Genomic DNA, 72,089 nt, shown 5'->3' with positions numbered 1-72,089 from the left:
TCAATTCATACATTCACATTACATTCACCCATTTGAAAAATGGCTCATTGAATATACTCGGGGAAACTCCGGGGAATATTCCATGGAATAAACTAAAACAAATATATTGTTATTTTGTTTGCAGTGGAGGAAACAAACGAAAGGTTAGCACTGCCTCAGCCATGGTTGGCAATCCGCCAATCATATTCTTGGTAAGTACTAGTTGCGATAACCCTATTTAATATCTGGGACAAAAAATAAACAGTTTGTTAATAAGAGTTATGATCGGATTTTAGGATGAACCGACAGCAGGAATGGATCCCAGGGCACGGCGTTTTCTCTGGAATGCTATCACTCGTCTGATGAAGGGAGGTAGATGCATTGTTCTAACTTCACACAGGTGAGCTGAGATATGAAACAATTAGAAACCATGTGCATTATTAAGTTTATCATTCCACATCCTTATTCTGACATTTTAGTGTCCTGATATGGACGTTGCACCACCTTGTTCGGGCATCTCATCTTCTTATTCAGGAACCCTTGTGTTGTTGATTATATATTTCTTATTTTGGAGATTTCACCTAATTTTGTACCAACTCTAATAATGGAGGGTATCAATACCCCCTCTAAGTAACTTAAATATGGTTGGAAACATTTCACAATTTAGAGCGTATACAATAGAATTTAGTAACATTATACACATTAGTGTGTTTAGACACATGATATGTCTTAATATTATACTTCTCTATGTGTGTGATATATCCACAGCATGGAAGAATGTGAAGCCTTGTGTACAAGACTAGCCATCATGGTCAATGGTCAGTTCAAGTGTCTTGGAAGTACCCAGCATCTAAAAAGCAGGTAGGTTTGATTGCACGGTGTTACTAAACATGCTACCTCATGTACTTCTAATCTTTTTCAAGGATGCCATTTTATAATTTGTCTTTTATGTATTTTTTTTTCACCCGTAGATTTGGTAAAGGTTACATGTTGATGGTCAAAGTAGACGCTGAGACTAGCACAGAACCGGTTAAAGAGTTCCTCAACAATTCATTCCCAAACCTGAAACTCTTAGAGGAACATGCGGTATGTAATTTCTAATCACCTTGAGAAATGCACTGCAATATAATATTTCTGTTATTGTGGATATAATAGTGATGTAGAACTATGTTATTGAGAAACAAACCTGTGATAAATTGAGTTTCTAAGTTAAGAAATTCTAAATATTATAAATGCCACATATGCACACAAGTTATCTTTGATATCTTATCTAAATTTATTTCTTCATATTAGATGTGTTCTATAATATTATATACTAGTACTATATTATGTGAACGTACCACCAGTACATGCGTATGTCTCAACAAACTCTCCTGTTCATTTTTCAGGGCATGCTAAGTTACCAAATAGAAAATGCAGATTTGAGTTGGTCTTATATATTTGGAACAATAGAAGACAACAAAGACACCCTGAATTTAACAGATTATAGTGTCAGCCAAACCTCTCTAGAACAGGTATAAAGCTTTTTTTTCATAGAATAGTTCTTATTGGGATGACATTTGCAGTATAGAATATCAGCTCGGGATTGTCTTGGTAATGAGTTAGTGTATCCATATTCCTCAACAACGTACTTTATATAACATTGTAATTTAATTTTCAGGTATTTATCAACTTCGCTAAAGAACAGAACGAAGACAAGAAAAGCTAGGCGCATGTATGGGGATGCGTGTTTACATACCACCTTAGTATGTGAAAGTAATATACATTTTAAGAGCACATTCAAACAAATAATTTGTATTTTGTTTATTTCAATTTTGTTTCATGATTTCAATAGGTTTTTGTTCTTAGTTGTCACGTTTATGATACAGATACTATTTCACATGTTAGAAGAACACTTGTAAATTTAAGTTAACTTCACTACATCCCCAATTTGTATTCAACAATTCATTATACCACATTCAGATTAATACAGGTATATCCCATTTATGACGTAACCAAATAATTATAATAATAATGTATGTTACATGTGGTTCCTGCACGGATTTGAAGTGCCCATACATCATCATGACATGCATATTAAGCCTGTCATTATTAGTTAAATATACCCCTCCTTGACCAGGGGATGATTTTCTGTCAGATCACAAATCAAAAGTTTTCTGCACCCCCTTGCCAACAGAGGTTTGTCAATATTATCTTTTTATTTGGAGTATAAACAAATAATTAACCAAAACTGTAGGTGTCTAAGAGGTGAAACAATTGTGTTTTGTCATTTTGCGTCTATGTGGGATATATAGAAAGTACTGAAAATACGGAAATATACATTTTCATGAGGGTCTTTCCAATAATTGTCAGATATATGTAAAATATACCAGCTTACACAGTGATGAAATAATTATTCCATCTTATTATTTGGAAAAAATAATGCTTTAATTCTATTATCCCCCCCCCACCAATTTTTTTCTTGATAATATACAGATTTCCTTGTGTGTATATATGTATTTTATTATACATAAAAACTGTTTGTATGTTTGTGTACTATTTTAATTTAAAAGAATTATATTGCAATTTGCAAAAGTTCTTGTTGTGTAAGTAATTCTACTCCAATCCCTTTATCCTGTGGTAAACAAGTCATTGTTAATGACATAGTCCCTTTAAAGTTTTTAGTGACTTTGTCAAACAATGCAAAGCATAGTCAGATTAAACTGAACTGGGCGGCATCAAGTCCATCATTATGCAAATCACAACCACATAAACCCATTGCATTTGCTCTTGGTGCAGAGAATGTCTACCAAGGCTTCAGGTTTCTATCACAGGATGGCAATGACGTTTTCTAGTGGAAAATCTAATAAAGTAAAGCTAATTGTTTGTAGTGATCAAATAAAGTGAGTTTCCTTGTTTGAAGTACAGAAAAAAATCATCAAATTTGTTTGGCAACTACCGGGTAGTTGTAGTAATTGTAGGGCTACTAGTCCATGGACTATAGGGAGCTACCATGCACCCACCTTACAACCCTCCTAGACCCAAATTTTGTTGTTCTAGCGTTATCTGAAACTTTTTTTTAAAACCCTTTAAGTAACCAAAATTCCACATATGGTATATCAAAACAAAAAAGCAGCCTTTAGCCTAGTCATAGCTTTTTGGGGTTTGATACAAAGTCTCCAAGGTGCCTGTGAAGAATGCCGTTTCAATGGTAGTGCCTAATATACATATTTAAATTCAGAAAATCAACATAATCATATTATATGATATATCAAATCAAAGGCATTTTAACGTACATTCTCATCTTGGAATTACACTAAAGTTTGAAATACAAGTTTTATGATTTCAGTAATTTAATCTTACTATGTTTAATACTTGTGCGTTATTTTTATTTATACATTATTATGCAGAGACAATGAAAACTGTTTGTAGATTAGAAAATGGTTTATTGAAATATGCATACATCCCATTTGACTATTGTATATTTCACACTTTCCAAAATCTGATAGCTACTGGTAAATGGCCTACCCCAAATGGTGTACTCGTCTCAATAAGTATCAAATGTTCAATTGCCTCAACACACAATATGAAATAGAACATTGGAATATTTTATTACATATTATTCATGGTCATCAGTTTTCAAAAATGTTCATACCAGAATGTAAAGTTAGAAAAATGAATTTTTATTATAGATGCGAGTGAACGATGGAAAAGATAAATTACTAAAATAATGATTCGCAATACTATCGAAGCATAGTGTGTCAGAATGGTGAGTTTACAGTTTTGCTGGACAGCCTGTTTTAGTTATTAAATGTTATCATAGTTTACTTCAATATTTTTTAACAAAAACTGCCAAGTGACTGAACAGAGCGCACTGGGATGATGTCAGCACGGTATTGATCTACCATAAACAGACCACAGAAACTAAAACACTGAACAGAGTGCACTGGGATGATGTCAGCACGGTATTGATCTACCATAAACAGACCACAGAAACTAAAACACTGAACAGAGCGCACTGGGATGATGTCAGCATGGTATTGATCTACCATAAACAGACCACAGAAACTAAAACACTGAACAGAGCGCACTGGGATGATGTCAGCACGGTATTGATCTACCATAAACAGACCACAGAAACTAAAACACTGAACAGAGCGCACTGGGATGTCAGCACGGTATTGATCTACCATAAACAGACCACAGAAAGTAAAACACTGAACAGAGCGCACTGGGATGATGTCAGCACGGTATTGATCTACCATAAACAGACCACAGAAACTAAAACACTGAACAGAGCGCACTGGGATGATGTCAGCACGGTATTGATCTACCATAAACAGACCACAGAAAGTAAAACACTGAATAACGAGTTAAATATAAAAAATGGGTCTTTATTTTAGCATAACATTTTATACATTAATAAAAAAAACAATAAAAAAAATAAGTAAAAACAAATTTCCCAAAATGGATGGATGGAGCTTGTTCAAAACTCCTGCAAGATCTTTTGATCAAAAATGCACAGATAGACATGGTGATACTAGTTTCCATATTAAAGTACTTCTTGGCAGTCACCATAATTATCAAAATAGCACTGTAAACAGCATCACAGAAATTAAGTCTTGCAAAGTGTTGGCAAATATTGATTTATAGATTTGTACAAGTCCAAGATACCAAAAAAAAATGCACTTAATGTTTTTTTTATACATTTGATAATTATCCAAAAATGTTGCATCTCTGAAATGGAGCTAATTTTTTAATTTGCATGATGGTTGCGGTCAATTTTATACAAGTTTTTCGGTAAAATCATTATGGCACAACACATAATTTGCTTTTTATGGTGATATTAGTATGTATACTTCAACAAAAATTTCAGATTGCTCCGACCTCTGGGACCACAAGAAATTTAGCACTTTTGTTTTTCAAATCTAACATGGATGGGTGGAGCCACATGGGCAATCGCGGTGAATTTTGAAGAGTCAACGTTTTGTAGCATCTACAGTTACTAAAAGATCATTCAAGAAGTATCTAATTTTTAAGCCAATTTTGGTTAATTCAATTTTCTAAAAAAGACACTTATGTTATATCTAGAATTGTATGTTAACGTGATAACAAATTCAATTAAATTTATTGCTAAATTAAAAATGAAAAAGTGGCATGACACCCCAGGTTTTTATTCATGAAATACTAAGCATGTAATACTTATGCTAATGATACTACAACAAAGTTTTCAGCATGACATGCCCAGAAGTATGCAAGATTGAGTACTTCCTTGTTTTCTCAAATCAAAGCATGTGACCATGATTGAAAAAAAATATAAAATTGCATATTCAAATTAGACATTTAATTGCAGATCAATCAAACAAGTTTTTAAATGTTACAAATGCAATTTTTTCTAATCATTAATGATAACACACAAAGTTGTGCAACATGATAGTTTTGTAATAATATGCAAATGATTTTGTGTGCTTTGGGTGGAATACTTATTACATAGCTGAACACTAAACATATCTAACCACTATTGCCTTAAAGATTTTTAAAACAAATTGCGTACGTGTACAATCACTTAATTCATCAGATGTGCGATTTCATCTCTCAGCTGAGCACGGTTCCAGGGAGATCCAACTTGTCCTGCAAACTCAAACAGCGAAACCATGACCATGACTTGAAGCGAAAGAGTCATCACCTGCACATGCCAGATCCATGTACTTTTACATTGAATTGACCAGATAGGGGTTAAAAGAATTTAATATTACAGATTGATGTTTCGTATTTGTTGTCTTTTTATAATCTCAGCAGTTTTATGTTTAAGCAGTTTGTGTATTAACTAGTCTTCCTTAAATGGCCACAACTGTGGATGTGAAATAAAAAAAATATAACGAATAAAAATACTCCAACTTGCGATAAATGATCACAGACACATAATAGGTACCAATTAGAAATTGGCACCAAGAAAAACATGGCTGACCATTACATAAAAGGATTTGCCAAGTACAGTGAATGTTTCAACATTCTGCAGCACTGAATGGTGTTGAGTAACGAGTGAGTGCCAATGGTTTGAAGTGTATTGGGATAAAATGTTCAAATTTGAATAAAGTAGTATGCATTGTGTATGGCAGGTTACATTAAATTGTATTTTTTTATTTATTTTAATACCCTGGATGAACTGACCCCCTCCTACATGAATATACAATATAAACATCGTTCAGATTAAAATTGCTGACGGTTCACATACAGACCCCCTCCTCTTCCTCCTCCTCCTACATCATAAAGTTGAGATTAACACTTTGCCCACGGTCCACATGCACAACATGAGTTTGTTGTCTTGGTGTCCCCCACCCACCAGCTGTAACTGCATATGTTCCAGGTGCCACCACAACATGCACATCTTCAGTTGTCTGCAACTAAAAAGAAAATCAAAAATTGTTGTTACCCTGCATAGGGCACACATGTAACAATTTCTCAATGAAGTTTGAGTCAAATTGAAGAATGTATGTCATTCTTTATAGATTCATTATAGTAAATGCTATTATGACAACTGGTATTTTTCAAGATACAAGTTTGAAATGTCACTAGAAAATAATCAATATAGGCATTTTTAGCAAATTTGTATGGTTTTCATGGTGCAATTTCAAGTTGATAATAATTTTCCATTATATACACACTGGGAGTTTACATCCCATAATGCAGTGCATATATGTGCAGTAACTTGCTCAGTAGAGCAAAATTTTAATTTGGCTCAAATTGCCTGAAGGTTTGTGGCTAAATTGAAGATTATATATCATGCAACATTCTTTCATTATAATGAGTTCATACCATCAGAAAACCGAAAATAAAAAAAAATTGGGGTCACAGGATGATTTTTTGAGACAAGAGTCTGAAATATCATGGGGAAAAATACAAATTACAAAAAATTTAACATTGTGAAATCATTTCAAATAATTGACATATAATTGACATATAATTGACATATAATTGACATATAATTGACATATAATTTAGTGAGTTTCCATGGTGAAACTAGTTTTCAGTTATATACAATGGGAGGATATCTCTCATAATGTCAGGGTTCTACCTAAGATTTTTTGGTTGAGTAGTGATTAATTTGCATAATATTTTTCAAACATGTACATTGGCAAGTTTTTCGGATTATAATTAATGTAATTGTATTAAAGAAATAATTTGTTAGTTAATAATAATAGTTTTTTAGAAAAGGTAACATTATACATGTATTAAAAGCCATTAAAACAGACCCCGCTAAAAAACATGCATCTACCATCTAAATTATATTGCGCATGTGCAACAAAAAACAAAATAGCAGCTGTATTAAAGCATGCTTTTAACAGGAAACTTTCCCTGTGTGTGGTTTTATAATTTCTTCATCAACTATAGTACATTACTTATATTTTTACAAGCCATATACGTGTCCGCTCTTAATCAGTTAGTAAACAAGTCATTGTCAATGACATAGTCCCTGTCCAGTTTTTAGTTAAAAACAATGACAGATGTAGATTATAATTAAATGTTAATTCAGCAGGTTAATGTGTTACCCATCGACTTTGATCAAAATCGTCCTGGTCATGTTTGAGAAACAGCTGCTGACACGTAACAATGTTGATTTAGCACTTTTTCATCAAAAATTACCATTGGTCAAAATGCTCGCCAGTCGGCAAAATTTGTTCGAATCATGAAAAAAAAAGACGTGCACCTTTAACCCAATATGTATGATCACCATAAAAACTTTGATCAAAATAATCGTAGTCATCTCCGAGAGACAGCTGCTGGCCATTTTAGAATCAAAAATGGCAAATTTTACGTCAAAAATGGTCACCAGTTGGCCATTTTTTTGCGATCTTCAAATTAAAAAAAAAACGCATCTGTAAAATATGATGTATTGTCTTTGTGTGACGTTAGAATGAGTCAATGAGTGTCTGAGACACTACTCCGGTCGGTCCCTGATTTTGGACTTTGAAGTTGATGTATAAACACCATTCTGTTTCACTGGCAGTGAATGTATTCATAGCAATCCTGAGGTGTCAATGTTACCTCAAACCTCTTAGAGAATATATCCTCAATATGTATCCTTTTACATTTGCATAGATGTTGCTGGCAGCTCACTTGCACAAACTGCTGTCAATCAAAGCACCTTAGACACATTTTGAAGAATCGTGTGTGAAATGAAAGGGTGGCGGGTGGTGGGCAAAGCATTGTGGCCTGTAGCGCTTAAAGAACACTGAATGTATTTGCATATATGTGCAGAAACATGCTCAGTATGGCAAAATTTGTTGTTTGGCTCAAACTGTTTTTAAGTGAAAATACTACAACGGTTTTGCAAACAAGTAAGGCAGTATTGCATTGTAATACTTCAAGGTACATGTTGCATCAAAATTGCTGAGAATACGTTGATGTCATAATGTTTTGACAGATTCACATATAATTATTATAACATTACAATACTTACTGGATTCTTTTTCTGCACTTCTGAGTATTGAGGAGTGTGAAATCTACAACAATGACCTTTATCACGTGTACTTTTTGATCCTGATGATGAACTCTGATAGTATCTCTGTAACAGTCACAAATTTAACATCAAAAAAGTTTAAACATAGGCAGTCACCCCCCATAACATTTTGTAAGCATGCCTATGTTGGCTGGAATTGAATGTCGAACCCAAAGGTAAAATAACAGCGCCGTCCACTACTGTTATTAAATATTCAAGCATGTGTCCATATTAATAAAACAATTTAAAGGCAACATTGTCAGGCAGATCACAAGCTAGTCCTGATCAAATAAAGATTTGTTATCAAATGTAGTTTGGCGAAATTCTCATAAAATCACGCCCTCTAGCTACGAAACGTTTCTGTGACGTCAAAATGATATGTACGGATAAAGGCGATGTTGTTCAAATCCACTATTTTAATGTGTAGTAGTGTATCATCTAGAATATAGTAAAATCTCTCAACAAAAATCAACTTTTGTAGATGAACGACTACAGATGAAAACAATTTTGACATTTAGAACGGCATTTGAGCCACCCATTTATGTCATTAAAGCGTTTTGACATCACAGTGCAACAGCCTACACAGATCAGAGTGACGCAGCATGACGACCACCATTCTTTATTCAAACAATGTTTTCTATAAAGTACTGTAGGGTAGAATTGTAGGTGAAACTCAATTTTTGTGCAACTAATATATATATAATATGAGGTTATTACAAGGGTACCTCAAAGTTTGCATGAAGACAGTACAGCAGGAGTATCGACCGTACTGTGTACTGTCTGAGTGCATACCTTGAAGTATTCTCGTAATAACCTTATTATTATACATCTTTTAAATTTCTTTCAAGGATACATCAAGGGAATGCCGAAATCAAAAATGTTTAGAACACAATCAGCGAACTTCTTTGTGTGGAGTCCAGTCAAACTCTGGCCGCAGTCATGTTTGTTTTTATTATTATTATTAGAGGATGCTTCCACACGTAATCATTCCATATTTGGAATTTGCATTTCCTAATATCGTAGGATGAAAATACCCCGTAAAATAACGCAAAATTACAGCATACTGAAACTGATGGCATTACGGTGACAGATGTATAATAATAGCATGTATGTGTAGCTGGACGATTCATTATTTGAATACTTACTTTACATTGTCTACTGGTCGATGACATGAACTGAATAATGTTAGAGAATGCATCATCAATGGTTGTATACACTGCAGGATCCTACAAGATGAAAATGTACATGTAATAAATATATCGGTTGGTGGTATATACCTGGCAGTAGAATCATATTGAAGATAGCAGCTGAAAAAGGCAACAGTGAATTACATTGACAATCAATAATGGATTCTCCTGACACATGACTTTTCAAGGTGAACAAGTAGTGTGCAGTTCCTTCTCCACCCTCTTGCCTGACTGACGCTCATAGTCCCATAGGTGCAGTAACTGCCACATTTGAAGCGGCCCTAGCAGGTGCAGTTTTAGTGCGTCAGGTGGCCCACAGAAACTGCTACTTTTTGCATCAGGAACAACTGCATCTTTTACGTGCCACTGAGGATAGCAACAGTGCACAGGACCTACAGCTTTACGCCCCCCTCTGAAAGGATGCCATTTTTCCAATATGAATGCTGCACGCCTGGCAAGTGGGCAGAACGTACAATCTCCCTGATGATGGGCAGACATGCTAACTATTTTGCCACACATCAGGTCCTGACAATGACATTTTATATATTAGCAGCACTCAAGGTTTAAATTTTGTTCCTGTCATGACAACCACTTTCATATTGTTGATGGCCAGCTGAAAAATTTAATTAAAAAAAATTGAACATACTTGTTGGTCACTAGAAAGTATTATGCTTTACAAATATATAATAAACTATACAAAAATTCATTATTATGTTAAAATTCAGATGCAATGTCTCTTGTATCATTACCGGTCGACAATGATTCACTGACAGGACGAGATCCATTATCACTCATATTATTCTGTGGCAAACTGCATGGACTTGCAATATGCAGCTACAGTCAAACCTGTCTATAGTGGTCACCCATGGGACTTTTAGATTTTGGCCTTTATAGACAGGTGGCCTTTCTATACAGGTTCACTAATTTATTCATGAATATTAATTAGGCATTGAATCAATGTATTAAAACAGATCTCGCAACCCCATTTGACACACACTATTACACTACTGTACACAGTATGCAAAAACTTTATTCCAAATAAAAAATGTTGATTTTTTATTCAATTTTAAATTGTATTATGTAAATTAAAATAATTTCACAAAAGTTGATCATTGCACAATAATGAGTAGTATCGAAAATGAAATGTTTGAAGATTTGTACAGTAAAGTTCATGTTCAGCAGCAGTTTTAGTATCATTTCCTACGAAAGAAATCACTCGGCTTGCTTTGCTTAGCTATCCCGAATTTGTACGTTTCTTTTAATATTTATTGTGTCTTGTACACTTAAATTAATAACTGTTCTAATAAATCGAAACGTCTCTGGGCTATAGCAAATTCTTTCAAGGAGAAGGGAGAGGAACAGTTAGCAGTGCCTTATTGATCCCTACAACTTATACGAAAAGAACACTTATCCATTGTAGTGATGGATCTCCTTCCAGTTACGTGACAACTTGAAAGTTTCCTCCCCATTCACAACACCTTAACATTTTGTTTATTTTTTTTCAAAAATCGTCCTGACCTACCTCACTTGCGAAATGATTGATCCCTCAAAATATTACTTTGCGTAATCGAAATCTGGGCAACTTCCATGTTATTGTACTGTTGCAACAATAGAAACATGTGAAATATGCCTAGCGACATTAGCCGGCGAACTGAAGTCAATTTAACATCATTGTTAAAAACATCTATTGTTACATGTACCAAGGCAGTAGCGACCGAAAAAAAAATTTGAACGAATTTAGTTGGACGAGACGATACTGCACACACATTTCTTCACAGTGATCGATAGGCAATAACGGAAACGACTCTACTTTTTGACCCGAGTTATCATAACCCCGGAAGAACAAGAATGCACATGGCGCAAGGCTAATTAGCATAATTTATTTGGATGGGAAAAACAACAGGCATGGCCATTGCGTTGATTTTTTTCCTTTTGCTACCAGTTCCAGTTACTTGCGTATTTGTCAATATTTATAGGAGTTCAAAGTGAATAAATATCGATACTAAATAACAAGTGAGTTGTTTTTTGTTGGCAAGACATCCGGCAACTATGTCCGTTATATGCAGTTCAACTGATCACTGCGGCCGCTGAAGCCTGGCCGTTGGCCGCGTTAGACAGATGGCCGCTATATACGGGGTACTTTACATGTAAATTTCATAGGGACTGTTCGGTTGTGACCGCTATAGGCAGGTGGCCGCTGCATCCAGGTGCCCGTTAACACCGGTTTGACTGTATAAGTCATTTCATTACAAATACATATGGTAGACAATGAAATGTGTATGAGCACGTGTTGATATATGGATAGAGCTGTGCCACCAAGAGATGACAAGCTGTATCATCTATTTTATGTTACAAAGAATTTGTTGCCAGTCAGATTTTGTTCAGGACGCCAATTGGTGAGCTACATATTTTTTTTTTCTTTCAGTCAGCACGCAAAGAAACAGCCCCCTCTATCACCCTTGATGCGTGTGTATGACAAGCATTTTTTCAGTCAGCACGCAAAGAAACAGCCCCCTCTATCACCCTTGGTACGTGTGTATGACAAGCATTTCCACATACAGCACTTGTAAATTGGGAGAAAATGATTGTGTTGTACTGTACTGTACCTGTATCATATAGTCTTGTTGAGGTTTTGGTTCCGGCCATGTAATCTGTCTTTCTTTTACTCTATTCAATGTATCCAGTCCCCTTCTGCCAGCCCGGCATAAAGTACAAGCCATCCAAGTATCATCCTTCAATTATAATGAAGAGCATATTAAAAATACGCCAAACTTGATCACAGATGGAATCTCAATTTTGTAAAATGAGTAACAATGTAGTTCTGACATCCGACTACCCTCTCAATGATGACAATCAGTGAGGGGAAAGCGATTGCCAAAATTATGATTATTTTGCGATTAAACTATAAAATTCCTACCATAAAAATAACTATTCCATGGTGACCACCATTTAGAACATTTTCACGATAGTGGGTCAGTGTTAATGTCGAGCCAGGTGCAAGAGTAACAATATGCAATGCACATTTTTGTTTTAGTCATTATGAAATTAGCTTTGACCAGTTCACAATACAGCCCACAAATGTATGAATTTAATTTCTTTGTCAATAAGTGAATCTGAAAAAATTTGGAGAAAAATGCATGCTTTTAAAACTGAAATTTAAGAAAAGACAATTTTTTAAATCATATCATGTGCAAAATAAACAAATAAAACATGTTATGCAACTGTATATACACTACAATATCAGATTTATTAAATAAGTAGTAATTTTCAGTTCTGAGCATTTGCAGCAAACAACCGAGGTCATGTCAGGCCATTTTCATGATTTTTTTTTACAGTTAATGAGTTTTTTTTTTTCAAAAACTGTTAGTAAGACGAGGCACCATACACATGTCACAGTTTTGTGCTAACCCTGTCAGATGATTGAGTTTTTAGGCAATGATGTTTTAAATTCAGTTAATTCACATACATTAACGTATAGAACTAGCTCCGAATAGTTTGAAATGTGCTAATGATGCAATTGCAGCGGTCTTGCAAAGCACAATACAATGTTTGAGGAAACTTTAAAATATTTGAAGTTGCATCCAAAACAATATTTTTTATGATAAATTATACAATAATATTTGTGTATACAGATGCAACCCCCATATAATTATCCACATTAGATTTTGGGATACACATGTACAATAAAATTCATTTCATTCTGTATATGTTGACACCCTATATAAACGTATGTCAATTGTAATGCTGGACCACCTCTTCTAGAATTGTCTCTAGAGGTGTACATGTATTTATAAGTCAGATTTCAATGATCAAGCATATACTTGTAATAAATGCAATTTGGGCTTTCGGCACACTTCAGAAAGAGTTATTTAAGGTCCCCTAATGTGAACCCCAACCCCAACAACCCCCAAATGTAATTAGGTGACCCAAAGAGGGGTATATACAATTGAAATGGAGGAGAAGGTACTGAAGGGGCAGGTTTAGAATTAGATTCATGAGTGAAGGGCATAAGCAACTCTTACCACAACCCCTATCCCCCAGCACTCCACGAATTAACTGTACACCTAGGATTAGGGGTGGGGTACAAAAGAAACTCTTTCCACATTTTCCAGCATCTAATTTGCTCGAGTTACAATGTAGTTGGGGGGGCATGACTTATTACCTAACTATGTTCCGAGATTGGAACAAATTTCCTGAATGAACCTCTGAGAGAATGCAACGGGATGACTAACTGACACATTGACCCACTACGCATAGACAATAAATTCACAATCTAGTAGAATTGTACACCATAGACACACGTCACAGTGACAGGTATATTGTGTATAATTCAACAAGTATAAATAACTGCTGAATATAAAGAGAAACAAAACGGTCTGAGTCAGTCATCGCGGGGGTCAACGCCTTTATGACCCGACCCGTGTAAACATGAATGACAGTCGGTTGGCAGATTTTTGCGCCAACTCACTGAACGTTATTGAGATTTCAATAGCTATGCGAAGAAATGTGACAGGAGAAAAAAAAACACAGTAATTAAATAGTTCGAGAACGACGATAGATTTAGGACCGATCAATGCACTGGAAATAGAACCAATAGAACCTTACTTACCGAACAACAAGGCATCTTAAAAACTTATTTTCACTGCGGTGTAAGTGAGAATGTATCAAATTTTACAATGTTACTCGAATTTACCAGAACAAAACAGAGCTGTGTCGTCACAGACAGGTATTGAAAATGTACAGAGCGCTGTAAACATAGAATAGGGCAAGTTAACACAACAGCAACAAACCAACGTTGAGCTCAAAATAACAAGAACTTGAAATGGGCGCTAAGTTTGGAACCCGGAAGTAACTGAAGTGTACCAGCATGCTTTGCGATAAACCATATCTTGTCGTACATGGCGCTATGCCAACAACGTTTTTAAACCTTTACCACAGAAACAACCACAGTCCCTCTAGGATAGATGGACTGTGAAACAGCCAATGGTAATTTTGTGCTATGTGCGAAAACTGCTATATATATATACCGTGATATACTACAATGATAGCCTGGTGGCAATGCAAAACCATGCCAATGTGTATTGGATTATTTTGTTCAAACACAGAGTTTTAGTTTCATGGTAACACGAACCAATATTCAATGTTGTGTACCAACACCGTATTTTGAAAGAATTTACGGAATATTATTTTTTTTAAATATAAATGCTTCATGACCTGCCTGTCTGAATAACTTTTCATATATCCCAGTTTTCTGATTATCTATGTTTTTATGTATATATTTTATGATGACAATAATTAATGCTCTTTTAATTAAGCGACTAAAATGCTAGCAACTGCTCGTCTATCCATCCATGAAGTCCATATATTTTTGTTATAACCATTTACTTGCTAAATTACCCGTCTGCAGATTTTTGTACTGTACATTTGTCGGTGCAATGACCTTAAACATGGTACATATAATACAGTTGTGTATGTTGTGTAGATTTGATTCTTTTTATGTACATTTCAGTGATCGTAAATTGAATGAGAAGTTAGTTTCACGCATTGTTTAATATATACAAATATTTAAATCATGCTGATCAATAGCATCACTGACTAAAACTAAAAAATCATTGATTTTATCAATTCGTACGCATTTCTCGAACATAAGCCACGGATTCTAGCATGTTCCATGGTTCTTGCACAGATTCACTCTGTCATGCGCGCATTATTCGTTCTTTGTTTAAACTGGACACATGTGTCGATGGATTATCCTGGTTGCATGGACACAACACGACACTTCATTTCTGTGGGTCGAGAGGATAGCAACGCACGCATCGTATACACTTTACCTTGGACCGTACAATCACACGGATAGGTAAGTGGACACGTAATATTGAAATTGTTGACGATTAACTATGAACATATATTAGCGTAATACGAATCATTTACTCCACGCATCCGACTGTGTACCAATTTCAGAACCCGGTGTGTTCACATATAAATTAAATTATAATTATTAATATTACAGTTTAGTTCCTGATTATTATTGCAAAGCAGATCGATTACAGTCTATATATAATTAATGAGAATAATTGAATATCAAAATATAGACGGGTAGATATTGCAATATTTGACTCGACACAGTTGAGTGTATACGGTGTTAGAAAGACGGCAGCACTTTATCGTGGAGTGACCGCATCCAATCCTTCAACGTGTTCTTCCGGCGTAAACAACTTATATTGACCGTTCGTAAACGATCTTTTAAAAAGAAATATGAACCTGCATTACACAAAATTTATCAATATGTAGTTCAAATTACTGCACTGCCTATGTCAACAAAAAATATACTAATTATTGTGAATTGGATTCCTATACCGGTATGTGGTTTTTAGTCAAGATCAGGTTATTGGAGTATTGGAGTTATTGGTTATAAAACATGCATGAACTCATTTACTGCGTCATATTGCATTTTATTAGCATTTGCACATTGATATCCCGTATATTAGGCCTAATACGTCCGTTTCAAAGCTCGCTGGATTATTTTCACAGGTGTGACCGTACAGCAAACTAATACAATGGAGTACATACAATATATAGAACACATCCCGGTATGTGCTATTGTATGGAGATTATAAACGACTGAAAAACACTAACTGAAATGTACTGATTATTAAATTACTCATGTAATGATATATCACTATTATGAAACCATAACTCGAAAATTCGATTTTATCGTAACTTTACACTTTATCAAGTTCATCTTAGGCCGCATTTGTTTCACTATCTGGCTGTCGATTCCATCTTGAATTGTCGTGGTGAACAATCAAAAACACGTTTACACAATATGACTTTTTTTATAATTTGTCATTTTGGTTGCTGAAAATATTAATAATACAATCGCATAAATTCACATATTTTTTTTAAGTTTAAATAAAAAATGTGTCTAGATTTGGGCCAATATTCATGTCATATAGACAGGTGAATAAAATATGCTATTGATTTTGTATATTTAAATGAGATATGGACTGAAGCGCAAGCGCCACAATTTTCGCATCTGTGCAACGTTGTCTAAATATTGAATTTTGATATTTTTACCCGACCCTGGTTTACTATTACATTACAATATGTTACATGTTACAACATAATGAAAACACGTAATGACCATCATCCTGTCATTACACGGGTGGTCTGCATTTAGATATGTGTAGATAATGTAAATGTTTTGTTCAATCTCAGACGCGGCGGCACGAAATTTTGCATGGGGCGAAATCTGCTCAACATCGCACTTTTTTTCAAGGTGACCGCTCCCCGGTGCCGCCGCCACTGAATCTTATATGAACATTGCTGTTCTGAACCATGTTAGTGGTTGAGGTGGCTTAATATGAACATTCCAGACTCAGAAATCCACCAGCCCTTGGTACGTAGTTTGGAGATAATCTCATACATCTCTTGACACCTAGATTGAAGATGAACCGGCCCACCTATACACACCGGGTCGTTGACACACAGATTTTAACACAGCGATTGAAGATAACTTGAAATCCCCACACCCCTTGACACACGGATTGAAGATGAACCTACTTTTGACACAGATTGAAAAAAAAAACACTCACCCATTGATACCTGAATTGTAGACTTGTGACCAAGAATAGACCAAATATAGCAAATAGTCGGCCATGGAAATTACATTCATCCAATCAAAACGTTTCTAACACTAAATATGTGTGACATATGTTGAGTGGAGCTTAACCATATACATAATTGTTGTTTTATTACATCACAAACACGCTGCACAAGCTGACCACGACACTCTGGGTTATAATATCCGAGGTACAATGATTAACCGAATATGCACTCGACTCAGAGGCAGTGTCGTCCAAAGGTAACGGGGTATTTGACTGATTCTACGTTAAAAGAAGGCGGAGTAGTTGAATTTAGTGTTTTTGTTTTATCCCACACTCCTTGTTGGCAAAATCTATAGAAAGCTTTAGTGTGAGTACGCAATAATCTAGTCAGGCACTGCGTGTTGACAGACTGCTTACTGCCCCATTATATTCATATAGCCATTTTGTGAATTTTAATAACTAACTTTTCAGAAATGCAGCGGATTACGGTTAATATTTATGGGCCTTAATACAATCATAGCCGCGCATGCGTAATACGTTCTCTACTGTGAATAATTGCGATTTTCTTTCCTTCCCACAGTGTTTAGGCTCTTGTATATTGATCATCATGAAGCTTCTCGCCTTCCTCATTTTCCTGTGTGCTGTGTCTGGAATTTCTCTGGCGTCCATGGATTTCTTTTTAGACCCTTCAGCAGGTAAGTAATTGTCAATATCAATACAACGGATCACGTCCGAATAACAGCCTCCTTCCGGTAACGCTGATCTGATATGGCCCCGAATAATCTCACTCGAAACATATATTGAAGTAAACATTTTCACCACCAGTTCCCTCTTTTCATCACAAATCCACAAAAGGGTCTTATATAGTCTGCACTTCCCTTCAGAGGATTGGGACAAAAATTGCCAAATTGTTTGAGTAAAAACAAAAAATTGATCAAATTTCGTCTGTTTGCCCCAAATGAGGGTTAATTTCCAGAAATATTGAAGAATATTAAAAAAGGTGCAGACAAATTTGGGCGAGAAAATCTGGTGGTGAAAAGGTCCCCGCACATTTGTTTCGTCAAAGTTATCGTGAAATATTTTGAATTTTTTAAAATAATTTTCTTTAATGTCTTTGTCTTTTTCAATTTTTGAAAAAAAGGGACAGAAGTCTTGCGTATATTTTTTTTATTTTGGTGTAAAGGAGGGTATATTGAATAGATAATTAACCTAGAAACGTGAATACAATAAATTCAGTGCAGATGATGCTGTGTAATAGTACTCGTGGATTTTTATAATAGTGACATGTGGCAAAGGAGTGTCACCAGCGGCCATAATGCAACCTATTCGAATCATTGTAATTGGGAAAGAGTTTGAATGTTTTAGTATCGCCGATAAATAAAAAAAATAGGCAATTATCATATCTTGACAGTTTTTGGAGGGGGCTGGTATATTTCAGAAGAAAAACACGTCGCCAGTTAATCGACTTTACATACTCATTTTTCTGAAACAGTGCCATGGCCAACACAGTACATTCTCGTGAAAGTTGGAGTCAACTGTGTTGTCCGGCAGTATGTCATGAGTAGATCGGGTGCAGTGCTGTCAAATAGGCCAGCAAACTGTACATATATACAAATGTGCACGGGTTACGGCACAGATTTGAGTAACACCACGTACCGATCGGCGCATCTACAAAATCACGGTTTGCCGACCACACTCACAAAGATTCGTTGATTGTGTGGATCTACACGATATATCGGTCGAACCCCCTAAATTTTGGAAGTGAATAGATTTATGATCGTAGATTAGAACATAATAAAAGAAACAGTATTAATTAAAATAATTACCATCGTTTAAATCACTTGACTCAGTGAGGTAACTATCAGACTCAGCTGAAATTGCATAGCAATGAGCATTTTGGTGGCAACGAGCTTTAAATATCAGTCGTGAAGTTACGCCGTCTCAGCTCAACAGCATCCAATCAAAAAAGATTGTTATAAATGGGCAAGCTTTTATTCGTGATTCCGCGATGGTGTAATGAAGATCGCGTTCAAGCAGCTGATGTGAAATATTAAAACAACATTGAAACAAGATTGTAATGGTAGTCACTCTCTGAAAGATGTAATGGCCCTGAATAGCTCTTGTGCTAGTGTTCGCTCAGTTAGTAAAGTATGGGGATTGACACGACAACACGACATTGTACTTTCCTAGTTTGCTTCATTAGTTTTGTATTCTTCAAATTAATGATGGCATAAATACTGTTTTGTTCCAAGTGTATCAGCCAAATGTAGTCAACTTATTGTATTAATACGTGAAGCCTGTGTTATTGGACAATAGTGTACAGCTACGGGTTGAACATATCATTAAAAAAATGTCGAAGATTTATCATCACGAGTTGTATAGGTCGAAGATCTTCTTGCAGCCAACAATTTACCCCACAGTGTGTTGTTTCAGCACTGAAACTATGCGATCAATTATATTTTTCAAACATATTTTTTACACGTTTTTTTGATGTCTTTAGAAGATTTACTATATTTTAGTGGGTTCATAAAAAGGATATGTAGTCATTGAAGTCTATTGAGACCACTGCCACTATATGCATATTATTTTACCGCCCTCTAAAAACAAATTTACAGTGAACCAAAACATTTACATACTATAAAAAACTTGGTGATATGCCATTGGTTACTGAATTTATTTTGTTAGATGCAATTATTGTGCCAGCTATTTCTTATGGTATCTATAGGGGGTACGAAAATCGAGAGGGTGCAGACAACATTTAGCAGATATCTACTTAGCGTTAATAGTTGTACAAACAATGTAGCGATGTTGGACGAATGTGGAAGGCTGCCATTTTGCTGTGGTTATTTTAAGCGTTGTATCTCATATTGGTTAAAATTACTTGAAGTAAAAAATAGCTGGAACCCCAAAACATGTTATATCATGCTTTATAAACGATTAGACAAGACCGGCAGACTTACTTGGGAAACCCACATAAAAATCTCCTGTTCAAATATGGTTTCGGCATTGTCTGGCTTGAAAAACAAATTGGAGATACTGCAAATTTCTTAGAGATATTTACTCAAAGAATAAAAAAATGTTGTCAGTAAGAATGGCATGTCTCAATTTCACAATCATCCAGGCTGTGTACTTTCGGAAAAATCAAAGTAGTATTATAACCTGGTAGATTTATTGGCAAGTAATTATAGACTAAAATATATACTGACGAGTTTTCGCTGTTTTGGCCATAAACGTAATGTTGAATTAGGCAGACACACAACAATACAGTTAGGTAAATACATTTTTAGTTTTTGCAGTGATACGTTTGAATTTAGCACGGTAGAAATTGATATTCACTTTGTTTTTATATGTCCATTTTATAATGATCTAAGGGCTGATATTTTGTCAATAACCCTATGTAATTATGCAAATACTGTCAGCCTGGGCTTACTTCGTCGCTACACAAACTGCCACACCATATATTAACTAGCTCTGTATCTTTTAAAAGTTTTCAAGTGACGAGATGAATATGAATCCAGCTGAACTTAGTACCATATGTTTACATGGATGCTGTATTGTTTTTAAAACGTGCTATGCACTTGTCTACCCATTACATTCTTTTCTACGATGGGCTGAGGCCCTGTACAGAAATAAAATTACATAATACAAAATTGACTAATACTAAAATGAATAATTGTAGACAGATTTCGACATGAAACTGTGTCACTTTTATGTGCGCTAACATCTGCGAAGAGCGAAAAAACTAGCATTCTACCTTAAAATGCGTAGACAATGATGCTAAGATACGTACAGTCTTGTCTTTTTTGTGTACACCATTTTGCTGTAGTGGATCTAGGGTGTGGGTGTGTTTGTCTGTGGGTGGAGAATGGCTCAGGACCCCTTATCGAAAATGGTAAAATAGTTCAAAGATTGTATGTTGAAATAACTTACCAACGTAACACAAAGTAAACCAATTGAATTAAAAACCGAGAATATAAAAATGTCTGTATCAGAGCTCAAAGACTTTTTTTGAATAGTATAAAGTTCACACGTTTCACATCAAATATATTATTGTTGTTTTCGAACCCCCTATTCAAAAGTGCTGGCTACGGGCCCGACCAATCGACATTGCTGATCCCACCGGTTATATCGCCGATATGTTCATGATATAACACAGAACGACGTCAACTTGCATAGTTGAATACTCACCTAGTTGGCAGTACGATATCGCCACTCAATATCACTAACACGGTCTGCCTGGCAGTACGATATCACCGCGGTGTCACCAAGCAATACTGTTTTCACGTCTACTAGTTGACCTCTTGATATTGTCGATATGTTTGCTATACGTGGGTATCAGGCAATAATGCTGTCACGTCTACATTGGATGTGATATCACAAACACGTACACGTGGCAGTATACAATACCGGGAATCATTGTCGTCATTTTTGATACCCATATATCAGTACCGCGATATTGTACGGAACGATACCAACTAGCGATATGTATGATATCACTTGCGGGGTACGTTACGGTAGTGTGATGTAGCCGCGAAGTATCAAAATACCGCCTGGATCTGAACAGGTCTCAAACTCTGTACATCTGGCGTTATGTTAGAAGCCCCATCATAAATTCATACCCTGAATTTATTCATTTTTTCCATACATTTTACCCAGGGCAATATTAAAAATATTGACTTGTTGGGGTCACCATGCTAACTTTCGAGAAAATGATAATTCAATCAAGAATTTAGTGGATAGTGGCCATTTTGTCAGTATTATAACGCTTTTACCATAGGTTCCTATGGCAGAAATATGTCATATCAGGGGGTTCTGGGATCATAGGCTGAACAAATCATATATATACATTAAACCAAAGTATTTTAGGTTTTTTTCTCAATACCTTTTTTCCAAACGTTTATTTTAGGGAACAGGGAGCCAGAAACATCGAACCATCATTATTTCATGGAAGAACCACATGACACGACCGTTGCCGTGGGCAACACCGCGATATTCGAATGCTCCATTGGGAACAAGAAGGGATTGGTTGCGTGGGTAAAGACTACGGGGCCGAAAGATCGGACCATACTGAGCTTGGACAACTCTATCATAGCAGATAATAATCAAATTCTGATCGGAAGTCGAGTCGGAGGCAGGGACTATGCTTTAATAATTACGCATATCACACACGAAGACGAGGGATTCTATACGTGTTTTGTGTCAGCTGGTGGAAGAGATTCTCCCATTATCTCACATAGCGCTTTGTTGACTGTTGTGTGAGGTTTTTGTCACGGTGTGAGGTATATGTTAGTTGCTAGGGGTATATATTAGTTGCTAGGGGTGGTGTTAGACAAAAGGACGGGAACAGTCTGGCTCACGCGGTTCAAGGGGAGGGGGGTCATCCGTTCCAGACCGTGAGGACGATGAGAGGGAATACAATATAGTACTAATAAAGGCAAAATCATTGTATAGTGTAATGTACCACATATTCTTACGTTGCAAAAGCCAAGTCAGTTTGGATAATCTTAAACTAAATCTGGGTATGACTGATCTCAACCTGTTACGATTAGTTTACTTTACATGACGCATGTCAATCACGTGACAGTGATATTATTATTTGCCATGATTTGAGTACTGAATATTTTTTTCTGTTATTGTTATACGTCTTGCTCTGTTTGCTTTAAGTTGAATACTATTTGTTGATACTAGATATTGAATACGTTTCAATTGATCGATTTATTGATTGATTGATTCAAGAATGTTTTTTGAATAATTTATAAATTAAACTGCAATACAGGTTAATTGTACTTAAGTTTTTAACTAAGTATGGAAGCGGTATTGTGTTAAAGGACTGGGCCATTATTTCTGTCGGGGTGTCTAGGATACGTGAACATTTAGAACTTGAAAATGAGCTATGGGAATATAGCAGAGATAATGTTCATGCCTAAACATAAAATACATCCATTAACTTTTCTAGAAACTTTTCATCTAGAAAGTATTTCTTTATTATCTATAAACACATACAGTTATATTTGATAACATAGTTAACAAATAATATTTCAAGATTGAGGCGCACCTTCTAGATACTTTTTTTTAATTTAAAACCGATATTGTGCCCAGGCTGTGCAAATTGGAGCTCTTCCGCTCGACAGTTCAACATGTGCAGCTTGCAACATTTTTTTCTTTTTGTGATTTACTGAAATAACAATATCAAAGGACACATCTGGTATAATATTGTATCAATAAGGATCTGTCGTCAAACGGCTGGTGCATGTTTATCAACATGGAGAGACGACTAGAGTGACTTGATTTCTTGCATTTACAGAACGTCAGCCATATTTATAAAAATCATCGACATGTTGTCCCTGACTATCTTTGAGCTCGAGTCAGTGTGTGTTTTGTCTAGACACCACTTTATTTCAGCTTATTTAGTTAAAAAGACACACGGTGTCAATATACAGTTGTCGAGTTGCACTGGTGTTCACTGTATGGGCCCTCGAGGATGTTTTATAATGGTTAATTATATAGGGCATAGTTAGTGTGTGTGTTTTGCATAATCATTAATAATGTATGTTAATACGTACTGGTATCCACCAATACAACATGTATGAAATCATGTCTCAATAAAATTTTCCTTTTAAAACAGAATTCAGTTAGTGATATGGCTATTTAAATGTAATAACATTAATTATGCAAATTACGGTATGTTTATTTCCTGGCATCACAAACTCTATAATTTAAAAAAAAAAATATTTTATGCTGGCACTCAACAGAGGTTCAATTGAAAACTTACCACACACTTTGTTCGATTATATTTTGCAATCGAAGCAAACTTCATAAAACAATGAACATAGCACTCATTAAAAGTGTACAACAAATTCGCACAAATTATTCATTGTGTTGCAGTACTTTACAAAAGCACTCATCGTCTCACTGGAGAATTAGCGAATAAACCTAGTGAATATGCACAATATACAATAATGATACAATTTATTAGTATTATGTACCTATTTAAATATACAATCGCAAACAAATAGTAAAAGTTTATTCGTGTTTTCTGCATGGTATGGCTTAGTGCCGCGGCCAACATCCAGAACAACATATCACAGTTTCAAAGAACCACCTATTGAGGGCGGCACGAAAGCCGAAAAGTAATAATGAGCTGTATTTTGTAATGACATTTCGTCAATATTCATAATTGAATAGAGGTTAGGCTCAAGAAGTCGTTGGGTCTATAATTCTTTGTTTATTTCAATCTATCTAGTACATTTCTTATTCGGTTGTATATGTTTGATATGACAATAGTTGGTGGCGTGCTTTCTAACCGTCGTGGATGATTCCGGTTTTTAGGCTGGCCATCGTCGTAACGACGATCAAAACAATAACAAAAGTGTGAACGGGCTTACTTGTTTTCCTTACTTGTTGTTTACGTCACTGAAACGATCCGCGTGGGCGAAACTTAAAGCGGGGGAGTCGTCACCTGCGCATGCGTCAGATGGCCATAGCGTGTCATTGTTTAAAGCGCGGTAGTCGTCGCGCTGCGCATGTGCAAGATATATGGGTCTCATATATACAAAGACGGCGACATTGACTGTTGCGCAGTTCAACGAGTACAAACTCAGACGTTACCAAGCTTTATTTAGTTATTTTTACGTGTTTGAAAGGTATCGAAGTAGTCACCGGTGGTAATTAGTGCATATCGCGCCCAGGTCGAACCTCATACTTGTGATTCCGTTAGAAAAGTGCATTGCATTGTGGGAAAATCAATGTTTGTCAACACAAATGTCGCACGTGCGCAACGCGATGACCACAGTTCTTTAATGTGTAACGCTAACCGCCAACCGATGGAACACATTGCAGATAACTTTGGTTAGGTTGAGAAACAAAATATGCAGCGCCCTCTATTGGGTCGTTTTCGACTTCGCGTAGTACTGTCTCGAAAAAACACAAAAACAGTTAACTTATCTGAAAAATCGACGACAATGTAACACTGTGTACATCATCCGTAAATCTAAATGTACGTATTTATTACCACCTCGATGTAGTTTTTTTTCCGTATAAATTGAGTAGTCTGCCCATGCGCCAAACCAAACGCAGTGTCTCCCAAACATTGCTTATCGTAATCTTTTGTGATCCGCGAACCGAAAAGTTGAATCGTAATCAGTACAACTAAGTCGATAGATCCTGAGACATGTCATTTGTTTTTTATCATATTTCTTCAACTTTTACACGTAATTTTGTTTTGTAACTTACAACTATTATTTGGATAATTTGATATAGGTTTAGAAAATCACAAAAAAACAAAAACAAAAACTTAAATTTAGCAACGAACGTGAGTCGCTATCTTAAGTGTTTACTGTTTATGGGAAGCAGTTAACTCAGCTGCTCGATAATAGACGTCAGATGAAATCATTTTGAGCAAACATAATGCTGTTAAATTAACTAATTTTGATACATGTTGGCCGTATAAATATTGCTATTATAGAGTGTGGTCTGTTTTTTGTTCGACATTATTGATACTACGGCGTGTGGTATACAATAACACATTTTTGCATTCTGATTGATCTTGGTCATAATAAATTGATGTAAGTATATCCTAAATCCTTGTGTTGAATTAACATTTCGAAGTATGCCACGTAAATTAAGGGCTATAGTTTACCCTAAATTGAAGAGGAGTGCTATTTTGTATGTTGATATGATAATGAGAGGTAGTCATTACTGACTTCTACTGATATATGTCATTCTTAAACCGTATAATTTATAAAATTTAAGTTAAGTTCTTTAAGTTCCTGCTGTTCCTGTTTGTTATACTACCCAAAACGATGTTATTATACACAGGCAAGCGGCTCGCAGATTTTGATTCAAAGTAGCGCATGCGCAGCGGCAAACGGGTCTAACATGTCTAACTTTGATGTTTTTGTCTAGTGTAATGAATGGGTTTGTTCTCGACCCTCACTTAATTATTAAAAGTTTCAACGATAAGCTGTATATTACTTATATCGTGAAATGTACATAAACCGCTTCACTTCACATTGGCCTCACGTTGCATATAAAGTGCTGTTCAGTCTCCCGCTGGAACTAAAAGAAGTCGTACGAGACACGCCACCAATTGATTTGCACCACAGTCCCTCTATCACCGGTCTCGAAACGCCTATTGTCTGAGGGGGGATTAGCAATAAACATCCAGTGAATGCGTGTAGCGGTTGTTGGTGTCGCCATGGAGGTAATAGGAATTTTATTATTATTATTATTCTTATTACCTCCATGGTGTCGCATAATCACGATAGATAGAGACTGTGTTTGCACGTAATGACTAGAAATTGTCTATAGCGACAACGCCTGTAAATGTGCGACTTGGCACATAAGCAAAGTACGCAAAAATATATTCACATTCAAGTTGGTATTTTATAATTGTTGTGTGAAAACACGATTTCAGTTGTAATCCCGACATTTGTATGACACAGAGTCGAGCCAAAAAATCTAAACAACACAACGTGAAAAAAAAAACCATACAATATACGACTTCTCAGTCCTATTGTAATTTATACTTACATCACCGTGACTGGAAAAAGATCTCGGCCTGCATGGTGTATGAACTGAATTCGTTTGAACTTGGTGCTTGATGAATCACGCGCGGATTTAGGGGAGGCGCGCCAGGTGCGCGCTCGCTCATCAGCCCGAAAAAAATAACAAATCAATTGACAGACCCAGCCCACCGGAGGCCACGTCAATGGGAGCGCTCCTTACCGAATTTCTGGATCTACTAGTGTGCACGTCTTCAGAGTGTCTGTTTCGCGCTCACGGACACTGAGCGCGAAACACACAAAGGAGGTAATGAGTTCGGTGTGTCTGTATGTGTAATTACAACATATGTACTTTAGGGTATTACATAGACATGTTTGGTTTTGGGACCATGTTTATGCATATTAACCATTTCCTTTCAGCCTGTGCATGCAAAATCTTAAAAACTTTAAAGCGGATTTTAATCCAATTTGATACCAAGGTACCTTGGGATAATGGCAGACATATTAAGTATGTAATTTGCATATTGTCTCAAGCCATTCTGTGTAAGCTTATTCTTATAAAGTTTAGAACGGATTTGTTTTGATGAAATTTGCTATTTATTGATGGTGAACATTTGCTGGCTGATTATCTTAACCTCTAATGATGTCAATGCTCTTTCACTGACTGTTCGCAATTTTTCATTTCCTAGTTATTTTTTTTTTATAAAACAACAATGCTCGCAAATCTTTTGCATTCACATGGGAGCTTTGCAGAGTTTATCTTTTATTTATAATGAATGCTGTTCCGAAAGCCATTGACATATCGAGACCGTGTAATGGATTTACTGTATACTGTACGTTGGACTAACTGATAATCAAATAAACAAAAAAACAACAACAAATAAATACATAAATAAGTAAAACCACTAACTAATATGATCAATTTGGTAGTTAAAATTGAATTAATAAATAAAACAGAAAATATAATTCTTTCATAGTGATGTCTCAATATTTAAACTGGTAGTAAATGGAAACGCGAGAAAACAGAACTTTTGTGATTCATACTCGGCAGCGATCGGAAATCTTGATCAGAATCCGACAACGACGCCGGCCGTCAGAGGGCGCAGACAATAATGTCTTTTCGAGAGTATATTCCGTCATACCAGGTTACAAAAGGTAACTTATCTTTACCATTTACACAAGAACGCGGACCAACCTCAAACTGCACTTTGTAAAGCGTATGACATCAAGTCGGATGCCCTGCTGTCTGACATGTGTGTGTAACATGTCGTTTAGAAATGTTTGTGGGCGTGAAAAAAAAAATAATGTAAGGGTGAATTTGATTGGCTGATGAAAATCAGACTATCGGAGTGCTTTTTTTATGTTATGTTTTTATACATAATGAAAGAAATGTTCGCAAATAAAATCTCCGCTAGATATGCCTGTTATGTTGACCAATGCGGTATATAGATGTCACAGATGTTTGCAGAATCAACGAAAATTTCCCCCTGACTCTCCGACAGGGTAACCAATCAGGCTCGTTTTAACAACCAAGCTAGGTCCTTGTACGCATGCGTTTAGGTATTGGTTCTCTTGGACTATTTCAATATGGCGGCTGATAGCATGGCGTGACTTGCTACATTTTCTTCGAAATGTCTCTTTTTCATACGGTAAGCTAGGTTTATTTTGTCCAGTATGGCCGATTAGCACATGCCAGAGTTATTTGCGAAGGCATGAACGATATGTCCTTGATACTGGCCCAGTATAAACCGTCCATTAAAGTGGTCTATCCGTACCGTTTTTACGTGGGCTGGTTGGCCGGTTGGCCATCCCGTACAGTCATATTTTCCACTGTGGAGGAGGGGCTCGTTGTGAGTTTTTGTGAGTGCCGCATATTCCAGTTCGTTTTTTCAACAACGTAATTGAGTTAACAGTTCCTGCGAAATGAACGTTTTGGTTTGGACAGCGTGGCCAAAAGGAGTAATAGTGTGTTAAATGCATCAGCCGACATGTAAACCATGCCCCACAATGTTCTGGTTCTGTAGATGACCCCGTCAGTGTCCATGGTTTAAAGTTGAATGACCCAGATTGTGGTACAAGACATGACCTCTTCTCAACACTGTTCAAAGCCTTTGAAATTGTGTCAACAGTTCTGATACGTTCTTTAACTAGGTGCCCTAAAATGGTGCTGGAATACAAAAATAAACTGTTTCTCAAGTTCATCTTCTGAATTCTTGACATGCCTTCCATCATACTGTGTAAACTGTTCAATTTTTGCTGATTTTCTTGAACTTTTCATGAAAGTTTTTGCGACTTTGTCAGGAAGCTTGTTAATTTTTCAACTCAGAAAAAATTGTTGTGATTTTCACTTCTCCTGAAAATCACCAATATTTGGCTTCCGTGAAATGAAGCAGACTGCATATTATGTCACATTGAAATAATATCCTTCATTCATAAACATGAACTCTATATGCAAATATGGGGGTCATAATCGATTCGTGATGTCAGGGAGTTTTGATTACGTGATTTTAAATATTTCGTAGCTATTAAAATAATGTTTCAAACCCCAAACCATTATCAAAATTAAATTTTACATTACCCTTCTCCCTCCTACCCCCAAAACCGTGTCTTGTGCAAATAAACTCCTATGAGACGACATTACACACACGCTATTTCTACCAAAGGAATTAAAAGAGGACTGAGGGGAAAAGGGTCTGTTATTTCTGCAATCTGTTGTTCTTGGTTTAATGTTAAATCTGATCAACAATCAACTTTTTCAATTCGGATCATATTTGAGTTGTTTTTTATTATCAGTGTTATAAAAAGATCAATAGTATTGGTGAATTGATTCTCTTTGTACACAGTTTTGGAATGAGGATGCCGATATACTTTAGACACCGAGATGCATGTTTGCCAAATAAACCATGCATATTGCTGCTGATTTATACTAATGGTAACTCAAACCTTGAAAACAGCTGCTAGCACTCCATCACAGTTTTAACAACTCTCCAACTTTTTACCTTACTTTCCTGATCATAAGCCCAGGGGCCTCAACATGTAAACACAGGGAAAACAAAAGGTTGACTTATACTCAAGGACGACCTCAGAAAAGCTGATTTTTTTTTGTGGTTTAACATTGTAACTACTTTTACAGTGAAGAAACAAACATTTTCATAAAAATACACACATTTTATTAGCTCGGCTGTCGACTTTGTCGAGCGGAGCTTATCATATGAGTGATTGTCCGTCGTCGTCCGTGTCAATGTTTTACTTTTTCGACTTCTTCTTGAAAACTACAAGCCTGAATGCTTTGATACTTGGTGTATTTGTACCTTGGGTAGACCTCTCTCAGATTTGTTCATTTCATGATCATATCTTCAATTCCCTAATTTTGGTGAATATTTGTCATTTTTGGTAAAAAGTGATATTTTCGACTTCTTGTTAAAAACCGCAAGTCCAATTGCTTTGATATTACATATATAGGTACTACATGTGGATCTCTCTCAGATTTGTTCATTTTGTAATGATATCTTTAATTCTCTAATTTTGGTGAATATTTTTGTCATTTTTGGTAAAAAGTGATATTTTCAACTTCTTGTTGAAAACCGCAAGTCCAATTGCTTTGATATTACATATATAGGTACTACATGTGGATCTCTCTCAGATTTGTTCATTTTGTAATGATATCTTTAATTCTCTAATTTTGGTGAATATTTTTGTAATTTTTGGTAAAAAGTGATATTTTCGACTTCTTGTTGAAAACCGCAAGGTCAATTGCTTTGATATTGCTTATATAGGTACTACACGTGGACATCTCTCAGATTTGTTCATTTCATAATGATATCTTTAATTCTCTAATTTTGATGAATATTTTTGTCATTTTTGGTAAAAAGTGATATTTTCGACTTCTTGTTGAAAACCGCAAGTCCAATTGCTTTGATATATTATACATATAGGTACTACATGTGGACCTTTCTCAGATTTGTTCATTTTCTAATGATATCTTCTCTTCTTTAATTGCCATGTGCATTGCTAACAGCGGAGCTATCTCAGCCGACAGGCTGCTTGTCTAATGATATCTTCTGTTCTTTAATTGCAATGTGCATTGATAACAGCGGAGCTATCTCAGCCAAGAGGCTCCTTGTTTAATTTTCCTCTGACGTGCTCTATGTATTCCCTGTCTTAGTGCTACCTGTGATCTGTACCATGATTTGAGCACAGGTTTTGATTCATCTATGTAGCATGTGGACCTTTGTTCAATAGAGTTTGTAATCAGTGGAAGAATGAGTTCACTCAAATAGCACTTGCCACTTCATGTGATTAAATTACTACGGTTGTCAGTTTCAGTGACGTATAAATAGCACATTGATGATTTATTCATGAATGATGTGTGAGAGTATTTATTTTTGTAAAAAAAAAAAATGCATGTTTTCAATGTTTTCATCTATGGCTTAGCTACTTAATTTTGAGAACCAGCACTGTTGAATATAGGTGCAACAAAAACAAAATAACATGTCCTTTGTTGCTTATTTATTGTAAGTGAATATTTTACGTCAAGTACATTCATACAAATTTTACAATGCACCAACATTTTTATGTATGCACACAATGTAAGATGTGTGTTAAATGATCATTAATGGAAATATGGTAATTTTATTGTCATCATTACTGTTAAAGGTCAATACAAGCTGTAAAATAAAATCGCAAATTAACATACTAGTAGATGTATCAGTGATGAACCTTGGATAATATGTCTTGTAGCATTTAACTGTATTTTCTATTTTATCATACTTGTCTTATAGGCCCATCTCCAGTAGAACCGAATAAACCCTAAAAATGCATTTGTAGCATATTGAATCCTTAAAATATTAGTATTATCACTTATTTTAACCATGGAAACACCTCTAAATTTAAGTAGCACCACTAATTGAGCAAATAGCATTTTAAAAGCTTATAATTATCCATTAATTTTAGTGTATAGTAGTGTGCTTAAAATCCGACAAAAAATTCACTTTTTTGGCTTACATGTGCCTTTATCAGAGGTGAGATTCTAATAAAACAATTACAATAGTGAGTACTGATATTATTGTTTGCAAATACCTAGAAATGTTTGAGCAAAGTACATTCAAGTATTACACCCTATGGGTATTCTTTTGGTACATATTTATAAACATAATTTCAGCTCTGTTTCACATGAAGAAAATATCCACTCTATTAAATTTCCAGGTTTTTTCCCTTTAAACTAGCCAATGAAGTTTTTTCAGCTTGAGCTGTTTACCCAAACAAAAAAAGAACATTTCTGATGAGAAAAACTGTGTTTGGTTTGCTGCTACATGTATGAAAGTAAAAAAAATCAGGTAATATACATTACCCATTCAACTCTGAGGGTGCAGTCCAACGGACCCATTATGTCACAAATGTTTAGCATAATTGACAGCAGTGATAATGACGAGAATACGTGAATTTCTTCATACAATGAACCAAGAACAAGAAACAACCTATCGATTTCTCATTCTATAATAGAACATTTTGAGTTCAGCCCCCTTCCCCAGTCTTGGACACATCCATTTTCACTTGAAGGTGTATATACAGCTGACAAAAATGTATAATTTTTTGTTAAAATGAAAAAAATTGCGTGCAGTGTGTACGCAATATTTCCATAATCCATAATGTCTAAATGTGTTGTGAAATGATTTGCTTGTGTAGATATTAAACATCAGTTATTTCACTCTGTCTCTACCATATGCTAATTGATGTTATTACTGTTAGTAAAGTAGAAATAATCAACATTTACTGGCAGTGTTTTTCGGAAATATCAGTGTTGCTAGGTGCACTGAGCTGTAGTTGATGACATCATTTCTCTCAAATTGGTATATTTGTATATTTAGTAATAAGATAATACAACACTGAATTGATGCTTTATGGAATTTCATATACAAAATGTACATGTGTCTGTATCTGCTTTATTATCTGCTTGTCAGAGGTGCATGTTTTTATACATTTACTATTGTTTAAGGCAAGTTAGTTGATATTCAGTTGCTGGAATGGCAATATTACTTGTTCTTGACTAAAGGTCTACCCTTAGTGTCAAGCCTACATATTGTTAGATGCTGATGTTTTTTTGTTTTGTTATTTTATTCATAGGAATTATCATTTGGGGACTTCAGTGGACTCAGCGCTGAAGAGTATGATAAACTTTTCGGGGCATTGAGAAAACCACTGTCAAACAACAAAGTTCAGGTGAGTTATTTTGGATCATTGAGAAAACCATCATGTAACAATAGATTTCTGGTGAGTTATTTTGAGGTATTGAGAAAACTACTGTCTAGCTGTAGAGTTCTGGTGAGGTATTTTGAGGTATTGGTTAAATGTACCAACCCATACTCTAGAAGAAATTGAAATATTTATTTTTAACAAATCAGCCTAAAACTGTTCAATTCTTCATTCCAACATTGTTGTACTTATCGATTTATTTTGTTTCCCTTCTTATTGTAGTGAATGACTAACATTTAATTGTATAAAAGACATCTATCATGCATACTAACTTAAATTTAATTTTTCACATCTGTAACTTAACTGTAAAACTTGTCATCACCATATTTCTTCAGCCAAATTTTTCTGCACTTCTTTCCTATATTCTTCAATATTTCTGGAAATGAACTCTAATTTTGCAGCGAACAAACAAAATTTGAGTCAATTTTCAGTTTCTACTAAAAAAAATGGCTATTTTTGTCCCAATCCACTTTTTGAAGGAAAGTACAAACTATTAACTGGATTATTTTGTGATGAAAAGCGGCAACTGGTTGTGAAAAGGTTAAACAATTATGTTCTAAGAATAACTTGTTACTATAATATCAAATTTATTTTATTTGCCCATGCCCATGCTTACCCATATGGGGAATAAAACTAGTGTTGACCTTTAACATTCAGTATGCTAACTGGTAATTCTCTTTCATTCATTCATTCAACATGATTGATGCGTCCAAGTACCACATTATTCAGATGATTATTGTGCAGTGTAGAATTTGTGTTCAAATTGCTGATTTAAAGCTATGGTACTTTCAACAATAGAACTGTTCGGAGCACATGTTCTGTTCAAATACATTGTATTTATTGGTTTACACTGATATATTAGTATCTCTGACAAGAGTATTCAAAGTTTGTTGTGTACAGGGCATGTATCTTTTTTTATATGGCTAGCATCTCTTTAAAAAAAAAACTATTGTTGATATTGAAATTATCATGATTGGCTCTCAAATGAAATTGTCACACTTGGCCTTTGGTGGCACCATTCAAATTTGGATATTATACCACATTTGCTATATTAGTAGTGTATGTATGTATGTATGTGCACGGTTTCATAAATGACACATATGTGTCTGTGGTCAAATAAGAGGTAATATAATAATCCTGTATACAATAAATGCCACTATTAGTTTGGATGTGCTCTTTTTGGATAGGCACTTGAAATAAAAAAGTAGTGATTCTTTTCTTTGAATAAGCGAGTTTAATCATCCAAAAATCCATTCTTTTCACATGTATCTTTACAAATCACCTGCTGAAAGCCTCCAGGGATATGAAAGACAGGGAGACTACATCAACTGTACTGTTTACTGTAATATTGTCTTTATCCTTTCAGTTCCCGTGGAATGAAGAAGAATATATCCAGTCAGGGATTGAGGCTTTAAGCACAGGTATGTACAGGAGTCAGTCGGGATTGAAACTTCATGCAAATGTGCAATACTAGAACACCAAGACATGACTGTTCAATTAGTTTAGATATGTGTAGTTACTGGGCTCACCTCTCTTATGCTTGACTTAAAGGTCACCTGTCCTTGTATTTTTTGCAGGGCAAGCCATTTGAGAGGAGTGATCTCCCTTCTCTCCTAAATGCCCCCCAAAGCATAATTTTATGGACGGTCAGAATTTTAGTAGGCAAATATCTAGATTGTCCAGGGATTGAGGTTGCAGTGTTCTCACCAGATATGAAACATATACTTACTCTCATGAGCCAAATTGTCTCATTAAAATACAAGCGTCAATTCATGTATTTATGAGAATCATTCATGACAATTCAAACGTAGAATAAAATTCAAACATAATCATCAGAGTACAATCCCTCCACTACAAGGGAACAAAATACTTAATTTCTATCTCTAGTTCTACATGGATGGGTAATTGTCTCATACTTTCTAAACTGATGGAACAATTCTACCCCACATATTTAATTACAACTGAGAACAACTGAGGTTACACTAGTTATATAGTTACTGTTATATTTATACATTATTGTTTAGTAGCTTGACTTCCTCCTAGTGTGTAGATACTTGCATCTATCCACATGTATTATCAAACTCAAACTTTTTTTTTCCCTTTGTTCTAGATGATGAAGGCAGTGTTGCTGACCACACTCAACTTAACCAGTATGTTGTGATCCACTGTGCCAACGCTGTACATAATATTGCACCAGCACAGCTGACTGACAAGACTGTCATCAACACGCAACCAATCTGTGCTAGCACTGAACAAAGCAGTCATTGTAACCCTGCTCATGGAAATGACAAACAAGCCATTGGAAATACTGTAAATAATGTACAAAATGATAAAGAAAACTCTTTTGAGTCTTCAAAAGATGTCTATTCCAGTTTTGACAACGGAGATAATGATAATAACGTGAACTCCTCTGAAACCTCCTTGTATGGTAATAATGGAAATGACAAACCACGCCGTCGGAACAAGAAAAAACGAGATCCAAACTACTATCAAAAGTATTATGAAAATCCTAACAGTCCCAATCATGGGGATCAACATGATGGTGACCAGACATTCAAAGAAAATAAACAAAGATTTGACTATGATCGAAATCAAGAATATTTGCAAGAGAAAACTACAAACTCCACAGCCCCTCGCAATGACATAGTGTTGCCGGAACTTCCTGCAGCTCATCGCAAAGATGACATTTCACAGAAAGCTGCCCCGGCTCCCAAGGATATAGAGTTGCAGGCAGTTGCTGTAGCCCCCGGCAAAGACATTGTGTTACAGGATCTAACTGCAGCTAATCGTAAGGACATTGTGTCGCAGAATGCTGCTCCAGCCGCTCCCAAGGACAATGTGCTGCAGAATGTTTCTAAAAACAATAAAGTGCCTAAACTGGAGAAGGTGACGCAAACGGATGAATTCCTTGTTAGTGTGACCCAAGAACCTGTGTTAACCATTACTGAACCGGTGCTCTCACAATCTGTCCACACACAGCCCATCCCCACTAGAACTAGTACTGAACAAGAGGTTATCTCTGCCAACAAACCAACTGAACATGTTCTGCCAACAGAAATTATTACGCAAGAAACTGCTACAGATGCAAATAATAAGGTGTTAGAGGCAGTGGCACCAGTAGATGTATCATGCCAAGGCATGCCGAAAGATAATGATAAATTGACAGGATGCACAGATAAAATTGAGACAGTTAATATTACAAGCACACATGCAATCACTGACAGCACTATGCACATTGACAAAGGGGAATCAAATACCCACAATGCACTTGGTGCTACCCAGGATGCACCAGTGCACAGTGAAAGTCTTTCTGAGATTCCAAAGGAATCGAGTGATGGGAAATCTGAAGAACCTTTGCCAGTTTCAGTGCAGGAAGAGAATAATGCCAATGACTCTAATAAACCTAAGGTGTCATGGGCTGGTTTGTTTAAAAACACAGCTGTTTCTTCCTCCTCTCCAGTTGCCTATGTTAGTCATGTGAATAGTGATCCTCCCAAACCCCCACCTGTTGCTAAAAAAGCATTAGATGATGTGAGCGAAGAGGAAATGCCAGTAGCCCCGGAAGATGATAAAAGGGCGAATAACTTGGGAGGTAAGTAGGTCTCCAACAAATTGGAGATTATCAACTCGAACATGCATTTTTTTCTGTTCAACACGAGATGAAATGAAGAATTCTAGCAGAATACCATGATCAATGTTTTTAAACCCTCTGAGTGCCAGATATTATTCCCAGCCAAAATTTTGTGTAAATATTTTGACAGGTCATAAAATTGTAAAACTTCATCTTCATTTTGGACCATACAGACTGTTTCTGATGTTGTATTTATTTTTTGCTCAAAGTATTTGTCAACTTTTCATGTGGAGTGAAACAGACATATAAAATAATTTTTTAGATGGTGCCAATAGTTGACAATGGAGCTCAAATGGGTAACTGCTATGTGTGAAGCACAGTATTTGATTCTTTGCAGTATGTCTATATATTTGCTTCTGTTCATTAATATTTCAAGATTTCACTGTAATAGGTTATGTTTTTATGATCAAAATTGATAGTTTTTTTTCCAGTTTTGCTAGTATACAGCGCCCTCTGTTGATGAATTCAATGCATGTTACATTTTATATTTTGTACTATTTGAATAAATGCAAGTTTACCACAAAGTGTTTGTAAAGGAGCACAAAGTGTAACTTAAGTACCAAATTATTAAATATTTTTTACAAATTTTCCAAAAAAGTTTTTTTGGTTTTGGATCAAAATTTTCACCTAAATATTCAATGAATGACCTTACTATTACAAGAAATTATTTCGATAAGAACGAAGTTGACAGTAACTTTGGAAGGGTTGAATAACATGTTGGAATGTAAAATACTTGATGATGCTATCATGCTATAGTGTACAGCAATATGTTCTTGCAATGCTGCATTATGTATTGAGCACATAAAAATAGTGAAAGAAATGGACAGAGGCTGTGTCATTGTTAATGACTTTTTTAGCCTTCGCAGACGAAGTCTGCCGAAGGCTTATAGATTGGGTTCTGTCTGTCCGTCCGTCCGTCCGTCCTTCCTTCCGTCCGTTCAACCGTCTTTTGCCTCCTATAACTTTGATATGCTCTGTCCAATTTTTTTCCAAATTGGTGCAAATGTATATCTCAATGCCATACATATGCACGCCAAGTATTTTTTTGATTCGCCAAAGTTTCACTGTGTTTTTCTGTGATTTTCAACATTTTACTAGTACAAGTGCCGAAATTTGCCAGAAAAATCCGAGTTTTAACGACATCTCGCAAGAGAACTGGCATACCGTATTGCGCATGCGCCAGTCCAACCGCTGAGGAAATCGCCGTCGATTTCGTCTGAGGATATTTTATTCCGGACTGTATCTTTCTTTGCACAAGGCTTACATAGATTAAATTCTATCTCAAAGGTAAGAAACTGTGCCAATGGTATTTATTATGAACTTTGATTTATCCTTTTGTGTCCTGACTTTAGTGAGAAACTAGCGATCGCACAGTGTCGCATTTTGCCAGAAAAACAGTCCTGCTATTAGTTCAAGAATTGGTTATGAAACGTGTAAATCGAAAGTCTATCTTGTCATTTAGGAGGCTTGGGAATAACGTTTGGCATATAAAATACTGGAATAATAAAAACGTAAAAGTTTAGAACACGCTGATCGTGATTCTGTTATGTACGATTGCTATTTCCGGTGTTCATTGGCAACTGTAGCAGATTGAAACTTGGTTTCGTGACGACACATTAGACTAGAATTATCGAGAAAACACAAGTCAAGTTCGGCCAACCGTGACTGCTTGAAAGCAATGATGAAATTGAAAAGTACTTTAATTCAATATCAATGAATCTATCATCACTTTTAAATTACCTTTGAAGTAAATATGATACCCGAGTGCGTTATTGCATTCGTGACCGGGACTTCCATGCTCCATGCGGTGTTGGAAGTTTATCGGTAAATCGAACCTCTGTCAACAGAGACACATTTTCCCAATCAGCTATTTATTTCGATACAGAAGTCAGGGTGGCAATTTCAATGTTTAGCTACCATAATTTATCTCCATTATGAGCAGGAAAATAAATTACGGACCTCGATTGAGATGGATTTAACGGCGGCCATGTTTTTAAGGGATATGTGAAATAATATTAGGGAGGGGGTCAAATTCACGTAATCCTCAATTTTAATGATGTTGACTTAATATTAAATTTTTTTTTTTCAAAACTTCGGATATTATTTTATATAATATTTTAATACAACTACAATATGTTAATTAGTATGCAAATTAATATGCAAATTAGCAGCCAAGCTGAGACAATGCAATCCAGTTCAAAGGAAATTTGACATACACTTAGGTTACATGATCACTACCTTTGCTGATTAGTTTGTTATGCACTTCTATCTGCTTTTATATTAAATGTATTTTTTTGTATTTTTCTCAATAGTTTTTTAGCTCCACTGTCGACTTTGTCGAGCGGAGCTTATCATATGAGTGATTGTCCGTCGTCGTCGTCCGTGTCAATGTTTTACTTTTTCGACTTCTTCTTGAAAACTACAAGCCTGAATGCTTTGATACTTGGTGTATATGTACCTTGGGTAGACCTCTCTTAGGTTTGTTCATTTCATGTTGATATCTTCAATTCTCTAATTTTGGTGAATATTTTTGTCATTTTTGGTAAAAAGTGATATTTTCAACTTCTTGTTAAAAACCGCAAGTGCAGTTGCTTTGATATTACATATATAGGTACTACATGTGGACCTTTCTTAGATTTGTTCATTTTGTGATGATATCCTCAATTCTCTAATTTTGGTGAATATTTTTGTAATTTTTGGTAAAAAGTGATATTTTCGACTTCTTGTTGAAAACCGCAAGGTCAATTGCTTTGATATTACATATATAGGTACTACATGTGGACCTTTCTTAGATTTGTTCATTTTGTGATGATATCTTCAATGCTCTAATTTTGGTGAATATTTTTGTAATTTTTGGTAAAAAGTGATATTTTCGACTTCTTGTTAAAAACCGCAAGTCCAATTGCTTTGATATTACATATATAGGTACTACATGTGGACCTTTCTCAGATTTGTTCATTTTGTGATGATATCCTCAATTCTCTAATTTTGGTGAATATTTTGGTCATTTTTGGTAGAAAGTGATATTTTCGACTTCTTGTTAAAAACTGCGAGTCCGACTGCTTTGAATACTATACATATTGTTCATTTTCTGATGATGTCTTCAGTTCTTTAATTGAAATGTGCATTTCTAACTGCGGAGCTATCTCAGCCGATAGGCTGCTTGTTTTTATTACTTTTGATAGCTTGGCATCCATTTGGTTCAGCTCAAGTGAAATTTTCGGCACAAGTACTCTGGCTTTTTGCACATTCTTAATATTTTATTTTTGCAGAATCCTGTGAATATTAATTTGACAACTTTGTAGAGTGGAAACTATTGAATTAGTTCATCCCAGACTCTGTGGTAGAACATGTTTAAAATAGTACAGTGTGAACTGCAATTTCTTTCTGGCTGGTATAAATTTATTAAGTAATATTTTTTCGTACTAAAAAGACTCAAATATCTTTTTTAATTAAATCTTACAGCCAATGGGAGCACATATGCTACAACCTCTGCTTACTTTGGACTAAATGTTTTTTTGTTTTTTTTTCTTTTCTTCAGGTGCAGAGCCAGATTTTTTTCTCAGAAAGCAAAGGCACTGGAACTACATGTATTACAAAAACATACCGGTGCTATTCACTGCGTGTCTGACAATTGTATAAAGTTTCGCAGGTCCTCTTTTTTTTTTACTTTGAGAAGTTCCGTCAACCAAAGCATAAATATGTGTTTTCTCTGCACATAAAATTTCACATGATTTGTTAATATTAATGTACAGTACTCATTCCGCCCAACCTCCCGCTTTTATCACTTTTTTTCCGACCGCTTATCGCTTAATTTCCGACCGCTCGCTGCTTTCCGACCGGAAACCGACCGTTTTTTTTCCGCGCGTTCGCTTTTGTTCGCTCGCTTTTGTTCGCTCGCTCACTCCTGCTATGGCTGGCTTCAGAAACATCGTCCGCTTGCCAGCCGACCGCTGGAGTAACAATGATCGTACATTGTATGTATAAACTTAAGTTTTTATTCGTAATAAATTTAGGTTTTAATGATGATTCAAAACACAACGCCTATTGCTTCTCTGTTTTGGAACAAAGACGCCTTCAAATCACTTGACACATTGTAACGTTTGCTACGCAAGTCGAACTGTGACCTGTATTTACATATTTACGTCCTTGTGTGTGTAGTTCAAGCAGCTATATAACTGGTCAATCGCGATATGTATTGAGTACTAGTATTTGTGTGTTGTGTGTGTGTTTCTGTGTGTGATTTTGACTAAATTTATTTCGAACGGCGCTCAAAATAATTTGACACTTTGTTATTTTCGAACGCAACTCACACTATGACCCTTACTCAATTTGGATAAGTAATACGAATGCTGTAGTTAAGAAAATCTATTGGTTAACTTTTGCTCGTGTCTGGGTGCGCAAAACAAAACTGCACATATAATTATCGCATAGCTGAATTTCTACAAATCAATTGGACTTAAACTACTAGTATATTGACTGTGACGATTAATCGCTTGTCTGAGTACATGCGGCGAAGAATTATTGGATTGGCAGCAGCCGGACGAAAAATGAAAGAGATCTCGGAACAGTTAATTTGTTGAGGAAAACAAAACAAACGCAGCCAGTGATACATTTTGAAAACAAAAATACAAAATAAACGCAATCAGAGGCGCCGACCACGCGCGTTGGAAATAAATAAAACGTGTTGTGACAGTCTCACCAAACTCTTTCACTCGCGCAATATAATTATGTTATTTCCCAAAGCACTTATATTTAATAGTAAATACATTGACGAAAAACACCGCAAGAAAAATGTAAATAAGGCTTGTAATTACTAGTAACTCTACTCGAACGCAATATTGATCACTGTACAAGTGGATAAATTCGAACCGTCATCAAATTCAAAATTCAAGCGATCTCGTTGAATGTCAAAAATAAACTCGATGTTTAGAAAGACAAAAACAACACCATATTAGAGTGCAAAAAAAGTTAGCAGCAAAGAACGAGAAGTGCATGTGGGAAAGCGATGAGTGAACTCGAGGAAAATTATGCTGATGTGAGAACAAGCCATATACCCGCGGAGTACTCGCTAAAACATCGAGAAAATGTGCCATTTCAAAGGGCACCCTTACAAATAATGTCTGCGATTGTGTGAACATGATAACGTGCAAACAAGGAACAGAGCTCGTGGGTCCACAAGGAAACTTAGCGATGACGCAGTTAGATGTATACAGCTGTTGAAAACAGAGACTCCTTCGATCTCATATAAGCAGGTTCACGTGGATGTATCATTTTCAACTATTACCAACAACGCTATGATAACAAAGACATTGTGAAATTCTTTTGTTTTTATGTAGAAAAATACAGTAATTTTACCAAGTAAAATCATATTTATTAAAATTGTTGTTCATACACGAGTTGTCGAACACACTACATAGTTTGTAATTTCATCTAGCTCCTTTCAGTCACGATTCAAGACAAATAAAAGGCACAAATATAGATAATATAGCAAATTTTTTTTTCTGTAATATTCGTGTGTAATCAGTAATTATGAAAAAAAATTATGGGTACATATGAAATAGATTTCGTTATGAATTATTCTTAATATCAATTTCTAAATTATTTTGTCAAAATCAGTTTTTTTTCCAGGTTTTTTCTCCCAAAACAAAAGAATTTCATAATGTCGGGAACGAGAAGTTTTTTTCTTATTATTATTTATTGGGAACGGAAAGTCTTTATCGTAGTGCTTCGCCTCGGTTGACAATGAGCTCTTCGGGTCGCTAAAACTGTATGTCCACCTCTGTTGGGGTGAACATTTGTATTATTATACCACAGGGAGCCCAGGAACTATAATCATCTGTAATACATAGTCTCTATGAACGGGGTTGGGGGGTGGGGGGTATCGGCTGGTATCTAGTGTAAGAAATAGACAAGGGATGAAGGCTCCAGTCAGCTCACATTTGTTAAACCCGAAAAAACAGACGAAAAGAATGAAAAATAAAATATAAAAAAAATACCAGGTTGAAGAATATTAGTTGCTTCTTCAAATTTCGCCAAAGCCCTACCTACATTTTACCGATATCTGCAGAATAAATCAAGAAAACTACACAAATTTACTCCATTTAGGAATTCCTAACGGTTTGCCCGAACGCACGGCACAGTTGGAGGCGTGGCCTGTTCAGCATTTGTCAACAACCAATCATAAGACTGGTTACGAACCACATCGAGGTCACGACTCGGTTAGCCTTGCTCAACTGGAGACGTCGTCGAGATGCAGGTGCGATTCCTCTTAGCAACGCGTTCTATTTATTTCCAAAGCGTGTGGTCGGCGCCTTTGATTGCGTTTATTTTGTTCTTTTATTCACGTAATCTATCACTGGCAGCGTTTGTTTTGTCGCGTCTCACAACTTAATGTCCAAGCTGACTTTGTTTTGGCTGTAAGTGAACTACGTACAGCTCATGAAAGTATTTCGCCCAGAGTTCGGAAAAAACGGAATACCCTGCAAAATTTGAATCCTTGATTTTATAACGAGACATTGGGCGCAAACATAAAAACCATAATTGTAATTCAACAGGTTTATGTAACGTGTTAGTCCGCTTGCCAGCCGCCTAGTTAAAAAACGCGATCTCCAGTGATGTCGGCTTCGACAACTTCGGACAAGTAAGATGGGCGCTGGCCGACATTACATTTGCAAGTATTGTATTTGTTTGACAAATTGTACACTACGGTCATTCTATAACAATCGATCAGTCGTTTTTTTCACAGTCTTACTATTCCTGCAGATATTCTTCAATTGTTATAGGTGCCACGGATTTTAACATAAACTACAACTTGACCCGTGTTAAACCCAAACCCAAACCATGCGTGCATGACAACCGTTTGCTGCAGTTTAGCAGCTCTTATTGGCCGCTTAAGCTATTTTGATATTACGTTGGTCGCCCGCAACGTATACCACGACTAAGAGAGCTGCATAAACTGCAGCAAGACAACCGTCAACCCTACACACGGTTACTCAACGAATACCGTACTCTACAGTAGACATTTTTCGCTCTCCACCAAAAATGGAATGGTTTTATTTCATATTAGTTGTGTCTGTGTCAGTGTCGTATTTGATTTCACAATTTTGGTTCGATCTTGTTTATGGTGGACATTATTACTACGCGTATGTATTATTACCAATTTTATATGGCAGTGTGATCCACCGTATTTTTTTCAACGGTCGTTCTATAAATTTCTGATTGTATTTATTCTTATTTTAACCCTTTGCGCCCCAATGCGGCCATATACGGCCGCTTATTTCTGACCAAAGATAACCCAATTCGGCCGTAAAAGGCCACCCGTTAATGCACTGTCAAAATCCCAATGCGGCCGTAAACGGCCGGTATTTCATAGATTGAAACAGAAGTTGATTCTGATCTCCCCTGATCTTTGCATGAACAAATAAATTGTTGATGAAAATAATTCGAAATACAGGTACGTCCAGACTGAAAGTTATATACGAATTGTCCACGTACTTTTCTTGTACAACGGGTTTTTCGGATGGTGTCTGTGAAGAGCTGTGAAAATTTGCATAAATAAACAAACACAGCGGCATGTTTGGTGAAAGTTCATTTATTCTACCGCAGTTTTTATCCAAAATAAACGCATAATACATATAAAATTTATATTCATCTGAACTGAAAACATTATTTAAATAAATTACCTATATAAAATGTTGTTTTTCCTTGTCGGCGAGTTTTTAATGTCGAAAAATCAGACTGTCATCGCAATCAGTCTTGCGTGCCAGCAGAGGTCAACACGTGAAAATTGCCGGAGTTGCTGGTTCTGTAAAAAAGGCAATCCCAGTTTCGTTGCTATTTTTCACTGCAAGTCCTTATTTCGCCTCTGTTGTATTTCCACTGGATATCCATGTATTTTTTTCATTCAGTGTTCAAATATCGCTTTAAAATGGGGGTTTTAAACGGGAATATCCAATGACCTCTGTAGGCCAAACGACACTGTCATCAATTACCGTTGGTTTGAATATTTAAACACGATCACTGTCTCGTTGCCCCGGTAATTCCCGCCCTACTGTTCCATGTGTATATTCCTAATAAAGAATCCTGCCAAATAAGGAATACTTCTTCCGAATATATGAATAAATTACACACTAATTTGACTGTGGCGGGAATATGCAAGGTTTTTCAGTGGTTGTCAGACACGATCATTCAGTTGACCTCCACTGCGTATTTGCATTTGTTTGTAAACACAGCTGACTTGTAATCGAACGAATTAAATTCCTGTCGAGTATTTTTGGATTTTTTATGCAATTATTCACAACTATTTGTGTGATACGTTTTAAGTTTTAACTCAGTGATGAATTTCCAAACTGTGAGCGAACAGCAGACTGCGGGCCCCAGTACCGGGATGCCACAACAACCGGCCGACTCGGAGCTGTCATCGCAAACTGATCGTGACTCAATTCTGAGATTTTTCGATGAGTCTGATTCAGACACTGAATTTGAAGGCTTTACAGTGGAAGAAATAGACGAAAGGAGATTGAGATGTGAATTGCTATGCCAAAATACCAACTGTGGCAGTGACATCGATCCTAATGAACTGTTAGACTTGCTGAATGCCGATGCCGACAGTGACTCGGACTCTGATGCCGATGACATCGCCGATACACCAAACATCTGGTCAAATGAAAGGACCGACGTGAACATTCCAAAACATGACGATCAGTTTTCAGGACCAAGACATGGTGTTGGTTTCGACGGGGAACCACTGGATTTTTTTAAATTATATTTTACGGACGATTTTTTGGATTTGTTGGTCGGGGAAACAAATAAATACGCTAGACATAGACAGGAAGTTACCGGGCGCGTAGACCGGCATTGGTTTGAAACGGACAGAGATGAAATGAGTGCCTATTTCGGTTGTTGTTGCTTGTACCTGGTATGATAAACGTGAAGTTCGAATGCTGACAACAAATTGTTCACCAGGTGGGAGAGATGTCACCAGGGGTGGGAAAACATTTTTTACTCCTTTTTTCTGTTTTGCAATATAATCAGTACATGGGTGGTGTGGATCTGAGAGGCCAGTTGGCATCTTACTATTTCATTAGTAAAAAGTATATGAAATATTGGAAGTATTTTTTTTCTTCTTTATCCAACGAATGATTGTTAATTCTTTTATTTTATATTCAATTGCTCACTCCCCTAATCCAAGAAGAAGGTATAGGCAACTAGATTTTCGTCTTGATTTATCAAGTCAGCTCATTGCTGGGTACTGTAGTCGTAAAAAACGTGGGTCACAACCACAGTCACTTGGTGTTGAAAACAGCTTGAGTTACGCCAACCTCCCTACTCATAAGTGTAAAATGATGCAACCAAATTCCAAGCGAAAGAAACGTTCTTGTAAATATTGTTCTAGAATTGGTAAGAAAACTCCTAAGGGTTATTCTGTGGAGACTTCATTTGGGTGCAAGTTTTGTAATGTATTTCTGTGTAAAGATGACTGCTTTATCAGGTACCATGCCTGTATGCTACAGCATTGAGTAATATTTTTTTATAATAAATTAGAAACCAAGTGAATTGTAAAAATGCTTTTTTTTTTTTTAAATGAAATGAAACTACAGTGTCCTAGTCTTCTTTTCCCTGTGTACATGTCAACCTACCTGGCTCACACTGAATTGGTAAAGAAGTTTTGGGTAATGGGAGTACAAATATGCAAATTAGTAATGGGCCCTGCAACATTGTTGCAACAAAGTATCTATGGTGTGCAAAGGGTTAACATCATAAAAACAAAAATGATACACTTGTACATGAAACAGTGGGTAATGAACTGTAAATGCAGGCGGTTGCGCTGTCAGGCGAGCGAGCGAGCGAGCGATTGCGCGAGCGGATACTTCCGGATTTGCGCGGTCGAAAAAAAAAGCGGAAATTGCGCGGTCGAATTGAACAAAGCGAGCGAAAAAAAAGCGATCGAAATCCGGAAGCGGGCGGGAGGTTCGGCGAAATGAGTACTGTATGATAATAAAAACTTGATAATATTCTTCTGGATTTTTGTACTTTATTTGTATCATTGTCGTATGAGAAGTAATCTCGTCCTTATTAGAGATATTGAAACTGATCCAGGGCCACAAACTAGTTTATCCAAACAGACACAACACTGACTTTACATATTTGCAGATCTGATTTGTATACTTCCTTGTCATTTTACCTGTTGTACTGGTTTGGTGTTATCTGGTTTCCTTGCTGAGAATAATGCTGATCTGGATGGAGAGTGCTATAAACTTGAAAATGCCAGAGAAATCATGTTTGCCAATTTATGTCCATGCAACTTTAGAATGACAACTAGCGAAGGCAGTGTCATTCATGACTTGTCACTTGTATCTCGAGGACCACCCAGCGAATTGCAATGAAACTTAAAAACACGCTCTCAAATAGTCTACAGTACTGTTTGAATTTAGGAATGAAACCATGCATATTTGTTACCTAATTTGGAAATAAGTTGGGCATATTCTGATATCTTGAGCCATTCATCAGATTTCAATGAAACTTCGTACATAGATGCTCTGTGGTTAATCAACCAACATTCTTTGTTAAAAATTTTCCGATATCTAAATATGTATTGATCTAATTTAAATTGAACTTATTGCATATGTGGTTCGGGATAAATCATACTGCAAACCAGTTTTACAATTAAATATAGTTTTGCTTTATTAAGATTTTTCTGTTAGTATTGTAAACTTAAAAGATGTAGATCACAGTGCTTTCACATATTGCAGTTCAGGCATATCTACATTAGTTGGGTCGGGTTTTTGTAATTTTAAATATTTTGTTCTGCTTCAATGCCTCCAATATCGATAGTTTTTTGTAAGCTCTTATTGATTTATTAGTCTAACTCAAGATAAACTATTCCCATGGTATTGAATTTTTATACATGTATAACCCTACATTCTCGTATGAAATGCTCTAGCTATATTAAAATCTTTTTCTTTTGCTTGTCAATTCTTTATGCTATTGTAATAGTGTATAAAGAAAACAGCAGAACTGTTTCATAACTTAACCTCTTGGTAGTTCAAGCTGAATTCAATTATCGTATGTCATCGCATTTCACTGCATATATGTGCAGTGCATTATGGGATAGTGTCTTCCATTGATTATAATGTATAACAGTGTAATTTTTAGTTAGCAATCATATCAATAATAGGAAAATCCAATAATATACAACTTTATCATCTCATGTGAAATTCAAAAATGCAATTTTTTTATTTCAGTGTGTTTGCTCACTAAGGTGTGTCTATAAATAAAATCTCAAGCTTCTGAGCAAATTTTTATCAAATTTGGTATTTGTAACATTTATTGCAGGATATCTTTGTATTGAAACATTGGTGAAAAGTGTTGGCTCACTTCACATGTGAGAAGCTTAGCCCCAAAACACTGGCTGATGCCGCCATGTAATTTATTTCAACAATATTTTGACAATTGCAGAATTCCTGATTAATGTGAAGTTTCCATATCGTGCTCTAGCATTACAACCTAGAGGTCTGAACAATGTTGGTAATTGGTGCTATATTAATGCTGTATCCTTTTGTTCAATAACCTGAACCCACTATACATAGTTTCTCACAGGAATTCATAATATGCAACTTGTCCATGTATAGCAATTTACATGAGACAAAGGTCTTGTTGAAATCGCACTCATACAATGTATACCATACTGTACTGTGTCAGTATACAGAACAAAGACTTTTGGACATTGAGTTCCATTTATCAATTTATCTGTCCATTCTATCATAAATTCTTCAGACATGGTCGACTGTTTCGAGTCAACTGACAATATGCTCAAATACCATGTTTGATTATCACTCTGTGTCAGAGAAAGTTCTGAGGGAAATATGTTCCAAACTTAAATAAGGGTACCATACGCATTTAGCGCAGAGCAAACGTTGCATTATTACATGTACATGATTAAGGCGTGTGCACATTTTTGTTGTTGCAAAAATGGCCTAATGGCTGCCAACCATTTTACAATCCGGATATTTTTGCTCTGAAACAAGTCTTTAATGACATTTATTTCACCTGATTGGACCAATTTCATTGTAGCACAGATTTATTATTTGCCAAACTTGAGAGTGAATCCGCATACTCTTGGAAAAGTGGGGTGTTCTAACATTATTAATTTTACAGTGAGTAATTTATTTTTACTCTGTGCTAAAGGTGAACATCAAGTTTTGATATCTTGATATGACATGCACACATTTTTCCATTGTTTAAGAATACAGTGGTCTTAATTGAACAGGATTTCACCTTTAACCTTTTCACCACCAGACTTTCTTGCCCAAATCTTTCTGCACTCTTTAGTCCCTATTTGAGCATGGATTGACCTCTGTGCATCTGCGTCCGTCCGTCCGTCCGTCCATGCATGCATGCATGCATGCATACATGCGTCTGATTACATTCAAACTTCATACATGCATCATACATAATATTATACTTATGCACATCAACTTCTTTGACAACTTCATTTTTTTGTGCTGAAAAATCATCAAAATCAAGCATTTCTGGCATTCCGGAACCAATCTTGTATCTTTACAGATGGATTTTGTTGAAACTTGATACATACATTAGACATGGGACCTTGATGCACATAATTTTGTGTTAAGGAATGCCGTTTTAGTGCCATATTTCTGACATTTCTGCTTTTGACAGATTATGTTCAAATTTGATATATTCACTATACATCATGTTATAGACATACACATGTATTGGTTTGACAATCAGATTCAAAATGGCAGAATGATGGCCATTTTTGTGCTAAAAATCATAAAAAATCTGGCATTTCAGAATCTGATCAGTCTTTTATGTATGAATTTTGTTTAAACTTGGTACATACATTAGACATTATGGGTCCTTGATGCACGTCATTTTGTTTTTCAGATCAGAATTAAAAATGGCTGACTGGTAGCCTTTTTGTTTTAATGAATGTGGTTCTAGAAGTTGTGATTTTAATGTTGAAAAAGCAACAGCTTCTGAATCTGACTTGTTTAAGTTACAACTATATTACTATAAACAAAACTACATATCTTAAATTTGATAACAATCGGACTGGTGCATGGCTTGTTCTTACATTCATCAATATTTCGCAAATTTTTAAGCCAACAGGCAAAGTTTGAGTAAATTTTTAGTTTTTACCCCAAAATTTTGTTATTTTTGTCCCAATCTTGTAATGGAAAGTGCAGACTATAAACGGGACTGTTTTGTGAATTTGTGATGAAAATAGGGAACTGGTGGTGAAAAGGTTAATACCTGTTAAGTTGAAGATCATATAAACAGCCAGCCATTTTCCTTAACCATAACTGTTGCAGACTTTACAAGCATTATTATCCTGTCCACCAATGTACAATTTACTGAAGTCATTGCCAGTTACTCCCTTATTCAGACGTGGTCCAAGTTGCACACCAATGATGGATTGCTTGTAAGTACAACATGTATCCCTTGTATTTATGTATCTGAGTGATGACTGATATAATGCCTAGTACACTTCAAATTGACAACCAGAGCTGCTGAGCTGCAGTAAGAAGGGAAGGTTATAAAATGCCAATTTACAGAAAAGACTTTCTTGTTACCGCCTACCCCTAAACTTGCCCTTACTCTTCATTGCCCCCTAAATTATTGTATATGCACCTCTTGAGGACAGTAATTCATTATTGTCTAGGGGGGGCATATATAATTGAATTTGAGGCTGGGGGGTTAGGGCTCGAGTTAGGGTAAGGCATAAGGGTCTTTCCAATTTTGAAGTAACTAGTGTAAAGTATTAGGCAATAAATGACCAAACTTTACTGTGGTATTTCATGACAACTACACTAACATACAATCGTTATTCTGTAAACTCATTAATTATTTGTTGGTTTGTAATCTTGCTATGTTTGCAGATAAGTACAATTTGCAAAAATAACAATAGAGCTCATTGTTTTTCTACTAAATTTGTGAACAGAAAAGCCTAGTGAAATTGCTTGAAGTATTAAAATAGTGTAAATAAATCGTTTTACAGTATTTGAAGTACAGTGTAATCTACTGTTTTATTTTTCAGAGCGCATTTTGTCACTGAATTTACACCCATGCCAAAGGCTGGTAAGTCTATTCAAATCATACAGTTATGTATCTAATCATGCAGTGTAAATTCACAGAAGATCTACTACAGTTCATTGAATTAGGGACAAAAAAATGTTTGATATTGGCGCAAGTTATCAACTTGTTTATTTTTTAAATAATATCTATAGTGTCCTTCCTAAAAAGTATACAGTATTCCTGACAACTGAGAATAACCCATCTAATAAATTCTTGTGATTTATTTCTTGGTAGCTGAACAAAGTTTTGAGATGAGACTCTTTAACCATAAAAACTAAGCGTGTAAGTGACTGAAATCACCATTTTCATGGATGTTTGACCTGTGATTTGTTGGTAAAGTAGTTTGGTGACCGTAAATTTTAAATTTGTTAAACCATATAAAAGTCCGGAATCATGTTTTTAATGGTAGCCAACTACCTTAATTCCACTAACCTCATAAAATTTCTTTTGGATTTGGCAAAAACAAATTATGTCTAACTGAGGTATATTTCAATTTGCACACTGGTCACTGGTAGCATAGTGGTTGTTGCATCAGACTTATGATCGATAGACTCAAGTTCAGGCTTAACACCAAAAAGTGTAGATCCCTACAGACAATGGGAAGGCAGAAACTCATTCACCAACGAATGTTACTTTGGGGGATTTTTGGTTAAGGTCTTGTGTTTGACAGAGCCTGGTTGACATCAGGATAGCACATTAAAATTGCCATTTGACAGAGAGATGGCCACACAGCCCTGTCATGGCCGATTGGTGGCAATTTTTGTGCTAAAAAAAATATCAAATATCAAGCATTTCTGGCATTTATGGATGGATTTCGTTCAAACTTGGTACATACATTAGATATTACAGGTTCCTGATGCACGTCATTTTATTTTTCAGGTCTGATTCCAAATGGCTGACTGGCGGCCATTTTGTTTTAATGAATGGGCTTCTAGACCCATACATGTATCTCTGACTTGGTTTGACTGATTATGTTCAAATTTTTAATATTCATTATACATCATGTCATAGATATAGAGATATATTGGTTTGACAATCCTATTCAAAATGGCCGAATGGTGGACATTTTTGTGCTAAAAAATCATCAAATATCAAGCTTTTCTGGCATTTATGAATGGATTTTGTTCCAACTTAGTACATACATTAGACATTACGGGTTCCTGATGCACATCATTTTATTTTTCAGATCGGATTCAAAATGGCTGACTGGCGGTCATTTTGTTTCAATGATTGGGCTTCTAGAGTCATATCTCTGACATGCTTTGACTGATTATGTTCAAATTTTATACATTCATCATACATCATGTTATAGATATATACATGTATTCAAAATGCCTGATTTAGTTATAATTAATGCTGTTCCAGAGCAATGTCTCCCAATATGGACAAGTACTCGTTTGACAATCAAATAGAAATGTCAATCATTTTAATGTTAAACAATCATCATAATTATATTCCTGACATGGTTATATTCCAGCTATATAACTATAAACAAAACTATACATCTTAAATTTGATAACTAACGGGGATTTTGCCATGCATGGCTTGTTTTTAAAAGCATGTTTCAAATTAGATATGAGGATTCTTTCATTTGAGATTCCTCATGATGAACCATACAAAATTATGATGCTCACAAGCATTAGTGAGAAGTTTTCTTTGGGTTCCATAAGTGGAAATGGAACTTTAACAATTTACATTTTTTGGCAGATAGAAATTAGTCCTCATTGTTAGAATGCGTAGCATAATATTTGTTCGCTTCTTTCTTTACCCTGAACAGGGTTTGATATAACATTCAATTTTATTGCAGGTGGTGTGAAAAGAACAGCTCAAGATTTACGTCCAGGTGCTCCATTTGAACCGACTTACGTTTATCGTCTTCTTGCGTTGGTTAAATCAAGCATGTCTACCAAGGTATGTATTTCACAATTGCTGAAAACAGAAAGTGGTCATGGAAACTTTAAACATCAAAAACTTGCATTATCCATAAACAGGGGTACAAAAATTGGGTCAGGGTTGGTTTCAAACTCGTGTTTTCAAGGTTACCATGACCACTTTCTGAGATTTCTGTTTCTGGCAATTCCACTCTATGCAAATGAACAGTCTGTCTTGTGAGATGTGGTTTTTTAAACGATTTTGGCACCATAATACTACTTCGGACTAGGTAATAGTGTTATTTTGTGTATCCAATTGTCCTAATAAAGTAACAAAGCATTGGCAGTTGCCCCGGTCAACCATTTTGTCCTAATGAGCCTATGTACATGGCATAGGCAGTTGTCCGGGACAACCATTTTGTCATGGGGGAAACCAAAAATGAAGTGGTTGTCCCAGGCAATTGCCAATGCCCTGTACCTATTTCATACCAACAAAGAACAAGAAGAAATGTTTCAATACAGTGTGCAGCCACACAGTAACAAAGGATATTGTACAGCTCCCTCTGTTGTATGTGGTGACAGAAAAATAAAATACATTCAGTAATAAATTATCAGTTAACATGTCGCCTATACAGAAAGCTTTAATAATATATTATTGCGTTGGCATGGGATGTGTTAATGAAATATTTTTGTGTGAATGCTGTACACAAAGATGACACTATGTTTAATGAATGAATTTTGGCAAATTTTTTGTTCAGGGGAGACAAGAAGATGCCGAAGAGTTCCTTGGCTTTGTCTTGAATGGTTTACATGAAGAAATGTTAGCTTGCATGCAGTACTTTACAGGCGTTAAGGAGGAAACAAGTAAGCCCCCTCTCCCTCTCTACTCGTCTATTTACTCCCATGTATCTGTTAAGGATCAGTGTGCACTAGTATTGGTACACGGTAATAAATTCTGAGATACGTCTATGACAGTATATTGGACAGTAAAATGGCAGCCATTTTTATACTGAAAATTCATCAAAATTAAGTATTTCTCTGCTGTTTAAAGATGGATTTTGTTCAAACTTAGTACATACATTAGACATTACGGGTTCCTGACGCACATCATTTTATTTTTTAGATCGGATTCAAAATGGCTGACTGGCAGCCATTTTGTTTCAATGATTGGGCTTCTAGAGCCATATCTCTGACTTGCTTTGACTGATTATGTTCAAATTTTAGATATTCGTTATACATCATGTCATAGATAGATATATTGGTTTGACGATCCTATTAAAAATGGCCGAATGGTGGCCATTTTTGTGCTAAAAAAATCATCAAATATCAAGCATTTCTGGATGGATTTCGTTCAAACATACATTAGACATTACGAGTTCCTGATGCACGTCATTTTATTAGCTCCGCTGTCGACTTTGTCGAGCGGAGCTTATCATACGAGTGATTGTCCGTCGTCCGTGTCAATGTTTTACTTTGTTGACTTCTTCTTGAAAACTATAAGCCTGAATGCTTTGATACTTGGTGTATATGTACCTTGGTTAGACCTCTCTCAGATTTGTTCATTTTGTAATGATATCTTCAATTCTCTAATTTTGGTGAATATTTTTGTCATTTTTGGTAAAAAGTGATATTTTTGACTTCTTGTTAAAAACCGCAAGTTCAATTGCTTTGATACTACATATATAGGTACTACATGTGGACCTCTCTCAGATTTGTTCATTTTGTAATGATATCTTAAATTTTTTAATATTGGTGAATATTTTGGTCATTTTTGGTAAAAAGTGATATTTTCGACTTATTGTTAAAAACCACAAGTCTGATTGCTTTGATATTACATATATAGGTACTACATGTGGACCACTCTCAGATTTGTTCATTTCATGATGATATCTTCAATTATCTAATTTTGATGAATATTTTTGTAATTTTTGGTGAAAAGTGATATTTTTGAATTCTTGTTGAAAACAGAAAGTCCTGTTGCTTTGATACTATACATATTGTTCATTTTCTAATGATATCTTCTGTTCTTTAATTGCAATGTGCATTGATAACAGTGGAGCTATCTCAGCCGACAGGCTGCTTGTTTTACAGATTGGATTCAAAATGGCTGTCTGGCGGCCATTTTATTTTAATGAATGGGCTTCTAGAGCCATATTCACTACGTTCAATTACCCACCATAGACTCCGGTCAGTCAAAATGACTATTTTGAACTGTAGGCATTAATCAGCGATTCTGCCGGTGACGGAGAGATAGAATCCAGGTCAGGGGAAGCCCCATGACCTCAAGATTTGTTTACCCCTTACGTCACGAACCCACGTGACCGAGGCCACATGGCAACGCCATAGGCAGCCGTCTATCACTCTTAATTTCTCTCCGCCTCGGGTGGAGATGAAATCTAGCGAGCTCTGCTGGATCGCCTGCTTTTTTTTTTTCCTGTCCGGATTTATAGCTTGGGTTGTTGCCGCTGCTCGGCATCCGACATGGTAGCTGGTAGGATAAGTTTTCCTTGTCTTTTTTTTTACCCTCGTGTCGTTTTCCCCTTTGTGTGTAGTATTTTTCACAGCAAAGAAATCAAAATCCGGCGCCACTACGTAGTCACATGTTGATTTCATGGCGGCACCTTTTACAACTGTAATTTGTCTCCCTCATGCATGTCGTCTTTTATTTTTAATATATTTAGCAATATATCGATGTAATGACAGCTCCAAGGCTCGCTGAGATGCTTTGTCGTGGCTACGTGTGGGTTCCGGGTTTTTTTTTTTTTGCGTGAAAGCGTGTTTTTTTCACTGGAGTTCTTAGGCCTGAGATTTTCTTTCAGAGCCATCAAAATCGCTGACACTGACCGCGTCACAGCAAGGTCGCGCGTCCAGTAAACAAATCGGTTAAAGTGAGTTGCGTGTTTTGCATGAGTGGAAAGTCCTCACGCTCGGCTACCGGTACTTCATGTACCGGGACGTCGAGTAAGAGGCCCGACTGCGGAGGTACCGATATTTTCTCGGTCTCCCCCGCTGATCGGAGGGCATCCTCACAGTCTGTTTTTTCAGGCGGTGTTTTTTACCCGATTTTACCGGCTGCAGCGAGGCTGTGCCCCTGGAGGCTTTCCTCCTATGGGGCCCGTTGCGGGTCTCTTTGTGGACCCTTCCTCGCACGGCGCCGAGTTTGCCTCCGAGTTGAGGGCTTTGGTCGAAGGACTGTCGGGGCAATTGCGTCCCTGGCAGGCCGGGTAGATCAGACGCAGTCGGAGTGAGCTGTCTCCACTGTGTCCCCTCGGTGGGCAAGCAGGAAGAGACACGAAAGCATGTTTGCATTCAAACACGTCTCTTCCGGAGAACCCCCGTTCCCAGTCACGGCTCTCCCACTATTTTGGGGGGTGGCCAAGGCTCAGGCTAATTACACCGGTCCTTCTCTGGATCGGCGGGCACTGAATGCCAACGGGGTGCTGGCAGCCAAGTCTCCGATCTCGGGGCAGGGCTTTCAGGGCAGGGCACGCGTTGACCCCCCCCCCACTTTCAGCCAGCTAGGGTTCGTCGCGCGGTAACGGTACAACGGTGACGAATTTATCCTTGTGTCCGGTCCCCGCTGTGGGTTTTAACTCCTTTCTTACGGACCCACGGGCGTCCCCAGAGGGAACCGACCCTGTCATGAGACGCACAGTCGAACACTCTCCCTCTCGCATATTTTAAGTTAAAGAAGACGCGTTCGCTCGCGTTGGATACAGCCGGTACTCCGGGTGGTCCCTCAGAGTCTTCCATCTGTATGACTCGGTGAGCCACGCTTTTGGGGTGAGGCGGAGTATCATTGTTCCCAGTGATACGATGTATATACCCCCACCCGTGATCCTAAAGCGACCACCTAAGGTTGCTTCAATGCTTATGGGATCACGGGCGTCGGGATCCAAAGCAACCCCGTCGGCACATCTCTCCCCTGTCCGTCTGAGTGCGGAGTGGGGAGCAGAGAACGCAAACAGTGTTGATGGGCGGCATTGGTCAGCCGCGGAGGATGTAATGCTTAAGGGTGGGGATAACGTTAGGCAACACTTCCCACTGGACCAAACGCTACCCAGTCGGTGTGTTTCGGGATCAGACCCCATAGCGTGGGATGAGACCAAAATGCCCCCAACAGGATTCCAAGGCTCCTTCCCCAGACCCCGATACCACGAATTTGGCAAACCGGGCAAAGGGGGGTAGCTGCGTTCCATGGGTGTCTTTGCCAATTGAGGACGACCCATCTAGCCCTGAGGGCAGAGTTGCTTGAGCGTATTATTATGCGTGCCCAGCACTCTGGTGACCTTGTAGGCAGAACGCACCAGCCTCCTAGACCAGGCGACTTTTTTACTGGTGGGCCACCGCACATCTACGTGCGACACCCCCTAGTGTTGCCTGGCTCGCTTGGCCAGGGCCACTACTGGGCTACGAGACGCGGCCTTAGACACACATGTTTTCGCCGACAAGCTGAGCTGGGGTACGTCCCCCACCTCAGTGACGCAGACTGGACACCCTCCACCCTCTTTGTTCAGGGAATGGTGGGTACAGTCTCGGAGCTTCAGAGTGCAATGAATCGGAGGGTTCAGATTGAATCCGCTAGCCAGTTGGTCCTGCCATGGGCAAGCGGAGGGCACCCCAAGCACAGAAAACCCAACGCCCTAGGGCGTCGTCCGCTAGCCAGAGTCAGCCAGGAGGCAAGCGCTTGTACCCTTCCATGGGAGGGAAGGGTAGTGTCGTGCTCCCAGGGAGGTAAGTGCCAGGTGGTGGCTCCTCAGTCTCTCTGGGTGGACGTCTACCCAGCAGCAGGGTAGCATGTTTGACGCTCACCTCTGCAACCGGGGGGACAGGCACGTGTTCGGTGAATGGCCAGGTCACAACTTAGTGACTACTTCAGGCCTTGGGAGAACTCGCCTCATGTGGGAAGGGAGCACCCACCCCCTTGCAACTGCCGAACACATCCCTGTCGTACACAGATTGCGCCGGTGTAGTCCGGTTTGGAGACGGCGGGTGACCGACCCCTGGACCTTCCCAGGTGGTGACATCCGTTTACGGCATACCGCTGAAATCTCCACTTCCCCCCGTCAGTGTCTCCCCTGTTGGGCACTGCCAGGGGACTCCCGCAAGGCGGAAGCAATCAGACAGGAAGTAGCAGTTTGCTGGGGAAAGACGCCATACACAGGGTACATCAGCCGGAACTAAGTCCAGGCTTCTACCCAAATGTGTTCGTAGTACCAAATCTACAAGTGGCAGGCGTCCAGTTTTGGACCTAGACAGACTGAATCAGTACGTGCCCCTCGATCGGTTCCACATGGAGACACCATTCAGGGTTCTTCTCTCCATCCACCGTTTTGACTGGCTAGCCCCGCTAGATTTAAGCGGGGCCTACCTGCACGTACCGATGCACCTAGCGAGTTGCCATCTCCTTCAAATCGCCCAGCTGGGCCAAGTATTCGAACTTCGGTGCCCCCCCCTCCGTTCGGGTTAGGCACAGCGCCCTACGTGTTCACCAGAGGGATGAAACAGGTAGTGCTGCTGCTTCACCAGATGTCGGTACACCTCAATCCGTACCCAGACTACTGGTTACCAACAACCCGGGCAAGGGGCAATAGCCAAACGCATCAGGCTAACACAGGATTTACTTCACCAGTTGGGCTCGTTAGTAAATCGACAAGTCCCACCTCGAGCCAATGCGCAGTTGGTGTCCCTGGGCATGGAGTTTTGACACAGAGGTAAACTTGGCTTAGCTATTTCAAGCATATTGCTTAGCGCTAAGCAGCCTAGCCGAATGCCTAGTCAGCGTTCCCTCGGTGTCCCTCCGTGAACTAATGCGGATCATCGGAATGATGACCTCGGTTCGAAGGGTCGTTCCCCAGGCCGCACTACGCAGCCGCCCGGTATAACACTTGTTATAACGCCGAGCTCTTCTATGGGAACTAGATAGGCGGGTTTCGATTTCAGACCAAGTGAAGGAAGCCCTGCCCTGGTGGTCGTCACTGACCAACCTCGGGCAGAGGGGCCCCCTTGGACCCGCTCGCCGCAGGTATGACTCTGGTAACAAATGCCTCCCCCAGGGTTGGGGAGCGCATCTATTGGACGAACAAGCCCAAGGATATGACTCCCGCATAGTTTTGGGACCACCATATCAACCGGCTCGAACTGTGAGCAGTGTACAATTAGCACTACCACGCTTTCTACCCGTAGTTCAAGACCACAGAGTCCTGCTCCGCACAGACAACGCAGCGGTGGTCTCCTTCAAGAAGGAGGGGGGGACGCATTCCCCATCGTTGTCAGTCCTAGCGGAGCAAAATCCTCCTTTGGTGCCTGGAATACAATGGGGAGCTAACCGCACACCACCTTCCAGGGGTGAGGAACAGTCTGGCGACGCCCTTTCAGGGCGACTCCGTCTCCAGAACACGGAGTGGCTGATACCCCAGTGGGTAGCCTCCAGGCTGTTTTGGCTGTGGACGGTCCAAGGTTAGACCGTTTGCCGCACCCCGGAACACCAAGCTCCCGACGTACGTAACACTCCTGCTGACTCCAGGAGCCTGGGCCAGGGTCGCTTTGCTACCCCGCGGATCCACTTAGTTGTGTACGCTTTTCCTCCCTTCCCGCTAGTCCACCGGGCACCGGAGAAGACTTTGACAGGTGCACACCTGCATATTATCATTGGTTGCACCCAATTGGCCGAACAGGGCCTAGTTTCCACTTCTGTCGGAAACGATAGTCGAAACACCAGCAGTGCTTCCGGACTTACCGGACATGCCGTCCCAACCAGACGGCGCACTACCACGAGCCCAGCGGGTATCACTTACCCGCATAGAGGCTCTCATTAGACCCGCCCATACGAAAGCTTTATCTGAGCGGGCTGCCAACGTCCTGGCCAGGGCGAACTGGGATTCCACCAATGCAGCCTACATTTCTAGGCTGCGAGCATACACTGGTTAGTGTAGCGGAAGGGAGATTGATCGATACCATCCCTCTATTGGCCAGGTAGCAGGCTCCTTCGTCCACCTGTTTGACGAAGTGGGTTTGTCCTACGCAGCGATCATTGGCTACAGGTCGGCCTTGTGCCCCACCATTCAAACGTACGGGAACAAGACTAACCGATTGTCCTACTATTAGGAGACTATTTACTGCTTTCCAGACGCTGAGACCCCATGCAAGGGAACTGCCCAACTGGGACTTGTCGGCTGTGTTGTCCGCTCTAAGCAGACCGCCTTTTGAGCCTCTCCAATCAGCACCACTCAATTTTTTGATGTGGAAAATAGTCTTCCTACTGGCCCTCGCCTCAGGTAGGCGCCGGTCAAAGCTAGGCGCGCACTATCCTTTGCGGACGGTTGTGCCGCTTTTATGGGCGATCAAGTTGTACTAAGACACGAATCGGGTTCTCGCCAAGAACCAAATCCCAGGACACGATCCTCAACCGATCGTCATCCCCCGGCTGGCAAATATTGTCAGTTGGGAAGATCAGGAGGAGTTGCTTCTCTGCCCGGTCCGAGCGCTGAGTTGCTACGAGAACCGTACCAGGTTTTCTAGACGGGGAACCAAACACATGTTTTTGTGTTACGGCCCTGACAAGCGGGATAAGCCGGTTTCCCCGACTTCCATCCCCAGGTGGATTACTGCGACTGTACTGGAGGTCTATAATACACTATCCTCCTCAACACAGACCTTGCAGAGACATCAAGTACAAGAACATGAGGTCTGTGCGATTGCTAACTCACTAGCGCTAGCGTCAGGTGCCCCCCTCAAACACATTCTGAGGGCAGGCTTCTGGAGAACGCAGAACGTCTTCATCAACTACTACCTAAGAGACACCCAATCTATTGAGCAGGGTCTCTTCAGGTTAGGCCCTGTCGTAGCGGGTCAGGCCTTGTTTGCTGACCCAGCCCGAACGACTGCAGGGGCCTCTGCGCATAGGCGATAAGTCAGTCTCTGCATTTTTGCGGGCAGATTGTCTGTTCCACTAGCACTTCCTGGAAGCTCCCAGGTTTCGCTTCTGTCGACCTACGCCCTCATGCGAACTGTTTCGGTCCTACTTCAAGCTTATCACCCCCGAGTTTGGCTTGGGTCTAGCTTTCTCGGGCACACCAAACCCTGTCACCACAGCAGCATTGGCTTCTTGCTTCTGGGACAGCACAGGCAAGGTAAGACACCACCCTTCTTGGGTCTTAACTTAGGTCTTTGGGTTTGTTTTTCATCCCGGACTGGGGGAAAGTCTTTCATCATTCTCCTTTTTTTTCTGTTTGCTCGGAAAAACCCGCCACCTATCGGTGTCTGACTCTGCCTACAGTTCAAAATAGTCATTTTGACTGACCGGAGTCTATGGTGGGTAATTGAACGTAGTGAATTTAGGCGAGGGTTCTTCAAACCCGCCTATTCACATAGTTCATACCCACCATAGACTCCGGGTCCCCCTCAATCTCCCCACTCTTTCCGTCGCGTTGGTCTAAGTCCTCGAGGCGGAGAGAAAGGAACCACAGTGATGGACGGCTGCCTATGGCGTTGCCATGTGGCCTCGGTCATGTGGGTTTGTGACGTAAGGGGTAAAAGAATCTTGAGGTCATGGGGCTTCCCCTGACCTGGATTCTATCTCTCCGTCACCGGCAGAATCGCTGATTAATGCCTACAGTTCAAAATAGTCATTTTGACTGACCGGAGTCTATGGTGGGTATGAACTATGTGAATAGGCGGGTTCGAAGAACCCTCGCCTAAATCTCTGACATGCTTTGACAGATTATGTTCGAATTTTATATATTCATTATACATTATATTATAGATATATACATGTATTCAAAATGGCTGATTTTGTTTTAATTACTGCTGTTCCAGAGCAATGTCTCAATGTGATGATCAGATCAAATGTCAATTATTTTAATGTTAAACAATCATCATAATCATATTCCTGACATGGTTATATTCCAACAAAACTATATCTTAAATTCGATAACTAACTGGGGCTGTGCCATGCATGGCTTGTTTTTCAAATAGATTTTGTAGAATTTTTTGGCACATCCATTACTATTACAGATTGGTTCAATTAATGTATGCAAGGGTACTTTGTATGAATTTGATTCAGTGGCTAAGCTGATTGTTGACACTGACTGTTGATGACATTTTTTTAAGTCCCCGTTCGGCCATTTTTGTGCTAAAAAATCTTAAAAATCTTAAAAAGCATTTCTTGGCTGTTTACAGATGGATTTTGTTGAAACTTGGTATATACATTAGACATTATGGGACCTTGATGCAAATAATTTTGTTCTGGCGGCCATTTTGTTTTAATGAATGTGGTTCTCGTGCCATATCTCTGACTTGCTTTCACTAATTAGTCCCCGTTCGGACGCAGTCCGAAAACGGGGACTTGTGTTTTGCCCTGTGTGCGTCCGTCCGTCCGTGATCACCTGTATCTCGAACATGCATGGACCGATTAAGTTCAAACTTCACTCATACATCACACATTATATGGGATATATGCACATGCATTTTTTTCATGATCCGATTAACGATAGCCGAATAGTGGCCATTTTAAGGCCGAAAATGCATCAAAATCGCACATTTTCACCATTCCGGACCCGGATCTCAGTTATGCATGGACGGATTTTGTTCAAATTTGGTACATACATTAAACATAATAGGACCTTGATGCACGTCATTTTTTTTTGGATCGGGTTCGAAATGGCCGACTGGCGGCCATTTTGTTTTAAAGAATTCAGTTCTGGATCCGTATCTGAGACATGCTTGGATTGATAGAGTTCAAACTTCACACACACAAGGTACATCATGTCACAAATATGTATGTGCATTTGTTTCATGATCTCATTAACGATAGCCAAATGGCGGCCGCTTTAAGGCCGAAAATGCATTGAAATCGCACATTTTCACCATTCCGGACCCGGATCTCAGTTATGCATGGACAGATTTCATTCAAATTTGGTACATACATTAAACATAATAGGACCTTGATGCACGTCTTTTTTTTTTTTCGGATCAAGTTCGAAATGGCCGACTGGCGGCCATTTTGTTAAAGAATTCAGTTCTGGATCCGTATCCAAGACATGTCTGGATTGATCAAGTTCAAACTTCACACACACATGGTACATCATGTCACAAATAGATATGTGCATTTGTTTCATGATCTGCTTAACAATAGCGGAATGATGGCCATATTTTAAGGCCGAAAATGCATCAAAATCACGTATTTTCACAATTCCAGAACCGGATCTCAGTCATGCATGGATGGATTTTGTTCAGATTTAGCACAATGTGTTGTACATATGCAGGTGCATTTCGGTCATGATCTGCTTTGAATGTATATGTCACTCAAATATGAACGGAACGGGGACGTGTCATTGACAATGACTTGTTATGTTCAAATTTTAATTATTCATTATACATCATGTCATAGATAGACAGATATATTGGTTTGACGATCCTATTCAAAATTGCCAAAAGGTGGCCATTTTTGTGCTAAAAAATCATCAAATATAATGCATTTATTGATTGATTTTGTTCAAACTTAGTACATATATTAGACATTACAGGTTCCTGATGCACATCATTTATTTTTGAGATCGGATACAAAATGGTTGACTGGCGGCCATTTTGTTTTAATGATTGGGCTTCTAGAGCCATATCTCTTAAATGCTTTGAGTGATTATATTCAAATTTTATATATTAGTTGTACATCATGTCATATATATACATGTATTCAAAATGGCTGATTTTGAATTCTGTTCCGCAGCAATATCTCTCAATATGGACAAGTACTTTTTTGACGATCAGATACAAATGTCAATCATTTAAATGTTAAAAAATCATATTCCTGACATGGTTATATTCCAGCTATATTACTATAAACAAAACTATATCTCTTAAATTTGATAACTAACAGGGACTGTGCCATGCATAGCTTGTTTATTATGTACGATATTTGTAGAGTCTGCCAAGATGAATGGTCCGTCATCTGCAGTGAACGCCAATGGCCCATCGGATGGTGAGGTGACCGCCGTTAATAATGACGACGATGACGAAGAGGAGTGGGAACAAGTTGGTCCTAAGAACAAAAGTAGTATCACCAGAGCTGTAAGTTAGAAACTTTCTCTCAAATTGCTCTGTTGATAACTATTAAGATGGTCATTTTTGTTTTCCTTGCTTGTATCATGTGTCATCATTGTTATGAAATTGTCTTGCCTTTTTGCTCCAGGCTAATTTCTCAAAATCTCCAATATCTGAAATATTTGGTGGCCAGATGAGATCAGCAGTACATCAGCATGGTTCCAAGGAGTCTGCAACATTACAGCCATTCTTTACATTACAATTAGATATACAGGTGATTATTTTATGTTATTAGATTTCAGTGGATTGACAAATTTTCTGTTTTTCCTCTATTAAGAGATTTTACAATAGGAAGAGCCCATAAATAGAAAAGTACATATTATTGCATGCTAGATCTTGCCTTCTTACTTAACAAGATTATGCCCGATTGGCTACCCAACCCTAATACCTTACAGTCAGACCAATCAGAGAGCATGTATTGAATTCAGTTTTATAAATATGCCTTGACTCAACTGTACTGCTATTTTCATTCACAGTCTGACAAGATTTGGTCTGTGAAAGATGCACTTCAGTCCTTAGTGAGCCGTGAAACTTTACATGATTACACAAGCTCTAAACCTAATAAACTTGAGGTGAGTTCCATAGTTGCACATCTGTCTTGCACACAAAGCACACTGTATGTGAAATGTTACAGTGGTGAAAACCTTTGGCCAGTACTGGTGCATGTGGTGTAAGGCAAGTAAATAATATGCACAAAATAATAAACACAACAGTTACCTAATTTATAAGATATCGGCGTCAGGAGTTTGTTGCCATTAGTCAAACAGTTCTGTGAATTTAGATTTTGTGTATAGGTCCCTCACTTTTGAATTCATATGATAAATATTTTACTTGCATCCGAATTAAATGTCCAACATAAATACTTTGTAAGTAAGTTTAGCGTGCTCTTAAAGCAGAATTCTAACAGAAATCATGAAGGGATTATTGTAGTGGAGACAAATAATAACTTAGTCTATAAATGGTGTAATACATTAGATTTCCATCAGAATAAATCTTCTAACCTTTTGAGATGTGATTTTTTGCCAAGCTGCTTGAAATTAAAAGGACTTTCAATTACGTTTTCCTCACAATAAAACTATAAGTGTATGTCTTGGCATACAGCCTTACATGTGTATGTATTCCAGGGCACCTAGGTGTTTACTTTACACACCATGTGTTTGGGGTGAAACACTTTAAATTCATATATCACGCATATAAATGATATACCATGATAATTAATGTCCACAGTTGGATTTGGGAATATAACAGTGGATATCCCTTTACCATTAACTCTGCCAATTATGTGTTTCTGCTTATGCAGGTTGAAACCATTCGTAAAATTAGTCTTGAAGAGCTCCCTCCAGTCTTGGTGCTGCACTTAAAGAGATTTGTCTACGATAAATCAGGAGGTTGCCAAAAAATGACCAAGAAGATAGATTATTCTGTGGATTTAGAAATAAACAAAGGTATGTTGTAATTTTCCCAGTGCATCAATCCACATTATGTTTTGACCTCCATGTGTGTGTGTGTGTGTGTGTGTGTGCGTGCGTCCGTCCGGACCTGTATCTTAGAAATGCCTGGACCAATCACAATCAAACTTCACACATACATCATACATGATATTATACATATGCACGTCAATTTGTTTCACGATCTGATTCAAGATGGCCAAATGGCGGCCATTTTTGTGCCAAAAATCATCAAAATCAAAAATTTTTCAGCTGTTTACAGATGGATTTTGTTCAAACCTTGTATATATGTTGGACATTATAGGACCTTGATGCACATCATTTTGTTTTACGATCTGATTCAAGATGGCCGAATGGCGGCCATTTTTGTGCTAAAAAATTCTAAAAATCAAGCATTTCTCGGCTGTTTACAGATGGATTTTGTTCAAACTTGGTATATACATTAGACATTCTGGGACCTTGATGCAAATAATTTTGTTTTTTAGATAGGATTCAAAATGGCGTCCATTTTGTTTTAATGAATGTGGTTCTCGTGCCATATCTCTGACTTGCTTTCACTGATTATGTTCAAATTTTAAATATTCATTATACATCATGTCATAGATAGGCAGATATATTGGTTTAACGTTCCTATTCAAAATGGCCAAATGGTGGTCATTTTTGTGCTAAAAATCATCAAATATCAAGCTTTTCTGACATTTATGGATGGATTTCGTTCAAACTTGGTACATATTAGACATTACAGGTTCCTGATGCACATCATTTATTTTTCAGATTGGATTCAAAATGGATGACTGGCGGCCATTTTGTTTTAATGAATGCTTTGACTGATTATATATTCAAATTTTATATATTCGTTATACATCATGTTATATATATACATGTATTCAAAATGACTGATTTTGAATGCTGTTCCAGAGCAATATCTCTCAATATGGACAAGTACTTGTTTGACGATCAGATACAAATGTCAATCATTTTAATGTTAAAAATCATATTCCTGACATGGTTATATTCCAGCTATATTACTATAAATAAAACTATATATCTTAAATTTGATAACTAACGGGGACTGTGCCATGCATGGCTTGTTTTCAATAAATATATGACAAAATCTGAAGAAGTTGATGGTCTTACTTTCATAGATTGAGTAGTAATTACATATAATTTTCACATTTCTCACCAAAAGCTCAGAACATATGGAAATTACTATACTCATTTAATGAATATGATCTTTTCACCATGAATTTTGATCTCCTATCTTCCATTTTTTTACAGAATTGCTGTCTTCTAACGTCAGATCTAAACTAGCTCAAACTCAGAGATCGTATAAACTGTTCGCAGGTGAGTATGTATATACATATAAGTGCTGTAGATCATGTGAATAACATGGCAGTTCAATGTACCGTATTTGTCTTCAGTTAAGGGCCACCTTCAATTAGGCCCCAGTGCCATGAAAATATCGTATTTTACACCCCAATTAAGCACCAGACAGAGTTGAAATTTTGCCACGTTAATGATTGTGAATTACGGCTAGCAAATCGATTACCGGTTAGTAGCGATCACGGAAGTCCCTCACTGTTACTGTACGATGGGCTTTTATGCATAAAAATTTGTTTATTTTTTAGAAATTTTTAAGAAATCGGTCTATAATCTGTCTCTTTGGTTTACTGTAGAAGTAGAAAATTTCCGCATGGTTTTTAATTTAGTGAATTTAGCGAATAAACAGGAAATTAAAACTATACGAAAATGTTCCGTTTCAAATGAGCTGTTATCACAGTAAAGTTTTAAATTATTCTTTAAATGCTCAGTTCACTTTCCAAAAATAACTAATTTCTTGATTGAAAAAAAAAATCATGCCGTTTGCCACTAAAATCAAAGTCAAAAGATCGCAAACATCGGCAAATCTGTCGTATGGCGTTCATACATTATTTAAATAAGCTATGGTAATTTGATCACGTTGGCCATCATTCAGCATTTTGATTGGATGATTAACGACTTGACCTATCAGGTCAATGAACACGTTTCATGTCAACTCCGACACAGGAAGCATGGCGGATATCGTATCGCATCAAACGTTTACATGCGACCGGAATCATTTGCTTACGATGAAATTAAGTTGAATTTTACTTGCATTTTATTTTTTGTACGTTATTATAATTACTACTGAGTAATAATCGTAACTGTGGAATGCAGCATGACCGGATTTTGCTATCATGATCGGTGTTTGTTTTATTTTTCTCTTGATTGTACGGCAAAATGTGAATGTTTTCTAAAAGATGATAATTTTTGTATAACTTTCTAAACTGTCTGAAAACAGGTCATTTACTTAGTATTTAAAATAAAGGCTACAGTGACTAAGCGTCAGACTGTAATGTAAAATATTGTCAAGACAGGAGCCAGAACAATGGCCTTATGAAACACAGTTACCGGTACTAGAACTTGAAGTGCTTGAAATAAGTGCCATTTGAAACAAAGTTGCCCAAATTTAACCACAAATAAGCGCCACCACGAAATGAAAGTTTAACAAAGTGGCGCCTAATTGAAGACAAATACGGATGTCATATACTTTGAGTGATTAATAGTCATGAACTTGTTTGTACTAAATGCACATGTGTAAAAAGAATGATTTCGTTTCAGTTGTCTATCATCATGGTGTCAAAGCTAGCGGAGGACACTATACTTGTGATTTTTATCATCCTGGAATTAATGGATGGGTTCGGACAGATGATAGCAATGTCCATGCTGTGCCCATACCGAGTATTCTGAGACCAATGCCACCCAAGTTTGCATATCTTCTCTACTACAGACGATGCGATCTCATCTGAATTCTGGACATCTCCGTATAGCAGTTGATTGTGTACTAGAGCGGTTCAGTTACACAGGGAGGTACACAGTGTACGAACGATATGTACCAAACCTCCCGTGTAACATGAATTAAATAGAATTTGTAATAATGTTGAAATTATGAAAGTCTTTTGAGTTTTTTCAAATTAAATGACTGACATGACCTCTATTTTCAAGTATGGTGTAACATTTTTACTCTAACAAAAATTGTAAAAGCATTAATTGAATCAAGCTTTTACTTTTATCTCGCAGCCATTTATGTGATACCTCCGTATCTGGGCAGGGCATTAATTTCGGGCAGCAATGCTGTTTTTGTATAATGCATTCTATGATTAAACAAAACAAACCACTTTCGTTTTTGCTGGCACAGTGAAAACTTGTATTTTTGACAGATAGTTTTTAGCATTTAGGAAGATTTTGGTAGTAACAGGAATTCATTTGCATATTAAAGCTTATTTACAAGCATATGCATATTGCTTCATTACAGGGTTTCATCCTAAAATTGAAAACTATATCATAATAGGTTATTGGTAGAATCCATGCTCTCTAGATCTCGCCGTTGCCACCTGTACATGTCAACTCGCAAATTTTTTTGTATAAAAAAAAAGTTGAAACTTAAAAAAAAAAAAGGTTAAAATTGGTAAAAAAAGATAGAATCATGTTGGTGTTTTCCATAAAAACTACAGGTGATTAACAAAACATTACCCCAAATAAAAGCAAATCCTTATGTTCGTTTTGTGCAATATTGTTTATTAATTAAATCTGTTAACAAGCAATCTAGTTTTAAGCCGTTTGGCAAATGCTGTCTCTAAGCAATTGTGCTTAACTACATTTTGTGAAGGGAGGTGGGGGCATGAGGAAGATCAGGGACAATATGAGATACATATACATTAATATAGAAATTAAGAAAAGTTATGGCAATTGATATTATAAAGGTGGTTGCCATTTAATTGAGTAGAATGCATAACATTATATGCAAACAGTATGATGCTTAGAAAATGGTTCTTAATTGCATGTGAACTTATTTAGCATCAGTTCCATGGTGTGATCTCTGCATTTTCTAACCAACACAATCTCAGTGTGACAGTATCGAATGTATTTTTTTAACAATTAACAATGATATGGTGAATTTTGATATTGTGCAAATTATATATGCATATTTCGTTACTACAGTACAGCGAAACAGTTTATCGTTTTCCAATTTTTTTTTTGTGTGCTGCAAATGGTTACAAGAATTGTTATCGCAAATTGAGTTTCAGAATATGTTTGCTCTGTTGAAGTTTACTTTTATATCGTTAAAGCGATTAATAATTTGCTTTTGTTAACTGTTACTTAGTTTTGTGAACTTGTCTTAGGATCGAGTGTGATACACTGCCATTTTGTGGTAAGGGTGACACTTTGAGACAAATCTGTTTTTCAAAACTTTTGACAAAACTCTTGAATGTAAGCAAAAGCTTTATAAATACTACCCTACCGCACTGTCTCTGATCATAAGCTCAGAAATGTGCTGGGGTGGGTGCTGTTATGTGTGTGTAGTTGCATTTTGGATCCTGCAAATTTTGAAAGAGTTCTGTAAATCTCAAAATAATTGTAAGAGGCAATTTTAATGTACAGAAAATTGTCTCCCTGCATTTTTTTGTCTTTTCTACTTTGTGTTGAGTGTTTCAAGTAATTCTTGTCCATTTCATGTGCAAGAACAGGCAGCCTATCACTGTTTAATGACTGTTAATTCAATGTTATTCTTTAGACCAGATTAGTGTAGACTTCATATATCATGATATAATTATACATAGACAACTCTACAACTAATAATATCAATTGCAGTGGTGGGGTGGGTGATGGGAATAGTTTCATTTTGGATCCTACCACTTTCTGGATAGTGCTGTATATCTGGAAATAGAAAATATGACATGGGTATAATGTAGAATATTGTGAGAAAGTATGACTTGAGAGTATTGAATGATTTGGATTACATAGTCCATCCACCTTGGTGTAGTGCTTAGTTTATTGTAATTTGCAATGTTATATAGGGCAGTCTATACTGCTTGCAATTATGTACCTCGTTACGCCTCTGCATTAAATATTAAACTAATGGTTGGTGAAGATCACTTCTCAGGGTCAACCTGATTTAATATTCATCAGCGTAGAACTATTTGTTTTATTATATCAAACAAACAAGGGTATTACTTTACCAACTGTACATCTACCAGTGAATTTCAAAATTTGTTTGACGGTCTTTTTTTTTTATGAATATAACATGACCGTATTCTCACAAATCATGTGTTAAGCTTGCCACAATATTCTTGTATTGCGCAGGTTATCTGCATACTACTTTATTAGGAAATGAAAATTCCAAATATAGAATGACTACGCAATATTTCCAAGATGACAGGCATTTCAAAGCTACATTTAACACTAGCAATTTTCACCATCTGGTAAAGTACTTGGCTTCACCAAACAGTTGAATTCAGAACATCATGTATAGTAATAATTACTACTACAAGTATGCATTCGAACAGTAATGTGGTCTCTGTGACGCATGGGTTGATGCTGTCGCTGATGCATACTTAATGGTATTTTAGTAATGATCTTTTAATGAAAAAAGTTGGTACAATCATGTAGCTTTAATTGCATGGTGTGGTGAAGTAGACTTTTGTGTGATGCTGTGCTGCATTGTGTAAAAATTGGCCAAATGATGTATTCAAAAATTTTATAGAAAAAAAAAGAAAATATATCACTTGTTTTTAATACCTGATTTCTTAAAAAAAAATCTTGATAAAAAAAAGAACCCCATCAGTCACAATGTATACTTTTTTCATCCTTTGTTAGCACACTACAATTATCACGAGGCATATATTTACCCTAGAAACCTATGCTGGAAGTGTTTTTGATAGCATTCATTATGAAGAGTGCCATTCACTAAAAACAACTATTTCGTAAAAAAACCAAAAACTGGCTTTTCAAGTAGGCATCTTTTTATTGGTCAAAAGTACAGTTTATTGCAAAATGGAAACAGTTTTGGTGCATTAAATGAGTATGATTCCACCATAAGACAGCAGCCCATATTACTTGTTTCGCTGTATTCACATCAACACATGTATATTCAATGCAGAGGTGACACTTTTAGTATGTGATTTGTTAGTTTGTCTTGCTGCGCATAGTAGGCCCTTTGGAAGGACTGTTGAGTTCCAGTAGTAGACATGGACTTTTTCAGTCACTTGTGGCATTTAAATACAATTTGAAAGCATTTTATTTCATCTATCACATGGTGTAGGTGATTTTCATTTGTTTTCTGAAAACCAAATTTTGAATAAAGAAACGGAAAATAAAATTGTGTAATTTTTAGTACTATCTATGACAATACCCGTGTGCACACAGGCTGAGAGCTGAGATCACTCGCTAAACATTTGTTAGTGTGGTAAACTTTGGTCCTATTCGTATTCTATTCTCATATAAGTGGGTTGAACCCTGTGATTTGCTACATGTGTGAACACTCAATGTTGTGTGGTCCACCTGCTGTGATGTGTACCAAGTATAGCCCACCAAAATCAAGCCCAAATGAGATTCACCCATATCCTCAACAGATATAAAGAATACTTCTGAACATGGTACTAGTTGATGCGAGCACATTAATGTTCTACATTTTAAACTGGTGCAAATCACTCCAGGAGATCATGTCATGAAACATGTGAATGATGCAATTTCAGATAAAAGTAGGTGTCCTGGCCACACTTTGTCGCTTGTTTCATTTTAAGAGTACTGGAGTGTTTTGTCCTTCATACTTATATGCCTACAATGTAACTGACCTTCAAGGACACTGCCTCCTAACTGTGTACATGATTACCCATCCATAATATTTGGTGTATGTGTTAGTACTGAAGGCACATCACATATTTGCTAAGTGGAACTGCAACTTTAAGTCATAAGCTAGCATGCTACCGAAGTTGAGCAGTTTCATGAAACTGACACATTGGGTTATTTTTTCAGCTTGGTCATTTCAAATTATTTTTGCGCATCTCTCAAACAACCGGGTGTTAGATACTATTGATAATTCCCTTTTTACCATTTTTGACTCCCATGTGCGA

General features: G+C 37.3%; 4 protein-coding genes across 5 annotated transcripts in view; 3 read left to right on the top strand and 1 right to left on the bottom strand.

Moving 5' to 3' along the window:
- The window catches only part of LOC100378813 (phospholipid-transporting ATPase ABCA3-like), a 21,244-nt gene extending 18,691 nt beyond the window's left edge, over nt 1-2,553 (top strand). The window contains exons 35-40 of the mRNA XM_085500738.1: nt 125-191; nt 276-379; nt 748-840; nt 951-1,065; nt 1,368-1,493; nt 1,640-2,553. Of these exons, the coding sequence (XP_085356864.1) occupies nt 125-191; nt 276-379; nt 748-840; nt 951-1,065; nt 1,368-1,493; nt 1,640-1,687 (553 nt within the window). The 3' untranslated portion in view covers nt 1,688-2,553. The remainder of the gene's footprint in view (nt 1-124; nt 192-275; nt 380-747; nt 841-950; nt 1,066-1,367; nt 1,494-1,639) is intronic.
- A 3,511-nt stretch (nt 2,554-6,064) lies between these two features.
- On the bottom strand, nt 6,065-14,476 carry LOC100378367 (A-kinase-interacting protein 1-like). Its single transcript, XM_002734010.4, has 5 exons — nt 14,255-14,476; nt 12,252-12,377; nt 9,604-9,684; nt 8,420-8,524; nt 6,065-6,362 (listed from the first exon to the last, which is right to left on the bottom strand). Exons 1-5 carry the CDS (start codon nt 14,267-14,269, stop codon nt 6,219-6,221), a joined length of 471 nt encoding a protein of 156 aa, XP_002734056.1. The 5' UTR covers nt 14,270-14,476; the 3' UTR covers nt 6,065-6,218.
- A 931-nt stretch (nt 14,477-15,407) lies between these two features.
- On the top strand, nt 15,408-23,038 carry LOC100378217 (synaptogenesis protein syg-1-like). 2 transcript variants are annotated; one of them, XM_002734009.4, is made up of 3 exons: nt 15,408-15,502; nt 17,833-17,947; nt 22,159-23,038. In XM_002734009.4, exons 2-3 carry the CDS (start codon nt 17,860-17,862, stop codon nt 22,509-22,511), a joined length of 441 nt encoding a protein of 146 aa, XP_002734055.1. In that variant the 5' UTR covers nt 15,408-15,502; nt 17,833-17,859; the 3' UTR covers nt 22,512-23,038. The 2 variants fall into 2 exon arrangements, with proteins under 2 accessions (XP_002734055.1, XP_006815635.1); XM_006815572.2 differs by lacking the exon at nt 15,408-15,502 and adding an exon at nt 17,413-17,509.
- Nucleotides 23,039-28,296: 5,258 nt separating this feature from the next.
- On the top strand, nt 28,297-71,335 carry LOC100378663 (uncharacterized). Its single transcript, XM_006815571.3, has 15 exons — nt 28,297-28,404; nt 32,879-32,974; nt 34,374-34,428; nt 35,118-36,599; nt 48,099-48,190; nt 49,976-50,085; nt 50,701-50,741; nt 52,546-52,649; nt 53,368-53,473; nt 63,531-63,676; nt 63,798-63,923; nt 64,186-64,281; nt 65,010-65,154; nt 66,436-66,501; nt 67,798-71,335. The coding sequence occupies exons 1-15, from the start codon at nt 28,387-28,389 to the stop codon at nt 67,983-67,985; spliced, it is 2,871 nt and encodes a 956-aa protein (XP_006815634.1). The 5' UTR covers nt 28,297-28,386; the 3' UTR covers nt 67,986-71,335.
- The last annotated feature ends 754 nt before the right edge of the window (nt 71,336-72,089 follow it).

The sequence above is a fragment of the Saccoglossus kowalevskii genome, chromosome 6 (assembly GCF_978046115.1).
Source record: "Saccoglossus kowalevskii chromosome 6, keSacKowa6.1, whole genome shotgun sequence".
Taxonomy (NCBI): domain Eukaryota; kingdom Metazoa; phylum Hemichordata; class Enteropneusta; family Harrimaniidae; genus Saccoglossus; species Saccoglossus kowalevskii.
Note: the sequence above shows the minus strand (reverse complement) of the source record. Positions and strands in the feature narration are given on the sequence as shown.

Bases quoted from the DNA above. Each gene is read 5' to 3' on its own strand.
- LOC100378663 (XM_006815571.3), top strand. The intron at 50,742-52,545 runs GTAAGTCTATTC...ATTTTATTGCAG, and splicing joins TACACCCATGCCAAAGGCTG to GTGGTGTGAAAAGAACAGCT. The intron at 64,282-65,009 runs GTGAGTTCCATA...CTGCTTATGCAG, and splicing joins CTAAACCTAATAAACTTGAG to GTTGAAACCATTCGTAAAAT.
- LOC100378367 (XM_002734010.4), bottom strand. The intron at 9,685-12,251 runs GTACAGTACAGT...TTCATCTTGTAG, and splicing joins AACAAGACTATATGATACAG to GATCCTGCAGTGTATACAAC. The intron at 6,363-8,419 runs GTAAGTATTGTA...TTTTCTTTTTAG, and splicing joins AAGTGCAGAAAAAGAATCCA to TTGCAGACAACTGAAGATGT.
- LOC100378217 (XM_006815572.2), top strand. From the start codon at position 17,477: ATGCACTCGACTCAGAGGCAGTGTCGTCCAAAG. The intron at 17,510-17,832 runs GTAACGGGGTAT...TCCTTCCCACAG, and splicing joins AGAGGCAGTGTCGTCCAAAG to TGTTTAGGCTCTTGTATATT. The intron at 17,948-22,158 runs GTAAGTAATTGT...CGTTTATTTTAG, and splicing joins CTTTTTAGACCCTTCAGCAG to GGAACAGGGAGCCAGAAACA.